Source organism: Oncorhynchus gorbuscha, linkage group LG24 (assembly GCF_021184085.1).
Source record: "Oncorhynchus gorbuscha isolate QuinsamMale2020 ecotype Even-year linkage group LG24, OgorEven_v1.0, whole genome shotgun sequence".
NCBI lineage: Eukaryota > Metazoa > Chordata > Actinopteri > Salmoniformes > Salmonidae > Oncorhynchus > Oncorhynchus gorbuscha.
Window position 1 is genome coordinate 45,296,527 of NC_060196.1, and position 72,089 is coordinate 45,368,615.

Consider the following 72,089-nt stretch of genomic DNA (forward strand, 5'->3'; position numbering starts at 1 on the left):
TCTCTCTCTCCCTCTCCTCTCTCTCTCTGGCCCTCCTCTCTCTCTCTCTCTCCCTCTCTCCGTCCTCTCTCTCTCTCTCTCTCCTCTCCCTCTCTCTCTCTCATCCCTCTCTCCGTCTCCCTCTCTCTCTCTCTCATCCCTCTCTCTCTCTCTCTCTCTCTCCCTCTCTCCCCCCTCTCTCTCATCCCTCCCTCTCCTCTCTCTCTCCCTCCCCCTCTCTCCCTCTCTCCCTCCTCTCTCTCTCCCTCCCTCCTCTCTCTCCCCTCTCTCCGTCTCCTCTCTCTCTCTCTCTCTCTCCGTCTCCCTCTCTCTCTCTCTCTCTCTCTCCCTCCCTCTCTCTCTCATCCCTCTCTCCGTCTCTCTCTCTCTCATCCCTCTCTCCGTCTCCCTCTCTCTCATCCCTCTCTCCGTCTCCCTCTCTCTCTCATCCCTCTCTCTCTCTGGCTCCCATCCCTCTCTGTCTCCCTCTCTCTGGCCCCATCCCTCTCTCTCATCTCTCTCTGGCCCCATCCTCTCTGGCCCCTCTCCCTCTCTCTCTGGCCCCATCCCTCTCTCTCTCTCCCTCTCTCTCTGGCCCCATCCCTCTCTCTCTGGCCCCATCCCTCTCTCTCTGGCCCCATCCCTCTCTCTCTCATCCCTCTCTCCATCTCCCCATCCCTCTCTCTCTGGCCCCATCCCTCTCTCCATCTCCCCATCCCTCTCTCTCTGGCCCCATCCCTCTCTCCATCTCCCCATCCCTCTCTCTCTCATCCCTCTCTCTCTGGCCCCATCCCTCTCTCTCTCATCCCTCTCTCTCTGGCCCCATCCCTCTCTCTGGCCCCCCTCTCTCTCCCATCCCCTCTCTCTGGCCCCATCCCTCTCTCTCTGGCCCCATCCCTCTCTCTCTGGTCATCCCTCTCTCTCTCATCCCTCTCTCCATCTCCCCATCCCTCTCTCTCTGGCCCCATCCCTCTCTCCATCCCTCCCTCTCTCTCTGGCCCCATCCCCTCTCGGCCCCATCCCTCTCTCTCTGGCCCCATCCCTCTCTCTCTGGCCCCATCCCTCTCTCTCTGGCCCCATCCCTCTCTCTCTGGCCCCATCCCTCTCTCTCTGGCCCCATCCCTCTCTCTCTGGCCCCATCCCTCTCTCTCTGGCCCCATCAATCTGTCTCCCTCCCTCTCTCTCTGTCTCCCTCTCTGTCTCCCTCCCTCTCTCTTGCCCCATCCCTCTCTCTCTGGCCCCATCCCTCTCTCTCTGGCCCCATCCCCTCTCTCTGGCCCCATCAATCTGTCTCCCTCCCTCTCTCTCTGTCTCCCTCTCTGTCTCCCTCCCTCTCTCTTGCCCCATCCCTCTCTGGCCCCATCCCTCTCTCTCTGGCCCCATCCCTCTCTCTCTGGCCCCATCCCTCTCTCTCTGGCCCCATCAATCTGTCTCACTCCCTCTCTGGCCCCATCCCTCTCTGTCTCCCTCTCTCTGGCCCCATCCCTCTCTCTCTGGCCCCATCTCTGTCTCTCTGGCCCCATCCCTCTCTCTCTGGCCCCATCCCTCTCTCTCTGGCCCCATCCCTCTCTCTCTGGCCCCATCCCTCTCTCTCTGGCCCCATCCCTCTCTCTCTGGCCCCATCAATCTGTCTCCCTCCCTCTCTGGCCCCATCAATCTCTCTCTGGCCCCATCAATCTCTGTCTCCCTCCCTCTCTCTGACCCCATCCTAACTAAGCATAGCAGCATGTGTACATAGTCAATCATCTTTTATAGCCGAATAGCTCCAGTAAAACCAATATGGATATTGTAGAAAAGGGCAGGTTGATGCTGATACTTAAACATTGCTGGCACACATCCAGGATGTGTAAAATGGGCCATTCTGCTAGAATGCTTTTTCTATGAGGACATAACCACCTGGCCTGCATGACACACATACTGTATATCTCTGCAACAACCGGCTCACTGCCCGCTCTAGACCCAATTAGTGCTTTTTGATATATTTGTTAAAGCTTTGCATGTAAATGTTATTTGGTAGGAAGGGGGTTGCTTTACTGTACAACCTGGTCAGTGCAGTGTATTGGAAAAATATACTTTATCAGTGACCCACCTGAAGGAATATGGTTCTATTAGTTAAAGTATACTTTAACTAATATACCAACGGAATAGTCCCAAAAGTGCAAACTCCAAGCTAATTCAAGTGGGTCTAGAGAATAGGGAGAGATACGTATTGGACCCAGGTCTGTGTGTCGAGGGAAAGTCCGGATGCGTCCTAAACCCGTGCCACTGACTGGTTGAAGCGTGTTGGTGCAGTCTGAATCTGAGGCTGTAGAGGGGTCCACTGCCCGGCAATTAGCGGCAGCTACCAAAGCTCCCAACCAGAGACTCATGTCGTCATAAAGGGATGGATCCCATGACAACCACAGTACATACAGTAATGTATAATAATGTAGGTTACATGGTGATGTCAGGCACCTCCTGGAGGAGGATAATATTTAGTCATGTTGGGATATGGGATTCCATTCCTCTGTAGGGCCGTCTACATCTCACACACAGTCAACTCCACACAGGACTACTCAGACTCACACAGGCCTCTGACATGACACCGCCAAACTCCCATCATTATAGCGATGTGCTACATATATCGTCTTGTATCCTCTGGGTTAGAGAGCTGGGCCAGTAAACGAACGGATGTTGCCCTTGAACAAGGCACTTAACCCTGTTTGCTCCAGGGGTGCTGTACTACAATGACTGGCCCTGTTAAGCAACACAAATGTATTTTATTTATATATATCTTTATATTATCCAGATCACATTACGCTACAGTATGTGTGAGTAACGGAGAGGCTGTGGTGTGAATTACTCCAGTCATGTCTGCAGCTAGCTAGACATATGACCTATGCTGCTCTCTGTCTTTCCAAGACGGGGGGCCATGAGTTCTGTGAACCACTGCCCAGCGAGTGAGTTCTGTGAACCACTGCCCAGCGAGTGAGTTCTGTGAACCACTGCCCAGCGAGTGAGTTCTGTGAACCACTGCCCAGCGAGTGAGTTCTGTGAACCACTGCCCAGAGAGTGAGTTCTGTGAACCACTGCCCAGAGAGTGAGTTCTGTGAACCACTGCCCAGAGAGTGAGTTCTGTGAACCACTGCCCAGAGAGTGAGTTCTGTGAACCACTGCCCAGAGAGTGAGTTCTGTGAACCACTGCCCAGAGAGTGAGTTCTGTGAACCACTGCCCAGAGAGTGAGTTCTGTGAACCACTGCCCAGAGAGTGAGTTCTGTGAACCACTGCCCAGAGAGTGAGCTGCCCAGAGAGTGAGTTCTGTGAACCACTGCTCAGAGAGTGAGCTCTGTGAACCACTGCCCAGAGAGTGAGTTCTGTGAACCACTGCCCAGAGAGTGAGTTCTGTGAACCACTGCCCAGAGAGTGAGTTCTGTGAACCACTGCCCAGGGTGTAATGTGTTGTTTCTATCAGCAGCCTTCACTGTGTCTGAGGCTACAGAGACCTATTAAAACATGCCAGACCCATAAATATGACCATATCCAAGTCCTGCATTCTCATATCACATCTCATATTGACATAGTTATATACCTTAATCCATCCCTGTTGCTCTGCATGCCGGGTCTCAGACAACAACCCTGGTATGATAAATACAGGCAGTCAGAACTAATCAGACAACAATCCTTCTGTTATCCTAATGATATAGCAGGGCTCAAGGGAAGGCATGGAGGCGTTTAGTCTGTTAAACCTATGGATCAGGCTTGTGGTGGCAGACATATTTTACATCTAGCTTAAGATATAGGCTTTAGGGTGTGTGTGTGTGTGTGTGTGTGCACATTCATGTTTGTGTGGCTACAGCTCCTTGTGGTGGTGGTGCTTATCTGGGCTCCTCACGAGCTGAGGGCTCATTTGCTGGTCTCTGAGGAGAGGAGCTGCTGGCTGACTGCATATGTTTAAGGCACTGGAGCAGGAAGACAGACTACAGTAAATAGAGGAGCATCGAGGAGAGGAGGCTGGATTTGGCTTCGGTGTCAGTGAGTGCCACAAGGGAAGGAGAGTGTAGTGTGTTGACTAACTCACAGTATAAGGTGACACAGGGGGGAGGCTGGATTTGGCTTCGGTGTCAGTGAGAGCCACAAGGGAAGGAGAGTGTAGTGTGTTGACTAACTCACAGTATAAGGTGACACAGGGGGAGGCTGTGGTGACATCATCAGATAGTTGTTGTATCAATCTCCATAAGTCCCCATATTCTCATGTTTTCATCATGTAATCTCCATTTGTGTCTTGTCCACAAATATCCACGTTTCAATGTTAGAATTTTCTGCACATTGACATCATTAAAACAGTGTCACTCTCCACAAGCACCCATGTTTGAATGTTGGATGAACGTTACGACCAAACATTTCGCCTGAGACACCGTGTAGGCTACATACAGAGATTTGATTTTACACCACAATGCTATGGCTGTAGCTAAGACAATAGAATAGACAGTGGGAGAGATGCTGTTATTGCAATCCATCAAAGAAATCACTTGCAATATGTGTGTTTAGACTATGTATGTCTTACATTGGATCCTACTGCACCAATGATGTTTAACTTCCATTTTTATTACACTATTGTCCATTGAAGCTAAACATAAATGTAATGTTGATTATCTTCTCTCTCTGGGAGAATCAACACATGCTGACTGTTAACTCTTCACTGACTGACTGTATATACTGCAGTATTTTTACTCGAGCTGTGTGTATAAACTGCCATTGTAATGATTGTGATGGTCCTGACCATGTAGTGGTGCTCGTCCATTCAGCTGTTGTGTCGTCGTTTCCTCGGTGTAAGAACTCTCCAGGGTTGTGTTCATTGGGTACTAAAAGGACAGAGGGACTACATGGGTTTGTTAAATAAGAAATGGTCATTTGTTTTCTGTTGCAAAATGTTTTGAAACACTTTCCGTTGTGTGCCCTAATGAACATGGCCCAGGCTTCTCTGTGTTACTATAAGCTACTGGTGATCGTTCAGTAACTGAAATAAAGATACTTTTTGACAGCTGTTTTACTACCACCTGATGTGCTATTCTTCTATGCGAGTGTGTGTATGAGCTGTAGCCTAATGATATTAAATATCCATAAACACATGCTCTCTCTCTCTCCCATAAAGCACCATTCTAATCCCACCACTTTTTAAAGGTGTTCTCAATAATTGATATGTAACATATTCCCTTTCCCAACCTTGCTGAGGGTTCTGTTCCACACTGCCATCTGGTGGTAATACATGGTATACTGGCAGTACATTAAGGCCCGTCAATTCGAGGGCACATCACTAAAGCGACGAGACCAGGTCGTTTGCTGCCGAATAAAAGTAAATAAACAATGTGCAGATAAAGCATCATCCTCATTTAATTATTAATTTAACATGGCAAGCCAGTTAAGAATTTGTTCTAATTTACAATGACGGCCAATTGTGTGCTGCACTATGTGACTCCCAATCACGGCCGGATATAATGCAGACTGGATTCGAACCAGGGACTGTAGTGACGCCTCTTGCACTGAGATGATGATGCAGGCTCCCGATGCATCACCATTAACCCTCGATGTGAAGCATGGCTGGTTTTTATTGTAGCAGGTCAAAACAAGTGAAGTACACAATCATTCAACTGATGCTCTATAAAACGCCAGGACTAGACCCACATTCATGATCTTAAGCGACCCTCACCCAGTCAGTAATATTGGCCCTGTTCAGGAAAAACACTAAACATAGACGATGCATTATAAATGACTTGCGCATTACCCTTAAAGCTAATATACTAGTGAAAATGTAATAAAAGACATTAAAATGTTTTTGACCCACAACATATGAAAAATAGTGGATATAGTCTTATCACAATTATCATTTAAAAATGACAGTTCAAAATGTTTGAAGGTTGTAGGTGTCTGTCCTGACACAATAACGTGGCAAGGCATTACCCATTCTCTCCCCTCTGACAACTCTTAGCATGACCACGTACACAGTAGGGCCACCAAACACTGTGCTGGCACATTCCACAAACATTTCAAATACCAGTGACCCATCAAGCATCAACCCCCTGGAAAAATAAAGTAACGAAGATTCAGACTTCCAACACCTAAACCATCGCGGGGAGGAATTCCTAAAACTAAGGGTCCTGTTCTGTTATTAATGCCGTCCGAAAGTCAGACCAGACTGGAATGTTATGACAAATCCAATCAACCATTAGACTCAAATTAGGGGCAGACAGCTTTGTTAATGGGAATGTCCCACATTCCTCCAGGCAGCCATTAAAGTTCACCACATAACAAAGTGATGCAGGAGTGCCGAGTATTGACTGAAGTTCCAGAACAGAACTCCCAGTAATCAAGTTGTCTCTAGAAGGTTATAGAATCCCAAGCAGGCTCTGTAAACCCCAGACAAAGAGAGTGAAGCTCCAACATGAAAAACAAAAGCTGCTCCAAAGAATGTCACTATAGAAATGATTAGCGTAACAACAAAAAGCTTCAAGTACTTGACTATATCATCTGTAACCACTGAACTATACCGGCAGGTGACACGCTGCTCTAGACACGTTACTCCTCATTTACAATAAGCAGATTTACATGTCTACATACAAAAAAAGTATATTTCTAAATGTACCAATCTACTATTTATATATCTACGTAGCTATTGGCACACCTGTCCACCTCCTGAAACCTGCCCTGCATAACAGTGACATGACTATTTTTTTTTTTACTTCTGCCTCTTACAGTGTGATACCAGAGTGGATATAAGGAACCCCCATGATGCTTTGGTACAGACAAATGTCATAAATGGATGGAAAATGTATTCTCTTCTCATGCCTCTTAAAATGTTGAAAACATAAAAATACATTTATTTGAAAGGTTGTGAGGAATGCTAAAGGAGACAAGACAGGGCACTGTTCAAGTGCATTCTTGTTAAATAACCCAGTTTGACTGTTTTTTTGTAGAGATACGGCAGCATTCCAATTACAAACCAGACCAGTGCGGCTGTTGAAGGCCTACTCTCTGGCAGTTTACCAGAAGACTTTTGATCACAGAGTTCCTGACAAACTATTTCTGCCCACAATGAAGAGGCAGGAGACCCTCTTTCTGTGAAATAGGTGCTGACTAAACAAAAAAGTCAACAGCCTACTCCTTTAGCAGTCGGGCTAAATAGGGGCAAAGGGTCTACAGTAACTTCTCTCTGGAAGACATTTTATTAGCCATAATGTCTTAATGGTGGAACCAGGACTTTTCTTACAGAACTTTATTTCCACAATGAATCCATTCCATGATATGGCCAGTCGTCTTCCAGTAGGGGAGGACTTGCATTAGGCATTTAAACCAAATATTCACTAGTGTCCTAAAATGTACGTACAGCGCCCATAGAAGGTCCACACTCCCCATGAATTGTTTTTCCTACAGATCTACACAACCTACTCCACATTTTCAACGTGAAAAAGTCATTTGACCAAAAAATATTACAAGTAACAGATATAATAATTGTATAAGTCTCTCTATCCTGAGTTAATACTTGGTGGATGAATCTTTGGCAGCAATTACATCCGTGACTCATTTCCATTAAAGTTCTACCAAGTTTGCACAACTCTTAGGGCAACATTTATCCATCGTTTTCGTCAACATTGCCCAGGCTCAGTCAATTTGGTTGGGGATCACTGGTGGACAGCAATATTTAAACCTTGCCTCTGTTTTTTTTTTAAAGCAGATTTAATTCTGGACAGACTAGACCACTCAGGAACACTTAACCTCTTAGAAAGACTTCTGTTGAAAAACGTTCAAGGATGTGTAGACTTTCTATAGGCACTGTATGTATCATCCTAGTGTGGTCAAGAGTAAACATTTAACAGGATCCCGCATCACACTCTTTTTATACCTCAAGATGTTCAGAAGAGAAAAACATTCCCTCAAAGTCAACTGTAAAACATGGATGACCATCCCACATACACTGTAGAGAAATGAAAATACCAACACGGGAGGACATCTAGTTATTAGTCCAGGTCGAGAACAGTAGATTTACAATTTAAGGAAAATTGCACATCTTTATGAAAAGGTAAACAATGAAAATCACTTTGAAACAAAAACAACTACCATTCATATATCATTCAACAGTAGAGATGTACACAGCATCCAGTGACTATCCTGCTGTGTTTCAGCATACTAACCAGAGAGAAGTACACAGCATCCAGTGACTATCCTGCTGTGTTTCAGCATACCAAGCAGAGATAAGTACACAGCATCCAGTGACTACTGTGTTTCAGCATCCAGAGAGAAGTACACGGCAGCCAGTGACTATCCTGCTGTGTTTCAGCATACCAAGCAGAGAGAAGTACACGGCAGCCAGTGACTATCCTGCTTTGTTTCAGCATACCAAGCAGAGAGAAGTACACGGCATCCAGTGACTATCCTGCTGTGTTTCAGCATACCAAGCAGAGAGAAGTATACGGCATCCAGTGACTATCCTGCTGTGTTTCAGCATACCAAGCAGAGAGAAGTACACAGCATCCAGTGTATCCTGCTGTGTTTCAGCATACCAAGCACGGCATCCAGTGACTATCCTGCTGTGTTTCAGCATACCAAGCAGAGAGAAGTACACGGCATCCAGTGACTATCCTGCTGTGTTTCAGCATACCAAGCAGAGAGAAGTACACGGCATCCAGTGACTATCCTGCTGTGTTTCAGCATACCAAGCAGAGAGAAGTACACGGCATCCAGTGACTATCCTGCTGTGTTTCAGCATACCAAGCAGAGAGAAGTACACGGCATCCAGTGACTATCCTGCTGTGTTTCAGCATACCAAGCAGAGAGAAGTACACGGCATCCAGTGACTATCCTGCTGTGTTTCAGCATACCAAGCAGAGAGAAGTACACGGCATCCAGTGACTATCCTGCTGTGTTTCAGCATACCAAGCAGAGAGAAGTACACGGCATCCAGTGACTATCCTGCTGTGTTTCAGCATACCAAGCAGAGAGAAGTACACGGCATCCAGTGACTATCCTGCTGTGTTTCAGCATACCAAGCAGAGAGAAGTACACGGCATCCAGTGACTATCCTGCTGTGTTTCAGCATACCAAGCAGAGAGAAGTACACAGCATCCAGTGACTATCCTGCTGTGTTTCAGCATACCAAGCAGAGAGAAGTACACAGCATCCAGTGACTATCCTGCTGTGTTTCAGCATACCAAGCAGAGAGAAGTACACAGCATCCAGTGACTATCCTGCTGTGTTTCAGCATACCAAGCAGAGAGAAGTACACAGCATCCAGTGACTATCCTGCTGTGTTTCAGCATACCAAGCAGAGAGAAGTACACAGCATCCAGTGACTATCCTGCTGTGTTTCAGCATACCAAGCAGAGAGAAGTACACAGCATCCAGTGACTATCCTGCTGTGTTTCAGCATGCCAAGCAGAGAGAAGCCAGTGAGACAAGTGCCCTAATACGGACTTTGGCCCACCATGCTGTGAGGCTTTGAGTGATGTAAATTGCACTGACCTGATGGTCAAGGCCAGCTGACACCATTATAACCAATCATGCATCTGCGACTATCATTACACACTGATCTGGATGCATTGGCCCACCTTCTCTGATATCAGAGTTAAGCACTATGAACTGCTCAGAGGTCAGATTTAGACCACCCCCATATGGTTAAGCTATGAGAGGAGTGTGTGAGCTACACAGATCTGGTATTAACTCTACTCAGCTGTGCTCTACACCACATTACTGGTGCTATTGGTGATAGTAATACATGACAGAGAAAGCCTCTGCAGTGTTGGAATAGAAATGACATCCTAGTGATTACAGTGGTTGGAGTACATCAAAAGAAAAGAAAAAGCAAATGCCTGTTAGTACTCAAAGTTATGGAAAGATATGGGCCTGTGTGAACCAATTCGTTTTGCCATCACAACTTCACTTGCTGTGACATACAGTTTCTCATGAAGTGTAATTTATATTCTTCTACTTGTGCAGGTTCCTCAACCATGGACATTAAAATAGAAACATACAGTCCTACAAACCTACAAGTGTTACGGTGTCACAACAATATTTTCATAATTTTTTTTTTTTTCCTGGGGAAACTTATTTGTCTTTTTTGATTGTTGGTTCTGTTGTTTTGTGCTACAGGGTTGTAGAGGGACTGAAGAAGGGAGGAGGTGAGAACAGAAAGAGGGGAGACAGAAGGGGAAAGAGGGTATGCTTCTAGTGAATGTCAGCCTGCCTAGGGGTCAGGGGTGAAAGGTCAGGCTGGTCTCAGTGGGGCTGTTCTTCCTGGGTGGCGATGGGTGTGGCCTCTGGCCGTTTCTCTACGGGAACAGAAGGGTCAGAGGTCGCTGTAGAGGTCAACACATCGCCAAAGTCACCCTGAGATGCCGTTGGGCTCATCTTGACCTGCAGGGTGGAGGAAGGGATAAAGATGTTGAATGAATAAATGAAGACAAATTCATTCATTTTTATCGTCTGTTGTGTTTTGATGAATTTCTCCCCAAATATTCAAAGATAAATATTTTAGGGCTCCTCCAAATGTACTGAGAAGTGATTAAGTTCTTACTCACTCCTCTTCTCATCTTTTACCTTTAAAGTCTCGACTTTCTCCTCAAACGACTTAAAGGTGGTTGTGTTCCTGTGAAGAGGGACACGGGATGTGAGTAGAGCGGGACGAAGAGGAGTGATATTGCAGACTAGTGTGTTCCCTATTTAGTGCACTACTTTTGACCAGGGCCCATAGTTGTACCCTATATAGGGAATAGGGTGCCATTTTGTACACAGCCTAACAGACACCCGACTTCCATATCCAGAGGACTGTGGGAAAGCAGAGGTGGGAGGTCAGGGAAGAAAGCAGAGGTGGGAGGTTGGGATACATAAAAAGGAGACATTTATCGTCATTGTTTTCATAAGGAACGTTAACTGAACCCTGTCTGGATGGGTCGTCAGATAACTATAGATGATCCCAGAGTGGCCACATTACAGTCTCTTCTATTCACAGATCATAGAGACTATTTACTGTCCAGAGGGTAAAACACTAAGAATACAAGAACAGGGATCAGGAAATAATGTTTGTGTCAGAAATGCACCTCAGTCCCTATAAACTAGAGGGGTGTTGGCAGTCGCATCTCATCCAACAGATGTAGGCTCTTCATTTGATCACTCGTTGCTGCAAATTTTCCTGCACAGCGGAGAATGCAAACTTATAGTGTATTTGAGGTTTAAAATAGCTTCTAATGTTTGTGATTTCCATTTTAAAATGTCGGAACTCAAGCCAGTTTTTCCTCAAGTCCACAAAGCTGCGAGACGTTATTGTAGAAGGTGCTACAGAGGAGGGTTCCAGCAAGCCGCGGGTTGGTTGTTAATGTGCGTGTTCCCTTACCTCATCACGGGCATACTAGCAGAATGCTGTAGGGAGCGTATGCTATCCGACAGCATTAAAAAAGAGAGATAGAGGGTTAGCAAAGAAAGAGAGTGCCCCAGTGTGGAGGTAGAGACACATTCCTTCATTCATCCTTTATTTCCTACATTCAATCCATGCATCATTCAATCCAAGTTAAATTGACAAGTGACTAAGACTATGTTGAGGTGAAAACAGGCCTCAGTTACCATAGTCATGTATGGCAATGTAGACCTACTGTACACAGACAGTCATGCAATCACAATAAGCATTGGAATGAATCCTCACAGATCTCACACAGAACCAAATCCCCCTAGCACAGAAGACCCCATGCAGTACAGTGTCAGATATGAACTCTACTAGTAGCCAGGGGTTAACACTCCAAGACGACCTACAGAGTAATGATCTAAGCAGCATCTAAAATGACTTCGTATGGATGAACTAACGGCACCGGCAGGGACAGTCTTACCCAAAGGAATTGGAAATAGATTGCAATCTGTAAAGGCCAAGTATTGTGTTAAAGACATGTACAGACAAACAAAACATTTCCCATGATAAGACGAGCATGTGTATTCTGCCTGCCACGTCAGTCCCCACTCTACTTGATAGAATACACTACAAAACTTCAGGTCTAAGCTTAGGGCCTCTCTGTGGTAAAAAAAAAGAGCCCGTCTTTGTATGCTTCCAAAATGGCGCCCTATTCACTACACGGTGCAGAACTTTTGACCAGAGCTCATTGGGACCTGGTCAAAAGTACTGCACTATATAGGGAATAGGGTGTCATTTCAGACGCAGACTTGTGTGTGCCTCACCTGACGTCCTCAAACTTCCTGCTGATGGCCGAGCCCACGCTGGTGAAGGCTGCCGTGGCCCTCTGACCAGCCACGGACAGGCCCTCTGACGTCTTCTTGTAGCTGTTGAGAGAGAGAGAGGGAGAGCAAGACTGAATAAGAAGAAATATGAGAGAAAATATAGAGACCGAGAATGTACACATTCCCCCTCTGACTAGTCAGCATGTGAGAGCTGACTCTGCAGAATACACACCTGCATGTGTGTGTATGCCTGTGTGTTTATTTGACCTTTATTTAACTAGGCAAGTCGGTTAAGAACAAATTCTTATTTTCAATGACGGCCTAGGAACAGTGGGTTAACTGCCTGTTCAGGGGCAGAACGACAGATTTGTACCTTGTCAGCTCAGAGATTTGAACTTGCAACCTTTCGGGTACTAGTCCAACACTCTAACCACTAGGCTACCCTGCCACCCCAAGTGTATAAGTGTTATGTATGTGTGCATCCATGTGTGTGTACAGCCACGTACGCAGTAGAGGTGGTGACCTCCTGCCAGCTCTTGCTGATGTTCTGTTTGAGCTCGTTGAGAGGAGTGATGCCCAGCTTCCTCTTGATGTCTGCCACCTGCTTCTCCTTAGCTGCCAGCACCTGAGAAAGAGTCATGACCTCATCCTCCACCTGAGAGAGACACACGTTGGAGGATAGAGACGGTGTGAGACGTTGTCTCACACAGGGTGCAGGGGCGAGACACACAGGGTGCAGGGGCGAGACACACAGGGTGCAGGGGCGAGACACACAGGGTGCAGGGGCGAGACACAGGGTGCAGGGGCGAGACACACAGGGTGCAGGGGCGAGACACACAGGGTGCAGGGGCGAGACACACAGGGGGAGAGACACACAGGGTGCAGGGGGCGAGACACACAGGGTGCAGGGGGCGAGACACACAGGGTGCAGGGGGCGAGACACACAGGGTGCAGGGGGCGAGACACACAGGGTGCAGGGGGCGAGACACACAGGGTGCAGGGGGCGAGACACACAGGGTGCAGGGGGCGAGACACACAGGGTGCAGGGGCGAGACAACACAGGGTGCAGGGGCGAGACAACACAGGGTGCAGGGGCGAGACAACACAGGGTGCAGGGGCGAGACACCACAGGGTGCAGGGGCGAGACACACAGGGTGCAGGGGGGCACACAGGGTGCAGGGGCGAGACACACAGGGTGCAGGGGCGAGACACACAGGGTGCAGGGGGCGAGACACACAGGGTGCAGGGGCGAGACACACAGGGTGCAGGGGCGAGACACACAGGGTGCAGGGGCGAGACACACAGGGTGCAGGGGCGAGACACACAGGGTGCAGGGGCGAGACACACAGGGTGCAGGGGCGAGACACACAGGGTGCAGGGGCGAGACACACAGGGTGCAGGGGCGAGACACACAGGGTGCAGGGGCGAGACACACAGGGTGCAGGGGTGAGTAGTATTGACTGAAACAAATGTAATTTAACGTTTTTTTCACCCCCAGAACCAAAATTCTGTAATTCGTACAACAGAGTTTTTGTTATACATTATAACACTGGAAGTATCTACATTCTTATAATACCTAGACCTCTGACTTGAGCCAGGGTTCCTGACTTACCCTGAGCAGTTCATCTCGCAGCTCCTCCTGTTCCTCCTCTGTCAGGGTGGGGACGGAAGGGGACACGGCCACCGACATCACTGCATCCTCCCCTACCTCTGTGATAGAGTCTGGTCTCACAGCACCTGGAGAGATGTAGTGGGAGGATGGAGAGAGACAGGGAGAGTAAAAGAGAGAGAGTTAAGAGAGACATACTCAGAGTCTCTGATCCTCAAAGGCTTGAGGATACAGCAGGTGTTCAATGATAGCTGTCAACTTAGTAGTGTTTCTCCTTCTGGAGTGGAGGAAGAAGACAGTCCAGTGTCCAGGGGCGGTGGAGGGGGGGACCAGCTAGATTAAGAGAGCCTTTGAAGGGCAGGTGTGAAACACACACAATATTGTGGTCTCACTTCTTTGATGTTGGACTCTCAGCCTTGAGCCACAGCTCTACCCTGTAGGAATTGAAGAGCTCATTTCCAAAACACTATATCCACCGATCACAGTTGTGTTTATTGGTAGGATTTCTTGTTTTGTTTAACGCTATATATCCATTGTTAAGCTGGAATGGAAAATATTTGTATCCTGTATATTCGGCTGTCATATGCGGTTGTCTGTGGACAAGAGAATCTGCTAAACATAGATGTTTTACATACAGATCATGTTACTGTATTCAATCAAATAAAAACTAAATAAATAAACATATATATATATATATATATATATACATATATATATATATATATATTGATGTCACAAATGTATAATTTGTACAGTTCTTTATTAAACATTTAGTTATATTTGACTGTAAAACCTAGCAGTACTACTTATTTCTCTGAATGAGAGGCGGATATACAGCATTTTGCAAATACAATGGATTGTCTCTCAGAAATGAAACTAAGTGAGACATTATTTGTGAAAAATCTGTCATTGAACAAACGCCATGATTAGATAGATTGGGGCGGTTTTTCACTCAGAATTGATTTAAAACAATAAAAGCAAACGTACCAATATTTCTGAAAATGTATATATAGTGTTTTGGAATGAAACTCTTCAATTGTAACATGAATAAAAGCTGAACCTTCTGGATGGAGACAGATTTTTCAGCAGGAGAGAAACAGCCATGCAAGAGAAAGTGGGGTAGTTGAGAACAGAGTTGTCAATCAAAAAGACACTGAGGAAAAGGCCGTCAGTGGAATAAAAACTCCAATAACTGATCCCTAGCAGCAACAAAGAACCATGTTATGAAAAATGTGGATATTTTCAAATCTCTTTTTGGGGGGAATGTTCATACCACATCTAGAGTTACTGTCTTTCAATTATACTTCCTACTTTATAACGATTCATCAATCTATTAAAAACAATCAAAACTCACATGGTTCTTGCTCTGTAGGATGCACTATGTAATTACTAGTTAACTAGTATTAGTGCACATATTAGTTAAATCAATTTCCCATGCTGCTGATGCAGCCCTAACTTTCTCTGATTGGTTTTGGCCGGCGCAGCACGAATCATGGGTGTTCCTTGTGATCTGATTTTGACCCTGGGAACGGATGGTCCTGTAATTGATTAGTATTAGAGAGAACTGTTGTGGTAACAGAAGCTCAGACACAGAACGGCAGCTGACATGGATCTATGGATGTTACCTGAATGGATGACAATTGATTGCATCAGTAGCCTGTTTTAGATACCCACTTTTCTTCATGCTTTACATGAATGGCTAAAAAAAAGTGACTTGATACTAAACCAGTAATGTATCGGACTTAAGAGATTGCGTGACTTTCTGGTCCTTAGTGCTTGTTGGCCACATTAAGACTTCGAGACGAGGAAGACCATGATGACTTGAACAATTAGCTCCTGGGTAAGGGACAGTGTGTTGGAAATAAGAAACAACCCGAGTGGGTTTGCTCAGCGAACAGGCATCACACCAAGAGAATACAGAGAAGACTGGCTTGGCCTCATGAGTAATTCTGAACCAGTAGAAGCATCAATGTTGCTCAAATTACCATCAATCTAACAGAAATGTAGCCAACTCTATCAAATAATATTTCTATGAGATAAATTGTGTAGAAATGCTCAACACATTCACTCAACTCTTCTTGACCTTTCCGATTGTTTCCCTCCCTCCCTCCCCTTGACGACGAGGGAGTGCCACTCAGGTGTCTGTGGTCCAGGTAGCCATACTGCTGACAGTGACAGGTCTGTGTAATCTATACCACCATCCCAGACCGCGAGGGCTTCTACCTTATATGGGTTCGAACAGGGGTGTCAAACTACTCCTGCCCACGATGTGGTAGCAACTCTAAAGATGAGCCTATATCACACAAAACGCGGATTGTTTTTGCTCCAATGTAATGTATAGGTACTCTGTATTCACAGCCAAAAAATAAAGGCCACTACTTTAAAATGAGGCACGTCTGTTGAGAACTGAGGTTAATCCCATCAGAATGGCAGCGTATAATTAGCCTGTTAGTATAACAAGCCAAAAGGGTTTTTTTAATTGTTAAATTAAGTCATTGAACCTTTCTATATATTTTTTAGTGGCCTGTGTAAGCTAATTATATTATTCTAGGTTATCTGTAACTAGTAATGATGGGATTCCAGCAGAGTCATGCAACTGTTCTATTTTTTGACCAATATTTGTTTAAAAGGGCTTTGGCACCAGCTTTGTTCGGTCTCATCATAGCTTGACCAAGTTCCTCTTGATGCCAGCCCAACAATCCAAAACCACTCTAGGTTTGATAAACCCACTCTAGGTTTGATAAACCCACTCTAGGTTTGATAAACCCACTCTAGGTTTGATAAACCCACTCTAGGTTTGATAAACCCACTCTAGGTTTGATAAACCCACTCTAGGTTTGATAAACCCACTCTAGGTTTGATAAACCCACTCTAGGTTTGATAAACCCACTCTAGGTTTCTTCCTAGGAGTGTTTTCAGTGTGGTCTCGTCATAGCTTGACCAAGTTCCTTATGATGCCAGCCCATCAATCCACTCTAGGTTTCTTCCTAGGATTGTTTTCAGTGTGGTCAGAGTTCAACCCACAGCAACCACCCATCCGTTTGACATCTGCCCCAGACAGACCCTTTTATTAAGCAGGTCAGAATGTGACAGCAACAGAACGCAGTTAAATGCACACACATCAAGAAACGCAAAGGAGATCTCCTTTTGTTCACATGCACCCCCCCCCCATCTCATTCTCTTTGCAAACACCCTATCCACACCCCAGTACAAATACAAATGTCTTCACTCACTCACACACTGCTCTGGTTACCTCTGGCTGTGACAGTCACGTGCGGTGAGCCTGGTGGTGTTACAATGACGCTGGGGGACAGATAGAGGTAGCTGCTATTCACCCCCTGCTCAAAGTCAAACGGCGACGTGTATTCCTGCTCCAGAGTGTCCATGGCTGTTGCCAGGCTGGGTTATGTGGCTCCAGGCTGGGTTAGGTGGCTCCAGGCTGGGTTAGGTGGCTCCAGGCTGGGTTAGGTGGCTCCAGGCTGGGTTAGGTGGCTCCAGGCTGGGTTAGGTGGCCGGGTCCAACCACAATGACTCAGGTCACTGCAGCAGCTGAGATTGCCTGCATGTGCTCGGACACATGCAGCTGGGGCACAGTTCAGTCAGTGCTCCGATTATCCTCTCCTGGTCTGGTAGATGCACGGTACTCCTGTGTCGTGTGTGTATGTGACAGTGTATTACTTGACAGTGTGTCGTGTATATGACAGTGTGTGTGTGTGTGTGTGTGTGTGTGTGTGTGTGTGTGTGTGTGTGTGTGTGTGTGTGTGTGTGTGTGTGTGTGTGTGTGTGTGTGTGTGTGTGTGTGTGTGTGTGTGTGTGTGTGTGTGTGTGTGTGTATCAGTATGTGACACTGTGTTGCGGTCGGACACACACAGCTCCAGCCGGGCTAGCCTCCTAGCCTGTCTGTCTCGGGGTCTGTCTTTCTGCTGCAGGCTCACATGACATGCAGTCATCCAGGCAGGCAGAGGTGGCGTCACGACAGTTGCTCTGTGGTGTTAATGAGTTACCTTCCCTTTAGCCGTCACCCTCTGCCGACACTGCAATCACCAACCACCACAGTCATTAGTCAGGCACTCCCAGTCCCCTGGTAGCTAGGCTTCTCTGTTGGAAATAATCCCAAAGGTCACTGGTGGATTGCTGCAATCATCCACACATCCAGTTTCTGAATCTGCACACCCAGGAGGTTTTTAAAGGAAAATACCATAAAGATGCTAGGCTATGCTAGCATTTGTGGAATGCAGGAGCTCTTCTGTGACGAGTTTACAGCTCTAGTATACAGCCCTGGTCGCTCTCTCCCTCCCTCTATCACCCCTTCCCCATCCATCTTGTCATCTTGGGAAAAACCGAGGTTCCATTTGTTGGTTGGTCACATGACACGCTCAGGCCCGGGACAGGGCAGGCCCGTGAGATGGAAGCAGCCGTAATCTGCAGTGTCCCAGATTACAGCGAGCCGCTAATCCAGTTCAGACTGTCCAGCTGGGAGCTCCACTTTCCTGTTACTGTACAGAAAGAGACACTATGTATCAGAGAGCAGGTAGCTGCAGCTGTATGTACCAATACAGAGCTGTGCTGTAGCGTGTGGAGAGAGCCTTGCTGTACTGTATTTAGTAGTCTACCAATGCCGAACTGTGCTGTTTAGTGTCTACTGCAGACAGAATAGATTAACTTTTTGTGAGAGTAGGCATTTTAAAATATGGCCATGATAATGGTAGCCTATACGACACCTACCCTGGTGTACAGTTCAGGCCAATGCTCACTAACACAGGTCTGTTTCAGAGCATAGCCTTAGCGTGCGTCCTTTTCCCATGGTGCTCGGCAGTAGTGGGGTCAGTGTTTGTATTGTGTCACAAGAAAGTTCTGTATGTAGCCACTTCTGTAAGTCAGTTAAGAACAAATTCTTATATACAATGACGGCCACCCCGGCCAAACCCTCCCCTATCCCGGAAAACACTGGGCTAATTGTGCGCCACCCTATGGGACTCCCGATCACAGCCGGTTGTGATACAGCCCGGGGTCAAACCAGGGTCTGTAGTGATGACTTAAACCACTGCGCCACTCGGGGGAGTGGTAAGGAAGGAAGGACCTTGGCTTGAACGGAGCAAGGTTCTGCCATTGTTATAGGAATCTTGGATTTGTCCGTTTTTGTCTTTGTAAGAGCCATGTGTTTCCTAGCAACCATCTGTGTAGGATTGTAAACTATAGAAATGATTCTACCAGTGAAATATATGAAGACTATTACAGTATGACAAGGCTGTGATACAAAGATTCAGGTCACAATGAGGCCTTACAGTGAGTACTTCCATTCACCAAGTTCCTTACAAGCAAGCAAGCAGGTGCGCACACACACACACCAACCTCGGCACCAACTCATTCTCTCCAAAGTTGGTGTGAAGTTTGTGAGTTTATAGGTCCCGGATGTTTGCCTTTCTGGCTGGTCCTTATTGGCCGGTTACCAAAGCATGCGTCACAGAGTACACACAAACATACAAATACGAAGTAAAAGGCAGCCATTCATCATCTTAAAGGGAAAGTGTGATATTATTAATGCACATTTCATTCTAACAACAAAATGTGTACCAGTAAGTAATATGCTATTCATATTAAAACAGGAAACACCCGTGCTCAGGTCTGTTCAATGCTGGTCTGACCAATCTGATTCCAAGCATCAAGATGGCTTCGATCACATGGACTGCAATATGTTCTGGATAGCCTCACATCAATTTTGTTGTCTATATGCTGAGTTCGGTGAGCGAGAATATTAGCAAGTGCATCGGTGATGTTGTACCCACGGTGACTATTAAAACCTTCCCCAACCACAAACAGTGGATTGATGGCAGTCAAAACTGAAAGCGCGAACCACTGCTTTTAATCATGGCAAGGCGACCGGAAACATGACCGAATACAAACAGTGTAGCTATTCCCTCCGCAAGGCAATCAAACAAGCTAAGCGTCAGTATAGAGACAAAGTAGAGTTGCAATTCAACGGCTCAGACACAAGAGGTATGTGGCAGGGTCTACAGTCAATCACAGACTACAAAAAGAAAACCAGCCCCGTCGCAGACACTGACATCTTGCAGGCTCTCCTTCACCGCAGCCAACGTGAGTAAAACATTTCAAAGTGTTAACCCTCGCAGGGCTTCTGGCACAGACAGCATCCCTAGCCGTGTCCTCAGAGCAAGCGCAGACCAGCTGGCTGGTGTGTTTACGGACACATTCAATCAATCCTAATCCCAGTCTGCTGTTCCCACAAGCTTCAAGAGGGCCACCATTGTTCCTGTTCCCAAGAAAGCTCAGGTATCTGAGCTAAATGACTACCGCCCCGTAGCACTCACTTTAGTCATCATGAAGTGCTTTGAGAGACTAGTCAAGGATCATGTCACCTCCACCCTACCTCACACCCTAGATCCACTCCAATTTGCTTACCTCCTTAATAGGTCCACAGGGGACACAATCGCAATCACACCGCACACTGCCCTAACCCATCTGGACAAGAGGAATTCCTATGTAATAATGCTGTTCATCGATAACAGCTCAGCATTTAACACCATAGTACAGTCCAAACTCGTCATTAAACTCGAGACCCTGGGTCTCGACCCCACCCTGTGCAACTGGGTCCTGGACTTTGACCGGCCGCCCCCAGGTGGTGAGGGTAGGAAACAGCTCAACCCTGCTGATCGTCAACAATGGGGCCCCACAAGGGGGTGTTCTCAGTCCTCTCCTGTAGTCCCTGTTCACCCATGACTGCGTGGCCAAGCACGCCTACAACTCAATCTTCAAGTTTGCAGACTACACCACAGTGGTAGGCTTGATTACCAACAAGGACGAGACGGCCTACAGAGAGGAGGTGAGGGCCCTCGGAGTGTGGTCAGGAAAATAACCTCACACTCAACAACCAAACAAAAGGAGATAATCATGGACTTCAGGAAACAGCAGAGGGAGCACCCCCTATCCACATTGATGGGACAGTAGTGGAGAAGGTGTAAAGTTTTTAGTTCCTCTGCATACACATCATGGACAAACTGAAATGGTCCACCCACACAGACAGTGTGGTGATGAAGGTGCAGCAGCGCCTCTTCAACCTCAGGAGGCTGAGGAAATTTGGCTTGTCACCAAAAACCCTCAAACTTTTACAGATACACAATCGAGAGCATCCTGTCGACCTGTATCACCACCTGGTACAGCAACTGCTCCACCCACAACCGGAAGGCTCTCCAGAGGGTAGTTAGATCTGCACAACGCATCACCGGAGGCAAACTACCTTCCCTCCAGGACATCTACACCACCCGATGTCACATGAAGGCCAAAAAGATCATCAAGGACAACAACCACCCGAGCCACTGCCTGTTCACCCCACTATCATCCAGAAGGCGAGGTCAGTACAGGTGCATCAAAGCTGGCCGAGATTGAAAAATGGCTTCCATCTCAGGCCATCAGACTGTTAAAACAGCCATCACTAAAATGGAGTGGCTGCTGCCAACATACTGACTCAAATCTCTAGCCACTTGGATGTAATAAATGTATCACTAGGCACTTTAAACAATGCCACTTAATATAATGTTTACATGCCCTACATTACTCATCTCATATGTATATAGTGTACTCTATACCATCTACTGCATCTTGCCTATGCTGCATGGCCATCGCTCATCCATAGATTTATATTAATTCCTTTACACTTGTGTGCATAAGGTAGTTGTTGTGAAATTGTTAGATTACTTGTTAGAGATTACTGCACGGTCAGAACTAGAAGCACAAACATTTTGGTAAACTAGCATTAACATCAGCTAGCCATCTGTATGTGACCAATAAAATTTGATTTGAAGCCAGACTCTCACCCCCCCCCCTTTCTGTCTCCGCTATGTGTAGCCTTATCTGATGCTGTCTGGTCAAAAAGAGTATGATAGTGTTGCCACCTGTAGCATTGAACAGAAAAGGAAGCCAGCGAGCATTTGCCCTCCCTTGATTAAAAAAATGAATATAGCCATTCAGCGTTGAGCTAAACTGAGGGTGTCAAGGGAAGCCAGTTGGATTTTGCTTCACATCAAACATCATTGACAGAAATAAAAAAATGAATTGTTGCATCTCATTGTGTTGTTGTCCTCCGGTGGCTAGCTAGCTAGCTAGCTAAAATTGTCCCTTTCCTAAATTAGCCATGGATAGAGATAGGGATTTGGACTTTTTATTAAATTACCGTACTGGCCAATGATTATTACAGTGATTCTGATCCAACCATAAATTCATACACCGTGTCTCTAGCCTGAGAGGATGGAAGTTCAATATGTAGCTAGATGTAGAAGGTTAATGTTAATTAGCTGGCACATCGTTGCCCATGAAAGGAAGTTAGCCTAGCCTAGCAAGCAAGCAAGCATTTTAGCCAGGTATCCTAGGACAACAAAAACTAAGAGGGTACTGTATGCCATAGACCAGATCGGCAACATGAAACAGAGAATGGCATTGGCGTTTCTCTACAAGTAGGATGAGTCTCACGCACACAAATCAGTACCATGGACAGCCACATATTTAGCTTACGTTGATTGGACTAAATTGTATTTGGAATCTTTTATTTGTCCCTGTATTAGACTGAGCAGAGGTGATTTGAGGATGTTGAAATGGTTCTGGAATAGTGGAACAAGCTCCTATATTCTTTGCGGCAACTCTCTGGTGTTCTAAAATCAATAGTTGTTTAGTAGTCAGAAAAGATCAGAACCATGAACTTGCTTGACCCTGCTGTAGGTCATGTAACCGTTTGTTACATGCAACATGCTTTGTGGACTCCACCGGACAGTTGTTGCTCCCCGGTTCTGTAATGAAAAAAAAGGTGTGGTTGAATTCATTCTGCCAGTCTTCTTATCGTCTCAGCCTAAACCCTATATATCACGGGGTCAAAGCATATGAAGTAACAGGTTATAGAGCAAACACAATTATGAGAACACATTGGCTGTAATATGCACTGCCTCTCCATTTAGGTGTAGGTTTACAAGTTAGGTATTTGTCTTCAGTGGGGATAATGATTCAAAACAGCAGATAGCCATCTCTTTGGCTGAACTGTTCATTTCCAGAAACCCGAGCTGGCAGCTTTAACCTTACCAGTTACACATAGGCTACTGATGAAACAGAGGGTTTAAAAACTGGCAAAGGAAGGAGTGCCACTGTTCTTACTTCCTGCTTCCTGTTTTTCTTATTCCCTCAAAACCGGGACCAGTGTCAGACATCCATTTTACCACTGCCCAGCAGAGTTTGAACACAAACAATGGCCACCGTGGTCAGACAGAAAAAACTCTTAAGTTGTTAATACCCCACAGCGACTTGTCAGTAGATTATTCCCTGCGCACCGTGTCACATGGTGGAGGGTCCCAAACAGGAATCATGAGACACTGGCTGGATGGATGATGACTTTCCAGCCCAGATCCAGCCCAACCGTGGCTTGTCAGTCAGTCAGTTAGGGGCAGGATAGAAGCCAGACAGTGTGGAGATGAAGAGGCCGAGGATTTCTCCACACCTAAAAAGGGGACACTGGGAGATGACTCAAGTCTCCAGTCCAGGCCTGGACACAGCCAGGGGTGCCATGTGAGAGGGGAGGCCTGCGATATCCACAGTGTTATGATAGGAGGCCCGTGACGATCTACTAGAGAGGGAGTTCTACTGAGGCACTTCATGGATATGAGGGGAGCTTTCCTTGGGCGTAAATAATAAAAGAGAGCAAATCTATATTTTGGTGGTGTAATCTGAGCTAGAAGACAGCTTATCTTTCAGGCTCTCACAACAATAATGTCATTCAGAGATGGCAATCATGTCCTTCTCCCGTGGAGATGTTCCTTGCTCTACATTTGTCTCGATTTCCTCAAGATCTTATGAGCAGGAATCCCACATTTTTCTCCACTTGAACGAAAAACCAGCCGGGTTATTCAGTTTGACTTTTACAGCCAGGCTCAGGTTTCTCCCCTCAGTGTAATGTTAGTGCTCCCCCAGGCTCGCCTACAGCCCAGCCAAATCACAGTCGGATGAAAAACTCACATAAAGAAATAGACCCTGTAATGAATTCACATAAAGTAATAGACGTGGTAATTAATTGACATAAAGTAGACATTGTAATTAATTCACAAAGTAATAGACATTGTAATTCACAGAAAGTAATAGACCCCATAAATGTATTCACATAAAGAAATAGAAGCTGTAATGAATTGTGAGTCACACTGCACCCCGAACGTTTCCGATGCCAAGGGTTTATAGCACTGTGCTGTTGCAGGGGTTGCAAAGGGGAGAACATTAGCAGCATAACAAGAATAGCAACAACGTTAACAGCAGCATACGAGCAAAGATGGGAGACTGCAGGGTTTCCTTCTGTGATCCTCCTCATATACAGGCCATTGTCTTGCATCACGGGACTTGGAGGAAGTTGGGTGAAAATAAAGCAACAGACGCAAGCCCTTCTGGGATAGAAGTATGGAGTGGACATCCCATTACAGCTGACATGACATGGAATCATCATTTAGCAGACGCTCTTATCCAGTGCAACTTACAGGAGCAATTAGGGTTAAGAGCTTTGCTCGAGGGCACGTCAGTAGATTTTTCACCTAGGGTCAGGGATTCGAACCAGACCTTTTGGTTACTGGCCCAACTCTCTTAACCGCTAGGCTACCTGCGATCTGGTCAGGTGTATTGCCATCTTCTGCTTGGTAGTAGGGCTGAGCAATATGGCCCAAATACCAGTTCACTGTAATTTTCTGATTTTTGACAGTATGGTGGTATTTTATGTTTTTGAATAATACAAGTAAAACATTGACTTAATGAGTAGTGTGTGACCCTAGGCTGGCAACACATTCATTTTAAGTGATTTCAATGTGTTTTATTCTGTTCAATTAAACGTCAACCCCCAAAAATGTCTGCATTTTTATACATTTCTGCATTTCCTGCACTCATTTGAGATCATTTCCACACGGCCACATTGGGCTGCAGGATATCGGCAAAAAAAAATCTAGGCCTTATTTTTAACCAAACGTTGCAAATTTGACTTGCGATTTTGATCTAAACACTTGGATGAACTGTTGCAATCATGGAAATACAAGATAATAGTGTGGGGCCTCCCAAGAGGCGCAGTGGTCTAAGGCACTGCATCACAATGCAAGTTGTGCCACTAGAGATCCTGTTTCGAGTCCAGGCATTGTCTCAGCATGGATCTGTGACCAGGAGACCCATGGGACGGCACACAATTGGCCCAGCGTCATCCAGGTTAGGGGAGGGTTTGGCCGGGATGTACCTGTACCATCGCGGTCTAGCAACTGCTGCGGCGGGCCGGGCGCAGTGCATGCTGACACCGTCCCCAAGTGTACAGTGTTTCCTCTGACACATTGGTGCGGCTGGCTTCCGGGTTAAGCGGGCATTGTGTCAAGCAGTGCGGCTTGGCTGGGTTGTGTTTCTGAGGACGCACAGCTCTCGACCTTCGCCTCTCACGAGTCTGTACGGGAGTTGCAGGGATGGGACAAGACTAACTACCAATTGGATATCACGAAAAGGGGAAGAAGAATAAAAGTGTGCACTTTGAGAACAGTGTTTTTTGAAATGACAATGAATGAAATGCCAGGGAGGAGTTATTGTGACTGGGTAGTATCCAAAGTGTTGACAAGTGTTTCCTAGGGGACCCTATAGTCTTTGGCTACATTAAAATGTTCTCTCTTAGCTACTTCATGTAGCTAACATATTCATGCTTTGCATATTCCTCTTTGCTTGAGAAGATACTGTTTCAAACTGATTTAAGTCTACACCATCACTGGTTTTATTAGGCTGTATAGGCAATTACTTTGACTCAGTACATTTATTAGCTAGCTAGCCAGACAGCGAACAAGACTTAGGACCAACTTGCTAAGAAAAGACAAACTAGCTGTTTGCAGATTTACGAAACATAACCAAAGTGTAATTATAGAACGCAAGTGGATTTATATTAAAAAGCTAAGTGAAAACAGCATTGTTGCATGAGCTGCATTGACAATGTAGACTCAACGCATCTCGTGGTCGAGGAACAACAAATGTGCTCCTTGAGTGACGGGACGGGGCTTGGTCTTTGTGGAAAGAGAGAGATGATTCAAGTAACGAGGTAAACTATTCAAAAAATGGACATTACATTTAAGAAACTAAAAACATTCAAACAACATTATAGAATGTTAAGTAAAAACCCAAACCTGTCCGTGCATCAATACCGGTATATCGTAAAATAAGGTATCGCTCAGCCCTAATCTACAGGTAGATTAACTGCCTAAATAAAGGAAAAATACTTGAGTAAATGAGTGATACAAAGTAGGTGCTTCCACACAGGTGTCCATCATGCTGCTGCTCCAGTTTCAACTGTTCTGCCTTATTATTATTTGAGAACATTTGAACATCTCTGTTATAATTCTACCCGGCACAGCCAGAAGAGGACTGGCCACCCCACATAGCCCGGTTTTCAGGTTTCTTCCTAGGTTTTGGCCTTTCTAGGGAGGCCACCGTGCTTTTACACCTGCATTGTTTGCTGTTTGGGGTTTTAGGCTGGGTTTCTGTACAGCACTTTGAGATATCAGCTGATGTACGAAGGGCTATATAAATAAATTTAATTTGATTTGTTTTATTATTTAGCAATTACTTTGTACATTTATTATTAGCCAGACAGCGAACAAGACTTGACCAACTTGCTAAGAAAAGACAAACTAGCGTTTGCAGATGGAAACATAACCAAAGTGTATAGGCAATGAGCGTCATGTATAAAAATGCCCAGTTGCCCATTATTTTGGCTTCCATGGCTAGAAGAAATCTCAGGGACTTTGAAAGAGGGGTCTCAAAGGAGCGTAGGGGGTTTAAGGAGTCTGTGCGTGTCTCATATACCCACCCAATTGAACACTTATGGGAAATTCTGGAGCGGCGCCTGAGAAAGAGTTTTTCCCACCACCATCAACAAAACATCAAATGATGGAATTTCTCATGGAAGAATGGAGTCACATCCCTCCAATAGAGTTACAGATACTTGCAGATTCTATGCCAAGGAGCATTGAAGCTGTTCTGGCGGACTAACGCCCTATTAAGACACTCTTTTGGAGTTTCCTTTATTTTGGCAGTTACCTTTATATGACAACTGTCTGCTCCTTGATGTTTTAACCAGGTCTTACAGGAAGAGATGTCAGTGTCAGTCAGTGGCGTCTCAGTCTTGGCTGGTGGGGGTGGATGTTGCTGCCTCAGATTCTGAAAGGCGTCCTACAATAGCCAGACCTCTGAATGGAGCCAGTTGTGTCTTATTGAAATCTAATTAGAGTAACTTCGCCATGACCTTGGTCTTACAGTAATTACTATCATTAGGTTAGGCCGCATGTCAGAGAAAAACATGTTTTGATGCATACAGGAAGGAGAAAAGTTTAGTTTTTCCTCAGTTCACAGCATTCCAATATAGAGCTAGCTTGTGGTTAATGCAACATTATGAAAGGAGATCAATAGGAAATATTTTGTTTGCCAACAAAAGTTTAGAAAAAGTTTGGATTGAAATATCTGGGATGCGTTACCAAAGGCAAGCAACACCGAAGCATGCATGAGAGCATCAGCTGTTCCGGACGACTGTGTGATCACGCTCTCCGTAGCCGACGTGAGTAAGACCTTTAAACAGGTCAACATACACAAGGCTGCGGGGCCAGACGGAGTACCAGGACGTGTGTTCCGGGCATGTGCTGACCAACTGGCAGGTGTCTTCACTGACATTTTCAACACCTGATTGATTCTGTAATAACAACATGCTTCAAGCAGACCACCATAGTCCCTGTGCCCATGAACATAAATGCAACCTGCCTAAATGACTACAGACCCGTAGCACTCACGTCCGTAACCATGAAGTGCTTTTAAAGGCTGGTAATGGCTCACATCAACACCATTATCCCAGAAACCCTAGACCCACTCCAATTTGCATACCGCCCAAACAGATCCACAGATGATGCAATCTCTGTTTCACTCCACACTGCCCTTTCCCAACTGGACAAAAGGAACACCTATGTAAGAATGCTGTTCATTGACTACAGCTCAGCGTTCAACACCATAGTACCCTCAAAGCTCATCACCAAGCTAAGGATCCTGGGACTAAACACCTCCCTCTGCAACTGGATCCTGGACTTCCTGACAGGCCGCCCCCAGGTGTTCAGGGTAGGTAGCAACACATCTGCCAAGCTGATCCTCACAACTGGAGCTCCCCAGGGGCGCGTGCTCATTCCCCTCCTGTCCTCCCTGTTCACCCACGACTGCATGGCCAGGCATGACTCCAACACCATCATTAAGTTTGCTGACGACACAACAGTGGTAGGCCTGATGACCGACAACGACGAGACAGCCTATAGGACGGTGGTCCCAATAACAACCTATCCCTCAAACGTAACCAAGACTAAGGAGATTATTGTGGACTACAGGAAAAGGAGCACCGAGCATGTCCCCATTCTCATCGACGGGGCTGTAGTGGAACAGGTTGAGAGCTTCAAATTCCTTGGTGTCCACATCAACAACAAACTAGAATGGTCCAAACACACCAAGACAGTATTGAAGAGGGCATGACAAAGCATGTTCCCCCTCAGGAAACTAAAAAAGTTTGGCATGGGTCCTGAGATCCTCAAAAGGTTCTACAGCTGCAACATCGAGAGCATCCTGACCGGTTGCATCACTGCCTGATACGGAAATTGCTCGGCCTCCAACCGCAAGGCACTTCAGAAGGTAGTGCGTATGGCCCAGTACATCACTGGGGCAAAGCTGCCTGCCATCCAGGACCTCTACACCAGACAGTGTCAGAGGAAGGCCCGAAAAATTGTCAAAGATCCCAGCCACTCCAGTCATTGACTGTTCTCTCTACTACCGAATGGCAAGTCTAGGACAAAAAGGCTTCTCAACAGTTTTTACCTCCAAGCCATAAGACTCCTGAACAGGTAACCAAATGGTTACCCGGACTATTTGCATTGTGTGTCCCCCAACCCCTCTTTTACGCTGCTGCTACTCTCTGTCTATCATATATGCATAGTCACTTTAACTATACATTCATGTACATACTACCTCAATTGGGACGACCAACTAGTGCTCCCGCACATTGGCTAACCGGGCTATCTGCATTGTGTCCCACCACCCGCCAACCACTCTTTTTACACTTCTGCTACTCTCTGTTCATCATATATGCAGTCACTTTAACAATACCTACATGTACATACTACCTCAATAAGCCTGACTAATCAGTGTCTGTATATAGCCTTACTACTCCTTTTTCAAATGTCTTTTCACTGTTTTATTTCTTTACTTACACACACACACACACACACCTTTTTTCCCCGCACTATTGGTTTGAGCCTGTACGTAAGCACTTCATTGTAAGGTCTGTTGTGTCTACCTATTATGCCACATTGTTGCAAGGTGAACCTGCAAGCATTTCATGGTAATGTGTACTAGAGGTCTGCGCGGGACTGATTTCTTCATCCCCCTCTGCTGCTGCAGCTTTTGATTCCGTACCCGCCCGCTCCTGCTGGCTTTCTGTCCGACTCCTACCCAGCAAGAACTGGTCCCGAACCCAACAGTCCCACAATGTCATATAGGCGTAACCCATGTGACCCAGCTCACTTGCTAGTCATGGTCCCAGCAATGTTGCGACATACATGCAATATCAAAAGCACTAAAATAACAGAAGAAATAGATGAAATTACCAGAGAGTACTCTACACCATTGAGACCACACATACTCTTGCATGCTTAAATAGGAGAGGTAGGCTACTGAATTTAAAGCAGCGAATTCTGGAGTGTGTATAAAGTGACAGAGGTGCTTTTAATACAATAGGTAAACCTAGGCTAACACATACAAAGCAGAAATATGACCATTTCCAGAGTTGTCTGTATGAACGAACGCACCGCAATTATTGTGTACCCTTTGCACATGACAAATAGAGACTTGACATAGGCCCAAGCTTCTGCTCCACACTATCAGTCAGAGTGAAAAATAAACATCTCATTGGTCCTTTCACATCCCACTAGCGAGGTGGTAGCCTACTCGAGGTAAACTGCAGCTCACACATGTACAATGTCTCCACAAATACGTTACATCACAGCATAAGGCTCGCTAAAGTAAAGACATATATATCTGGGCCTTATTTTGTGCAGAAAGACATTCCCCGGCACTGTACCAACGAATGGACCCCTGAGAGCAAAAACGGCCCCCTGAGCAAATACAGTAGGTGAGTAACCAATGGCAACTATGAAACAGAAAACAGGAAGAAAGGAGTGTTTGTATCAACTCAGCTCAATTAAACAAAGAGGCAGAGAAGTACATTAAAAACATTAGAACACCTACTCATTGAAGGGTTATCTTTAGACTATTTTCTACATTGTAGAATAATCAAAACTATGAAATAACACACATGGAATCATGTAGGAACCAACAACAACAAAAAAAGTGTTAAACAAATCAGAACATATTTTATAATTTGAGATTCTTCAAATAGCCACCCTTTGCACACTCTTGGCATTCTCTCAATCAGATTCACCTGGAATGCTTTTCCAACAGTCTTGAAGGAGTTCCCACATATGCTAAGCACATGTTGGCTTCATTTCCTTCACTCTGCGGTTCGACTCATCCCAGACTTCTCAATTTGGTTGAGATTGGGGGGTTGTGGAGGCCAGGTCATCTGATGCAGCACTCCATCACTCTCCTTCTTGGTAAAATAGCCCTTACACAGCTTAGAGGTGTGTTGGATCATTGTCCTGTTGAAAAACAAATTATAGTCCCACTAAGCCCAAACCAGATGGGATGGCGCATTGTTGCAGAATGCTGTGGTAGCCATGCTGGTGTGCCTTCAATTCTAAATAAACCACAGACGGTGTGGGGGTGCTTTGCTGGTGACACTATAACACCTCCTCCTCCATGCTTTACGGTGGGAAATACACATGCGGAGATCATCCGTTCACCCACACAAAGATACGGCGGTTGGAACCAAAAATCTCCAATTTGGACAAATTTACTCCGGTCTCATGTCCGATGCTCAAGTTTCTTGGTACCAAGCAAGTCTCTTCTTATTGGTGTCCTTTAGTTGTGGTTTCTTTGCAGCAACCATGAAGGTCTGATTCACACAGTCTCCTCTGAACAGTTGATGTTGAGATGTGGCTGTTACTTGAACTCTGTGAAGCACTTATTTAGGCTATAATTTCTGAGGCTGGTAATTCTAATGAACTTATCCTCTGACGCAGAGGTAATTCTGGGTCTTCCTTTCCTGTGGCGGTCCTCATGAGAACCAGTTTCATCATAGCGCTTGATGGTTTTTGCGACTGCACTTGAAGGAACTTCCAAAGTTCTTGACATTTTCAGTATTGACTGACCTTCATGTCTTAAAGTAATGATGGACTGTCATTTCTCTTTGTTTATTTGAGCTGTTCTTGCCATAATATGGACTTGGTCTTTTACCAAATAGGGCTAGCTTCTGTATACCCCCCCCCCCCCACAACAGATTGACTCAAACACATTAAGAAGAAAAGGAATTCCACAAATTAACAAGGCACAACTGTTAATTGAAATGCATTCCAGGTGACTACCTCATGAAGCTGGTTGAGAGAATGCCAAGAGTGTGCAAAGCGGTCATCAAGGCAAAGGGAGGCTATTTGAAGAATCTCAAATATATTTGGGTTTGGTTAACTACACGATTCCATAGTTTTGAAGTGTTCACTATTATTCTACAATGTAGAAAATAGTAAAAATAATGAAAAACCCTCAAATGAGTAGGTGTTCTAAAACTTTTCACCTGTAGTGTATATGTTTACTGAACTGGAGCCATTCCCTAAGTAACACCAGTAAACCCTACAATAAAAGGCATTTCCCCCCTGGTAAAACAGTTCCTTTTCAGGCCTTTGTCATTAAGGTTACCTTAAATTCTGATGAAAGATAGACCTGCAAAAGACACTATATTTTTTTTAAAAGGGCTCTTTCATCCGTTTAGGCACAATGTTTGGCTGATATTGGTCAATTAGGCTCCAGATGTAGGTGCAGTCAGACACGGGCTCTCCTACTGCTTTTACCTGAAGCACTAAAAACAAACTGTACATCTCACTGTTGCCATGACAGCTGCCTGACAAGAAGAAAACCGTTGACTGGTTGTCCCATCATGAGTCACCCTGATGAAAATCTTGGCAACAGAGCTGTTTCATATCCAGTGTACACTGGGACTAACTATTTTCAATTAAAAGGTCATAAAAAAAGGGGGTAATATTTGCTGTGTATTTGCTGGCATGTGAACAACGCTGCCTTTTGTATTGAATGCCAGGTCTGCTTTTGATGAGCACCAACATACAAAAGGTAATTTTGTGTGTGTGTGTGTGTGTGTGTGTGTGTGTGTGTGTGTGTGTGTGTGTGTGTGTGTGTGTGTGTGTGTGTGTGTGTGTGTGTGTGTGTGTGTGTGTGTGTGTGTGTGTGTGTGTGTGTACAAGCAGATGGACCTCAGGAAACAGCATCACCTCTATGTGCCGAAGGATGCTGATCCTGCTCATGACAGGTGACTAAAATGTAATCGATATAGAAGAAAAAGACAAGCAGGTCAGAGGCCTTCCTACCTGGAAACCCCTCCTGCAAAGTACACAAACAAGACACCGTGTGTCTCTGGCATCATCCTGCAATCTGTTGTTTAAACAACACGCTGCTCCCTGGCCTGCCTGGCCTGAATACCAGCTGCAGTGAGACGTGAGAAGTGGGCAAGCAGACATGAACGGAGAGGAGGGAGGAGAGGGAGGCTCAAGGCAGATGGCTGCCCAGCAGGAGAGGAGAGGAAAGGGAGTAATCAAAGCCAGGAAAGATGCATTCAGCTGCTACCTGTCTGGCCCTGCATCGAATCACCTCCCAAGAGGAATGTTGGGCAGAATGGGAAACTGAGGGGGGGAGGGAAGAGAACAGGGAAGTGGTCAGAGGGGTCATAGGGGACTGGCGTGCAGACGTAGACAGTGGGAGAATCTCATTCCATACTCCTCGCCTCCTCAAAAACCATTGAATGAGAAAGCCAGAGGTCCCTCCCCTCTGACCTTTTCCTCCAATGGGTTTTGAGAAGGTGGAGGGAGTTAGGAAGCGAGGAGTATGCAATTCAGATTCTCCCAGTGATGCTCCTCCTCAAAATGACACTCAAGTGGCATAGGTTACTACCTGGATTGTTAATGTGAAAGGTGTATATCAATCTGGGAGTAAAACCATAGGCTAGACCTGTAGAGACATGAAGTGTTTACCCATTTCTGAGATGGCAGGAAAACTGAAAAAGTGCTGATAGACTACTAGACAACATTCTGTCAACAGCACAAGGGTAGCCTAGTGGTTAGAGCTTTGGACTAGTAACCGGAAGGTTGCAAGTTAAAACCCCTGAGCTGACAAGGTACAAATCTGTCGTTCTGCCCCTGAACAGGCAGTTAACCCACTGTTCCTAGGCCGTCATTGAAAATAAGAATTTGTTCTTAACTGACTTGCCTAGTTAAATCAAAAATAAAAATAACCACAAGAACAGTGCAAATCTAAGGCTGTTCATAACCTAGTACACTTTAGTGATGAGTCCTATCAAATAAACGTAACAGGACAACATTAATATATCACTAGCCACTTTAAACAATGCTACCTTATGCTAAATGACTTAAATGTAAATGTAATGTAATAATGTTACTTACCCTACATTATTCATCTCATATGCATATGTATATACTGTACTCTACATCATCGACTGCATCCTTATGTTACACATGTATCACTAGCCACTTTAACTATGCCACTTTGTTTACTTTGTCTACACACTCATCTCATATGTATATACTGTACTCGATACCATCTACTGTATGCTGCTCTGTACCATCACTCATTCATATATCCTTATGTACATGTTCCTTATCCCCTTACACTGTGTATAAGACAGTAGTTTTGGAATTGTTAGTTAGATTACTTGTTGGTTATCACTGCATTGTCGGAACTAGAAGCACAAGCATTTCGCTACACTCGCATTAACATCTGCTAACCATGTGTATGTGACAAATAAAATTGGATTTGATTTGATTCATACACATAGTACATTCAAAGTGTGAAAATGTAATTGTGACAACTGTGCCATCAGAGACATTGTCTACAACAGAGATAAAGAAGTTGTTCACAAACCTTTAAAACCACGAAAGACATACAGTGAACTTATCAATGGGTAAAAAAGGCATACATGTGAATGATCAAGAACAATCTGTACACAGTAAGGAATGTATGACACATCTAGAGCAAGGTGTGGTGTGTGGGCGTTCAAGGAGCAAACATATGGTAAACTGTATTTTCAACCCATTTCAGTGAAAAGAACACCAAAACAACGCATAAATGTAATGCTTGAACCAATATCATGACTCTTTCAACGTTCTTTCATACGCGTGCAACAAAGTAACGTTAACAATTGAGGCTGGGTTTTAAATTCGAGGACTAGACAAACTTCCTTGTCTTATCTGTATTGTTTTTCCTCCCACGTTCAAAGAACAGGAACAATGTACAATGTTTGACTATTGTTTAACTTGTCTGGTTTGAGATTAATGGCTTGCATATTATTGTCTCTGGGTTATATCAAAGACTAGAACATTCTTTGTTTTGGATTTGTTTTATTTTAAAGCTTCTGCAGAAGGCTGAACTTGAGTTAGTTAGCATATGCTCTGATTAGCCTACAGCTAGCTGGCTAACTTTGGTTAGAAACAAACTAAACAGAGTTTTAAAATGGTTGTCAGTAATAGTACTATCATTTTGCATGCTGTAACAAATATCTTACCTTGATCTGCTTGCTCCATCCTCACGCTATTTGTTGTTTCTGCTATTCTTATTTGATCCAAAAGCTTGCAGGTTCCCCACTTCGCTCCTGCAATCTTGTGCACTCACATGCGGTAGGTGGGGTCCTCTGTGACGTCAAGCCGTAGAAAGAGCACGTAGAGGTGTAAACAGAGGGTGCGTTCGTAAATTGGCTCTGGCTATCTACTTCGTCTTCAGAGAGCTCTCGTCTGAGTGTGCCATAGCGCAGAATAACTAATAAATTTACAAATGCTCAACACCCGTTGAATATGGCCGTTTTCAGTAAACGTCGACAAAAACTAAACAAGGCAGTTCCTAGACCGTCATTTGTAAATAAGAATGTGTTATTAACTGACTAGCCTATGTGACCGATGTGAAATGGCTAGTTAGTTAGCGTTGGTGCGCGCTAATAGCGTTTCAATCGGTAACGTCACTCGCTCTGAGACCTGAAGTAGTTTTTCCCCTTGCCCTGCAAGGGCCTGGCTTTTGTGGCGCGATAGGTAACGATGCTTATAGGTAACGATGCTTTGTGGGTGTCGGTTGTTGATATGTGTAGAGGGTCCCTGGTTTGAGCCTGGGGCGAGGGGACGGATGGAAGCTATACTGTTACACCTAGTTAAATAAAGGTAATGAAAACAGCCTCAACCAGCTCTTCTAGGGTGAGTAAAACGTTCAGAGTGAGGTGTTCTCTCATATGTGTCTGGAAGTAGCTAGTAAGCTAGCCAACGTTAGCTTGGTGCTTGACTGCCGTTGTGATGTCAGAATGCTTGGATCAACCCTACACCGTGTCCAGTGTGGGCTCCCAGAGCTAAACTCTCTGAATTGACAAACACAACCAGAGCCAGGCACGTGTTTCAATGTGTAACATGTAATCAAGCTGTCTATTTCAGCGCGCCAAGGCTGACAAACTAATATTTCACATTTCGTTATAGTAATAATGTTTCTATATTTCATTGTAGGACAGCCATATTGATGTCTTTCTGAATATACACACGTGGATTTAATGTGGCCCCAGAGTGACCTTCCAGACTGGGTTTCAATCTGACCTGTAACCTAATTGATATACACCCAATATGAGTTTTGACTCAGACTATAACCAGACTGTCTATAGACTGTCTGTTGACACACCAGCCCCCCTTACGGGCCTGCTGCTGCTCAGTCAGACTGCTTTATTAATTTGCATTCAAATAAATACTTAACTAAAAATAAAAAGTATAACAAATACGTTTAAGCCATTTAATGGAGAGACTGGTTGTATGGGTATACATATTGTATTACCCTCCCTTTCACTCTGGATTTAGACCTGACAAGGCTTTATATACACCTGCCATTACCAGAAACAGAGTGGGTCACGCTCCCCATCATGTTCACACACTGTGTCCTAGTTTAGTCCTTTACTGGTTTCGAAACTGGACGCTAGGCCTAACAACGCATTACTGGAACAGTGCTGTCAGTCAGAAAACTCAGCGAATCATGAAAGACTACTGCCACCTGCAGGAGCAAATGGTCAGGAGCAGGCTTCCATGGGATTATTCTAGGTTTTAGATCAATATATATTCACATATTGATTGTGGCAGTGTAACTTCAATAATCTGTGGGAGAAAAACGAAAAAATGTCAGTTTTACCTAAACAAATGTTTTATGTTTTTGGTGTTATCTAAACATAAACGTATTACTTACGTATTACGTATTACTTACTGTATCATCACACACTACTAATTTTGGTTTATTCATATATAAAACCTAATGAAAATATATATATTCCACTCGGCCGCGTTGGACTGTATACATTTCCAATCAATTATTAGTTACGTATTTGGATTGTTATTGATTATTACAGTTTCTGATATTGCTGTGGTTTTTCACATAATTAATTTCAACAAAATATACACTTATTTGGACAACATTTGTTTGACTTTATTTTATTTAATGCCTATAAAAAACTGGGTGATGTTGGATTGCATAAAAAATATTGGAAATAACGAAATAGTAATGGAGAAAAATGTGGAACGCAAAGAACCATGAAAGTGTTAATCATTCACCTGGTAGCTGTGTCACCACCTAGGAGAGTATCTAGTATCTGTATGTTCCTAAGTCACCACCACACCTTGTGCGTTTGGTTGGATCATTGAAATGAATGTAATACAAATACCATAGGTGCGCACTAGATCTGTTTGATTCAGTTAAATATAAGGGGACCGTCCCCCCGCTTGGCAGGAGGTCTGAAAGGAGGACAAGGATTTGTTGGTTGGAGACAAGCAAAACCAAAGATGAAAAGCACGCGGAAAATGGGTGCAGCCACTCACACAAAAGACCCCTTGCTGTAAACAGCGTTGAGCTACAAAAGAACAGCACCCCCATCTTCCTTTAAATGACCCCCCACGACCCCCCTTTCTCTGGTCGAAGTGCATTGTGGGGAAAGTCGTTGCCATTCGACCTCTGTAGGGCCTGCGCGGACGCAGCTAGAACCCTGAAATTCATTATGCGTTTTAAAGCTTTATTTATTTCCGCATAACCTACATACTCTCACCAGGAGGCCAAAGTAGGAAAAAACGATAAACAGACATTTAATTCGGATCCGCAACGTATAATACTTTAATATATCGACATTAGTCGATAGGGATATTGTTAAGAAAGTGGTATATTTTAATATATTAAGAAAATGTCTGGGGAGAGAAACCGCAGGTCGCTGGCGTTCAGAGGAGGTGGATTAGCCGTAACCGGTTCCAGTGGTGTCGGGGGGGAGCAACAGTAACAGCTGGGAGGCCCAGGCCTGTCAAGACCGAAATTTGAACGGGAACAGACCAGATCAGGAAGAGGATAGGGATCTGGGGGCAAAAGGACCATCGCAAGAGAGAGTGGAGGGTGGGGGATCTGTCAGCGATAGCACAGAACCAGAGGCGGAGGAGGAAGAGGACCCGGAAGGGGGCAACTGGGCAGACGGGAACGGAGATGATCGTGTCGGTTGGGTGGCAGTAACTGTCAGAAAAGACGAGTCCAGGAAAGGGAGTAACTGGACAGCGGGTAACGGCCTGAACAGCGAGGACAGAGGCGAAGCGGGGAGCGGGGGAGACGGGGAGCAGGAAACGGGTGGTGCCAGGAAGTCTTGGGTAGAAATGAGACCGCAGACGTTACTCCAGAAACATTCGCCATTCCAAGCATCATGGCGACAGGAGTTCCCATGGCTCAAATTTTGCCAGGAGACGGGACTTATGTCTTGCTCCTGGTGTCACAACATTGCCACTAAAAACAACGACGAGCTGGTGAAAGGCAGTCGAAATTACAAGCGGGCCTTGCTTTTGAGACATCACCTGTCTTCTGAGCACGGAAGGAATGATCCGACCAAGCAGGTAAAGTGTCTACATCGTCATTTATGGTTATCATTTTGAGTTGTCTAACTTAGCTAATATTTACGCACAGCTGAGTTTCAGTTCCCTGGCAGTTCCATTTCCCCGCGAGAGGCTATCCAGCTGGCTTCCTAGTTCGCTAACGTTAGCTACTTTTTAGCTAGCTTCTTGATAGTTCTAATCAGACGTGTTTGGTAGTTAATGGTAGCTAGCCTACCCAATGCTCCCATGTTAATCGAAATACCTAGCTACAGCTCACGTTTATTAAAATGTGCTTAATGGTGACATTTATACAGAAACCAATTACTAGCGAAACAAATCTGTCTAGCCTGTAGCCCAGTGACAGTGTGACTCCCATTAACTTGCTATTCCACGTACAAGTAATGGGAGTCACATTGGTGGCTAGCTACCTTAGGGTGTTATTATATATATATTTCCATAGCTTCAGGGACAGTACACATACTAGCTAGCTATCTACTGTTAACATTTGCCTGGAGTTGTATGTTTTCTTCTGTGCCAGAGTATAATGCACTTGCAACCATTCAACAAACGCTTTTGTTGCCCCAGCAACTACCTTGGTTGATTGCTAGCTTGCTTTGCTATCTGGTGAACCGCACCCCTGCCCCCCTCCCTTCTCTGTTCTGCTTTGCACAGTGGAGAGCAGAATGCAGAATGACCTCTGGCGCATTTCTCCCCTCCCGTTGGAGCAGCTAAATTAGAGGCATTGTGCTAGATGACTCCCCAGAATCCATAGATGGTGTGTCACGGGCTAGGTTGGACAGGAGGAGAGGTAAATCATGTCCAAGCAGCTTGACAGCTAGCTACCCATTCATACCCTCCCTTCCTGACCCACATGCAATTCTCTCTGTGAAAAGGTTACAATAGGTTCATACACTATATATACAAAAGTATATGGACACCCATTCAAATTAGTGGATTCGGCTATTTCAGCCACACCGTTGCTGACAGGTGTATAAAATTGAGCACACAGCCATGCAGTCGCCATAGGTAAACATTGGCAATATAATGGACTCAGTGACTTTCATCATGGCACTGTCATAGGATGCCACCTTTCCAACAAGTCAGTTTGTCAAATTTCTGTCCTGCTGCCCCGGTCAACTGTGTGTGCTGTTATTGTGAAGTGGAAACGTCTAGGAGCAACAATGGATAAGCTGCGAAGTGGTAGGCCACACAAGCTCACAGAACGGGACTGCAGAGTGCTGAAGCGAGTAAAAATAATCTGTCTTCAGTTGCAACACTCACTACAGAGTTACAAACTGCCTCTGGAAGAAAAGTCAGCACAATAACTGTTTGTCGGGAGCTTCATGAAATGGGTATCCATGGCCGAGCAGCCACACACAAACCTAAGATCACCATGCGGAATGCCAAGCATTGGCTTTAGTGGTGGAAACCTCGACTATTGGATGTTCTTATAGGCACTATAGTATTGCCAGTGTAACAGTATAGCTTCCGTCCCCCTCCTCGCCCCTACCTGGGCTCGAACCAGGAACACATCAACAACAGCCACACTCGAAGCATCGTGACCCATCACTCCACAAAAGCCGCGGCCCTTGCAGCGCAAGGGGAATAACTACTCCAAATCTAAAAGCGAGTGACGTTTGAAACAGTATTAGCGCACACCCAGCTAACTAGCTAGCCATTTCACATTGGTTACACCAGCCATTAGGCTGATGGGCTTGAAGTCATAAACAGCGCTGTGCTTGCGAAGAGCTGCTGGCAAAACGCACGAAAGTGCTGTTTGAATGAATGATTACGGGCCTGCTGCTGCTCAGTCAGACTGCTCTATCAAATCAGACTTAATTATAACATAATAACACACAGAAATACGAGCCTTTGGTCATTAATATGATTGAATCCGGAAACTATAATTTCGAAAACAAAACGTTTATTATTTCAGTGAAATACGGAACCGTTTGGTATTTTATCTAACGGGTGGCATCCCTAAGTCTAAATATTATTGTTACATTGCACAAACTTCAATGTATGTCATAATTACGTAAAATTCTGGAAAATTAGTTCGCAATGAGCCAGGCGGCCCAAACTCGACTTTTGTTCATGTAGTGTATGTATGCTGGCAGCAGCATGGGTTGTCATGGCACCATCTGGACCTTGTCAACCCATACAATTTATGGGTTAATAGTTTTTTTTATGGTATGTTTTTATTATTATATAATTACCAAGCTATACATTGTCAGGTTGTATGTACAGAAGGACAGAAACCATGACAGACCATCACCAAGGGTTCTTTCCCTTAGGCTTGATATCAACGATTGATTACTTGATGATGTTCCCAATACCAAAATGATGAATGTGTATATTGCTGCAAATAAATCACTTTTGGAATATTCATCGTAGGACTATGAAACACCCTCTGGGTGAGATGGAACATTCCACTTGTGTAATTACAAAATCTGCCAACACCATTGCTACCCAAATACAAAGCAATTATTAAAATCCTATCTAACAATGTTGTTAGCTACTGTAGTAATTACAGGGTTTTTACACAGGGTTAAAGATTAATCACAGCAGTATATAAAAAAAACTACAGAGCCCAGTTTCCTATGTGACATCTACGCCCTATCACCTCTTATACTGACTCTGATTCAAGCTGTCAGGGGAATTAAGAGCATGCAGCCACAATTTGACTCTAATTTGTCAGTGAAATGCAAGAGGATTGGATCACACTGCCAGACCACCAGGGTTAGTTCAGTCCGATATACGGACTATACAATAACTAATCAGAATGACTTAAAGTGAAGGGATCCACTAACTTGTACACATCACTAATTAGGAAGGAAAGCAGTGGGAGGAGGGATTAGTGAAGAAGTAGTCCCTCCCTGAAAACAAGACTACCCTGTCCGCTTGGTTAGGGATAGCGAGGGATAACGCAGTAGCTGCCTTATCCACCATATAATCAAACACTTTCCTACAGCCTCATTTAATTTCGTAGCTTTGGAAGAGAAAAAAAAATTGGATGCCTTTAAAATGTATTGAATTTCTGTGCAGTTGTTAATGTCAAAGTTTAAATATGCAAAGATGTTTTTCCCTGTGGTGTTTTCCCCCATATATAGTAGCCTAATGCTGTTTTGAATATAATTCCTGTGTGAAATACATTGTGGCAGCACATGAAATGGCATAATTTTCTTCACCCAATTCCGGACCAAAGTCTGAGGGGAGGGGGGGGACAATTCATCCCTGGAATCCGTCAACCCAACGAGGAGCTATTTGCATTGTTGGGAGGCCTGGAGGCCTGCTCCCAACCCACACCTTAGGGCCAGACACACTGCTGCATTGTTCTAGCATCTGGGAGACGGTCGGGTTAGGGGAGAGTATGGAGCCAGCTGGCCTCAGGGTAGGGATGGGATGGTAGATGGATGGTAGTGTGTAGTCACATTAGCCCAGGGCCCTTGGTAAGTTTTTATTTTCTGGGATATTGTTCCACAAATTCTACTCTCTGTTTTAAGAGGAAGTGTTTTATATTTGTAGTCCTGGATGGTGAGAGATTAGTCAACAGTAGCCTACATCACACAGTTAAGGACTGGTAGGTAGATCTACTGTAAAAGTCCTTTCAATCTGTTTGTATTGGCCTAGGCTGCATTTGCAGTCCATTTTAGTAATCCGTCTATAGTAATAGCCTAAACACAGAATTTCACCTACAGAGCATTCGGAAAGTATTCAGACCTTTTCTACATTTTTGTTACATTACAGCCTTATTCTAAAATGGATTCAATAGTTTTCCCCCTAAATCTCCACACAATAACCCATAATGACAAAGAAAAAACTGTTTTCTAGAAATCTTTAGAACATGTTATACAGCTGATTATTACATTTACATAAGTATTCAGAACCTTTACTCAGTACTTTGTTGAAGCACCCTATGCCAGCAGCATACCACTGTGCATACCACTGCTGGCTTGCTTCTGAAGCTAAGCAGGGTTGGTCCTGGTCAGTTCCATCCTGGATGGGGGACCAGATGCTGCTGGAAGTGGTGTTGGAGGGCCAGTAGGAGGCACTCTTTCCTCTGTTCTAAAAAAATCAATAATATCCCAATACCCCAGGGCAGTGATTGGGGACACTGCCCTGTGTAGGGTGCCGTCTTTAGGATGGGACGTTAAATGGGTGTCCTGACTCTCTGAGGTCATTAAAGATCCCATGGCACTTATCGTAAGAGTAGGGGTGTTAATCCCGGTGTCCCTGATAAATTCCCAATCTGGCCCTCAAACCATCATGGTCACCTAATAATCCCCAGTTTACAGTTGGCTCATTCATCCCTCCTCTCCCCTGTAACTATTCCCCAGGTCTTTGCTGCAAATGAGAATGTGTTCTCAGTCAATTTACCAGGTAAAATAACGGATAAATAAATAAAATAAATAAAACCCTTGGCAGCGATTACAACCTCAAGTCTTCTTGGGTATGATGCTACATGCTTGTAAAACCTGTATTTGGGTAGTTTCTCCCATCCTTCTCTGCAGGTCCTCTCCAGAGATGTTTGATTGGGTTCAAGTCCGTGCTCTGGCTGGGCCCACTCAAGGACATTCAGAGACTTGTCCCTAATCACTCCTATGTTGTCTTGGCTGTGTGCTTAGGGTCGTTGTCCTGTTAGAAAGTGAACCTTGGCCCCAGTCTCAGGTCCTGAGGTCTCTGGAGCAGGTTTTCATCAACGATATCTGTACTTTACTCCGTTCATATTTCCCTCGATCCTGACTAGTCTCCCAGTCCCTTTAGTTGAAAAACTACCCACAGCATGATGCTGCACTGCCATGCTTCACTGTAGGAATGGGGCCAGGTTTCCTCCAGACGTGAAGCTTGGCATTCAGGCCAAAGATTTCCATCTTGGTTTCATCAGACTAGAGAATATTGTTTCTTATGGTCTGAGAGTCATTTTAAGTGCCCTTTGGCAAACTTCAAGCGGGCTGTCATATTCCTTTTACTGAGGAGTAGCTTCCGTCGTGTTCTTGGTCACCTCCCTGACCAAGGCCCTTCTCCCCCGATTGCTCAGTTTGTCCAGGCGGCCAGCTCTAGGAGTCGTCTTGGTGGTTACAAACTTCTTCCATTTAAGAATAAAGTAGGCCACTGTGTTCTTGGGAAACATCAATGCTGCAGACATTTTTTTGGTACCCTTCCCCAGATCTGTGCCCCGACACAATCCTGTCTCGGAAAACCTGTTTTCACTTTGCCATTATTGGGTATTGTGTGTAGATTGATGAGATTATACTTTTTTTCGAATCCACTTTAGAATAAGACTGTTGTGTAATGACATGTGGAGAAAGGGAAGGGTCTGAATACTTCCATTTAGATGATGAACGTCAACGAGCCTCGAGCCTACCAGTACTCTAACCTCATGTTTCCACCATCACTGGGCCTGGCTCACAATAAATGGCCACGTCAGAGGTTCGTCTTCTCACCATGGTATTCTCATTTGGACTCCGCCAGAGCAGTGTGAGAGACCTGCCGATCCAGCAGCACTAACACAGTCCGTAACACGTGGCACATCTGGATGAAGGATGAGCCGAGTATGGAGCCAGAGAGAGTAGTGTCCTAGCCTGGCTCGAGTACCGCCATACTGCAGCCCAGCTCACACAGCCTAGGCCTACATGCAGCAGTGTAGCAGGCCTGTACCCCAACCATTGTGACCAGTCTCAGTTACTGTGGCAGTTATTATGGTTAAAACTGCCTGAATACCAGGACGTATCCCCACCATTGTGACCTGTCAGTTGTTGCATCTTGTTAATCCAGTGAATGTGTAATAACAATTGTCACTTTTACCCCCACCTGTACATATTATCTCTACTACCTCGTACCCCTGCACATTGACTTGGTACCGGTACTCCTTGTATAAAGCCTCGTTATTGTTATTCGTGTTCCTATTTTCTATTTAATTTGCTAATTGTCTTACTTTATAACTGTGTTGTTGGGAAAGGCTCGTGAGTAAGCATTTCACGGTAAAGTCCACACCTGTTGTATTCGGTGAATGTGACAAATAAAATTTGGTTTAAAGATCGTAAATATGCCTCTTTATGCAACCAGGAAGCAGGCGATTTCACCAGAGATGGTTAATCTGCCTGCTCACCCTCCTTCCGTATACACACGCCTTTCAAAGTGTCAATGCCACACCTCTCCAAATACTACCCATCCTGTTAGGGCAGAAAATAAGGTGACCGACTCTGGCATTGAGCCCATTGTATGGTTGTGTGGATGATTGAATCATTCTGCGTCTTCCTTCCTGTTATCCTATTCAGGGCTTAGCCCCTCTTAGAGAGCCACATGCAGCCCGTCTCCCTCACACACACACACACACACACACACACACACACACACACACACACACACACACACACACACACACACACACACACACACACACACACAAGTGTCAAGTCAGGGCCTTTCTGGTTAAGTGGGAGCAAAGAGCAGAGCAGGCACAGAGGAGCCAGGGTTTAGCTGCTGTATCTAATAAGTGTGTGAGTGCAGGGCCATACAAAGAAACCCTAGTGAGGCACAAAGCAGCACTGAACAATGAGCCTGCAAGAGAGGAGAGAGCCTGGTATTGTGAGGGTAAATGGGGTGACCTGGCTCTATCTCTTCTTCTCTCTGCTAGCTCTCTCTCGCCCTCTCTCTCCTTTCCTCTAGACCTGGTAACGCCAGGCAGGAACAGAGTGTCTTGCTGCTCCTGATAATAACCCCGATCATGCCTGTGCAGACAAGGGCTTCCAGTCACTCAGAGTAGGGAGGGGGGTGGGGACCTCGAAGAGCAGAGAAATGGATTTCATATAAATTACTTGAGCTGAAAACCCAGCTGTGTAAGGAGAGTGGGGTGGGGGGGGTGGGGGGAGAATGCAGGGCTCGAGCAATGTAAATTACTCAGGATTAGGACATCTGCTATGCAATTCCAAACTAAGCAGAAATGTATGCAGGCAGTGTGTTAGTATAGTAACAGTTATGTCAGTCAGTGCAGTGCGGTGTACTCCCTCCTCTCTGGCTCTCCTCCGTACCAGCTTGGCCTGCTGCCCTGGATGGGAAACTCCCATGTTGGGATAGGGAAGATAGAGGGAGGAATGGAGGTAGAAGAAGAATGAGTTTCTCTCCCATCAGCCATCATGTTGACAGATAGCGGGTGGGGTTTTGGGACAATTAAATCTGTTTTGATTGGTTATAACACCATTAGCTGCTGTCACAGACCCAGATTAGGCCCTATTCCTGGACACACAAATCGGTGTGATCTGGGAACGTGCGCCATAATTTTCTGCAAAAGTGGGAGTAACAGTAAACTAAGCAGCTCTCTGACTGTATTTCAGTCTACTTTGGAAGTAGTTACCACATTTCCAGTTCCAGGTGAAGCAACACCTCCCCCATTATGGAGCCAGTCAGACCAGTTTCACCCCTGCCAGGTGCATCTCTGTCATTGTCCCTTTCCTTTGTGTGTCCCTAGCCATTAATCCTGCTCATCTATTTGTTTCTCTCTCTCTCGTTCTCTGTGTGTGTGTGTTGTCTACCAGGAGCTGGAGCGGCCTGGCTGTGAGGACCCCCCCCAGGGGACAGACATGGAGACAGAAGACTACTACAGGAACAACAAACCTAACCAGGACTCCTACTGCTACCAGCTGCTGCAGGAGCTAAACAAACAACGCAAGGGAGGAATCCTCTGTGACGTCAACATCGTGGTGAGTGGAGAGGTGTTCCGGGCGCACAAGAACATCCTCGTGGCCGGGAGCCGCTACTTTAAGACCCTCTACTGCCTGACCAAGAGCGAGAACACTTCCTCGTCATGTGACCAGACGACCACAGTCACCGACACCCACCTCGACGTGGCGGCAGTGGCAGGTTTCTCGGTCATCCTGGACTTCCTGTATAGTGGTAACCTCCTGCTGACCAGTCAGAACGCCATCGAGGTAATGTCCGTGGCCTCCTACCTCCAGATGACAGAGGTGGTGGGATCGTGTCGGGGGTTCATCAAGGAAGCCCTCAACATCAGCATCAAGCAGGAGGCCCCCGACTCAGTGGTGGTGGATTACAACAAGAGGAGAACGGTGGCCAAAGACGGAGCTGGACAGGTGGGCTCAGACGGCAGCACCAACAAGAAGCCTGGGAGTAACTTCTGGGCCACCAGCATCCTGTCCAAGCTGTCAATAAAAGCCAGTGGTCATGTCCAGGATGGGGAGCAAGCAGGGGGAGGCAGCGTAAAGGAGGAGCCCAGTGACGTGGAGCTGTCTGCAGGGGAGGGCTGCGCCCTGGGAAGCTCCAGCTGGGGCTGTGAGAACTCATCCGAGTCTGCTGAGAACGAGCCTCCGAGCGTTCCGGGACCGGGGCCGGTGTTCGTCTGGAACGAGCCGGCTCCTGGGGCTGCGGCGGGCAGGGTGGTGGCGGTGAAGAGGGAAGGTCAGAGGGTGCAGCCGGGGAGCGGACGGAGGAAGAAACAGATCACACGGCGGTTCGTCTACAACATCCCACCAGAGCCAGAGGAAGGGTTTGATGAGGGGATGTTCATCCAGCCCTCAGCCTCCTATCCCAGGGAGGACTTCTCCTTCCTCTCTGAGAACGCCGGTACGTCACCTTCTCACACCAGTTCTTTAGGTAGCCAGTTCTTTAGGTAGTCAGACCAAGCACTCAGTCCCCCAACTGACTACACATAAACACATGCACATTCTTTAGGTAGGTCGTACCAACAGTTGTTTAGATGACCAAACAGCAGCCCTGTTTTAGAGAACATGTTAGCCTAGCATTTTCTGTTTAGTTCCTAGACTGACATGGTATGACGACCATACCTCTAGTCATGGTATTTAGTTGGTGGAGGTCTGAGTTAGTCCAGAGGTCAGTCCTGTTCCACTGGACATGGCAGCCTGCTAGTGCTAGTCAGAGACTAGAAAGAGTCACAGTACCCTGAGCAGACCTGGTTTCAAATCATTTCAAATACTTTATCTGTGCTTGATTTGAGCTTGCCTGGCATAATGGAACAATAGAATAGTCCCCAAACTGGGGACTGAGGCCTCCCGGGTGGCGCAGTGGTTAAGGGCACTGTACTGCAGCGCCAGCTGTGCCACCAGAGACTCTGGGTTCGCGCCCAGGCTCTGTCGTAACCGGCCGCGACCGGGAGGTCTGTGGGGCGACGCACAATTGGCCTAGCGTTGTCCGGGTTAGGGAGGGTTCGGCCGGTAGGGAAATCCTTCTCTCATCGCGCACCAGCGACTCCTGTGGCGGGCCGGACGCAGTGCAAGCTAACCAAGGTTGCCAGGTGCACAGTGTTTCCTCCGACACATTGGTGCGGCTGGCTTCCGGGTTGGCGGCTGGCTTCCTTCTCTCATCGCGCACTGTGTTAAGAAGCAGTGAGGCTTGGTTGGGTTGTGTATAGGAGGATGCATGACTTTCAACCTTCGTCTCTCCTGAGCCCGTACGGGAGTTGTAGCGATGAGACAAGATAGTAGCTACTAATACCACGAAATTGGGGAGAAAAATGGGTAAAATTCAACAACAACAAAACAACAAAAAAAGAATAGTCCCCAAACTGCAAAATCCACCCATCTGGCAGGCTTGAGCAAACGCTGGTGGTGTTTGAAAGATTTCAAATAGTATTTGAACCCAGGTCTGATCCAGACTAGAGGTCGACCGATTATGATTTTTCAACGCCGATACGATTATTGGAGGACCAAAAAAATGCCGATCCAAATTAATCGGCCAATTAATCGGACAATTACAACAATACTGAATGAACACTTATTTTAACTTAATATAATACATCAATAAAATCTATTTAGCCTCAAATAAATAATGAGACATGTTCAATTTGGTTTAAATAATGCAAAAACAAAGTGTTTAAGAAGAAAGTAAAAGTGCAATATGTGCCATGTAAGAAAGCTAAGTTCCTTGCTCAAACCATGAGAACATATGAAAGCTGGTGGTTCCTTTTAACATGAGTCTTCAATATTCCCAGGTAAGAAGTTTTAGGTTGTAGTTATTATTGAAATTATGAGACAATTTCTCTATATACGATTTGTATTTCATATACAGTGGTGAGAACAAGTATTTGATACACTGCCGATTTTGCAGGTTTTCCTACTTACAAAGCATGTAGAGGTCTGTAATTTTTATCATCGGTACACTTCAACTGTGAGAGACGGAATCTAAAACAAAAATTCAGAAAATCACATTGTATGATTTTTAAGTAATTAATTAACATTTTATTGCATGACAGAAGTATTTGATCACCTACCAACCAGTAAGAATTCCGGCTCTCACAGACCTGTTAGTTTTTCTTTAAGAAGCCCCCCTGTTCTCCACTCATTACCTGTATTAACTGCACCTGTTTGAACTCGTTACCTGTATAAAAGACGCCTGTCCACACACTCAACCAAACGGACTCCAACCTCTCCACAATGGCCAAGACCAGAGAGCTGTGTAAGGACATCATGGATAAAATTGTAGACCTGCACAAGGCTGGGATGGGCTACAGGACAATAGGCAAACAGCTTGGTGAGAAGGCAACAACTGTTGGTGCAATTATTAGAAAATGGAAGAAGTTCAAGATGACGGTCAATCACCCTCGGTCTGGGGCTCCGTGCAAGATCTCACCTCGTGGGGCATCAATCATCATGAGGAAGGTGAGGGATCAACCCAGAACTACACGGCAGGACCTGGTCAATGACCTGAAGAGAGCTGGGACCACAGTCTAAAAAAAAAACAACATTAACACACTACGCCGTCATGGATTAAAATCCTGCAGCGCACGCAAGATCCCCCTGCTCAAGCCAGCGCATGTCCAGGCCCGTCTGAAGTTTGCCAATGACCATCTGGATGATCCAGAGGAGGAATGGGAGAAGGTCATGTGGTCTGATGAGACAAAAATAGAGCTTTTTGGTCTAAACTCCACTCGCCGTGTTTGGAGGAAGAAGAAGGATGAGTACAACCCCAAGAACACCATCCCAACCATGAAGCATGGAGGTGGAAACATTCTTTGGTGATGCTTTTCTGCAAAGGAGACAGGACGACTGCACCGTATTGAGGGGAGAATGGATGGGGCCAGGTATCGCAAGATCTTGGCCACCAAATACTTATGTCATGCAATAAAATGTGAATTAAATTAATTACTTAATAATCATAAAATGTGAGTTTCTGGATTTTTGTTTTAGATTCCGTCTCTCACAGTTGAAGTGTACCTATGATTAAAAATGACAGATCTCTACATGCTTTGTAAGTAGGAAAACCTGCAAAATCGTCAGTGTATCAAATACTTGTTCTCCCCACTGTACTTTTGACTATTGGATGTTCTTATAGGCACTTTAGTATTGCCAGTGTAACAGTACAGCTTCTGTCCCTCTCCTCGCTCCTACCTGGGCTCGAACCAGGAACACATCGACAGCAGCGTTACCCATGCAGAGCAAGGGAAACAACTGCTCCAAGTCTCAGAGCGAGTGACGTTTGAAACGCTATTAGCGTGCACCCCGCTAACTAGCTAGCCATTTCACATCGGTTACACCAGCCTCATCTCGGGAGTTGATAGGCTTGAGGTCATAAACAGCGCAATGCTTGAAGCATTGCGAAGAGTTGCTGGCATAAGGCACGAGAGTGAATGAATACTTACGAACCTGCTGCTGCTACCATCGCTCAGTCAGACTGCTCTATCAAATCATAGACTTAATTATAACATAATAACACACAGAAATACGAGCCTTAGGTCATTAATATGGTCGAATCCGGAATCCGACAGTCCTTTTTCACGATTGTGCACAGCATCGATTATATGCAACGCAGGACACGCTAGATAAACTAGTAATATCATCAACCATGTGTAGTTAACTAGTGATTGTGATTGATTGTTTTTTATAAGATAAGTTTCATGCTAGCTAGCAACTTACCTTGGCTTCTTACTGCATTCGTAACAGGCAGGCTCCTCGTGGAGTGCAATGAGAGGCAGGTGGTTAGAGCGTTGGACTAGTTAACCATAAGGTTGCAAGATTGAGTCCCTGAGCTGACAAGGTAAACAAACATCTGTTGTTCTGCCCCTGAACAAGGAAGTTAACCCACTGTTCCTAGGCCGTCATTGAAAATAAGAATGTGTTCTTAACTGACTTGCCTAGTTAAATAAATAAAATAAAATAAAAATAATAATAATAATAATAATTAAAAAACGGTGTCCAGAAATACAGATTTCCGATTGTAATGAAAACTTGAAATCGGCCCTAATTAATCTGCCATTCTGATTAATTGGTCGACCTCTAATCCAGACTGAAGGCCCCACGACCTCCACTATCCGTATATCTTTTTAATTAGCAGCCAGCCTAGTATGAGTATGGCCAGCCTGTCCTTTTTAAGTCGGCCCCACTCCTGTCCTCATCCTGCCGCACCATACCTCAGAAATTCTGGGTTATCTCTGACTCTATGAGCCTGTCACGGCCACACACACACACGCACACACAGGGCCAGCTCTGCCCCCATTAAGCAGTGTGCTGTATGGAATGATATCATGCATTGAAGGGGGATTTCACTCCTGTTGCAGGATAAGGAAGTAAAGCAGGGGACACATTCTTACTCCAGGTTCCTTTAAACGCAACACAAATCTTCTTCTCACATGTTTTATTGTGGCGAGGGGTGTTGCAACTCGGTGTGTCATCATTAATGAAGCAACACAATTCCCAAATTTGGCACTCTGACCTCCATTTCTGTCTCTCTTCAGCCTAGATCTATGTATTAGAGATGCTCCAGTTCCCCTGTAACTGTAGTAGTATGGGTTACTATGAGGAGAATCTGCGGTTTAGCATTAGTGCACAATATATTTATTTACCTTTATTTTAACTGGGTCACCGTTGAGACCAAGATCTCTTTTGCAAGGGAGCCAAGCATATACACTATTTACAAAGTAGAATACAATATAATACAAATATTCCAGAATAACAATCACATTCCTCAGCAAGGAGGTCCCCACTCCCCAATCTGGCCGTTTTAAAATGTTGAGAGGCACCAGAACATCCAGTTATAGGGAACTCTGTAGATTGTTCCATACATGGGGTACAAATAAATTGAAAGCAGATTTACCCAACTTTGAGGAGACCAAAATTATTGTTATTTTTTAACATTTTGCAATGGATAAATGAGCATTTCTTATTGGATAAGTCTCCCCGTTTCAATCTGTTTTCTTCTGTTTGGTGCCTAATGAACACTACCTAAGCTTCAGGTGACCAGAGGTCCATTCCTCTGCTTTACCATAGCAGAGTTTCTGGATTTATGACTTTAAATTCTAGGTTCCTCTCTAAACAAGGCCGTTGGATTGTTATAAAGTGCGGGCTGCCTGGTTGCTGCCTCTTTACACACACACTAAATAACCTCCCAATCCATAGGAGGTGCAAAGCTGTCAGGGTCTGCCCCTCCCTCCCTAATCCCCCCTAATGCACTGGGGCTGTCCTTACCATTCCAAATATTGACCCAGGCAGGCAGAATAGAGAATGGGACCAGTGGTCAGGTACTTAACAATGGGCTCTGAGGGCCAGGCCCAGAGCTATGGCTAATTAAGCCTGTTCAGTGTAACATGATCCTCAGTGAAGGGCTGAGAGCTTCATCCTGGCTTAATCCACAGCCCAGTGGGAGAGGCTGGGAGAGGCTGCTGAATACAGTGGCCTGGCTAGAGGAAGTGTTCTACAGACAGACAGGCAGGCAGAACACTGGCAGCTCCAGGGTCGTATTCATCAGGGATTAGGCACCAAACAGAAAACACAAAAGCAGAATGAAACAGGGAGGGTCTACCTCCACGACTTGTCCAATAAGTCATTTTTTAAATGTATTTTTAAAACATTTTTCCTACAGTGTGCCCTGCTGAACACGACCCTGGGGATAGGTCTGTAAACTGGGGTGGGGGGGATTGTGGGGCCTGGTCTTTTGTGTACGTAAGGTAGTGAGTGTCCTTCTGATCATCTCTTTGTTTTTCCTCTCACAGAACTGGCCAACCAGATTCAGTACAGCCTCCTACAAGACTCCTCCCAGCAAGGAGAGTCCTGGGAGAATGGTAAGATCTCTTCTTGTATAAGCTGCATGTACCTACTATTATACACTCTAGTAGTTGGCTTAGTATCTGTTCAGAAATATGTTCAGACTTTGGTACTTACAGATTAGAGATTACTATACTTCTGATCGATTTTGTTCTCAAACCTTATGTCATGAACCTAACTTGGTGGTTAATATGATTGTGATCAGTGATCGGAAAAGTTATTTTAAGTGGCTCTGGATCGGAGTGAAACGACTAAAATGTAAATATCCCACAAGGTGGTGGAACACACTGTATCCTGTTGAACACAAACAGCACAGGTGACCTGCTTTTCCTCAGCCCCCTGGCAACCTGGCCTGCTTGACAACGCTTTGTGTCTCGGCACAAACAAAGACAAAGGCAGAACCCTATCGTTCAGGTGGCTGTGCTGTGGCACCGAATAGCACAGAGCCTTGCCAAATCAATCAGTTAACTAGTCACTATCTATAGCTATTCCTGGGGTTGTTTAGTAGTTCGTGTGGTGTTATGATTCCACTTTTTCACATCATAGATTCCTCAAATATATTTCTTCACAATTGTGTAGTTGCTTATCGAGGCTGTAATTTTTGCCCACTTGAATTTGAATCCTGTTGATATCTTGTGAAATGTGTTCATAGCAGCCGAGGCACTGCATTTCCAAACATTTTCTTCAAGATTCTTTCCTTCCTACACGAATCTGAAATGTTTTATGTCAGTGGGTTAATGGTAAAACAATGACATGTTTTCAGTAGGGAAATCACATTACACTTATTTTGTTATGTCCCCTAGGCAGTAGTTGCCATGGCAACTGACCCAGTTTCTAGTATTTTATGGGGGTAACTCTGAGTGACTGTTTTCCCTTTCCATAAACACCATGGTAACATGATATCCCCTCACTAGGGACCCCGCTCACCCCACCACCACACCCAACAGCTCCTCTCTTCTACTGAGAAGTGAAAAGCAAAGGGGTTGTACCACCAGAGACCTGGGTGGCTCGTTAACTAACTGCTCCAAATTCCTCCCTTCATTGTCTGTCAAATGTGGCTTTGAGCAGCTGAGTAGAAAGCAGCCTCCTGACTCATAACCTGTTTGTGTTTTTCTTCTCAGGCGAGTCGTCCGACACGGCCCTGAATAAGCTCAAGTGTCCCCATTGTAGCTACATCGCCAAGCACCGGAGAACACTAAAGAGGCACCTCATCATTCACTCCGGCGTCCGCTCCTTCAGCTGTGATATCTGTGGCAAGCTGTTCACCCGCAGAGAGCACGTCAAGAGACATTCCCTGGTAAGACCCTACACACACATTACCGTGTCATAGCCTCCCTCTACACTGTCACCTTCCCATCAAGAGACATTCCCTGGTAAGACCCTACACACACATCACCGTGTCATAGCCTCCCTCTACACTGTCACCTTCCCATCAAGAGACATTCCCTGGTAAGACCCTACACACACATCACCGTGTCATAGCCTCCCTCTACACTGTCACCTTCCCATCAAGAGACATTCCCTGGTAAGACCCTACACACACATCACCGTGTCATAGCCTCCCTCTACACTGTCACCTTCCCATCAAGAGACATTCCCTGGTAAGACCCTACACACACATCACCGTGTCATAGCCTCCCTCTACACTGTCACCTTCCCATCAAGAGACATTCCCTGGTAAGACCCTACACACACATCACCGTGTCATAGCCTCCCTCTACACTGTCACCTTCCCATCAAGAGACATTCCCTGGTAAGACCCTACACACACATCACCGTGTCATAGCCTCCCTCTACACTGTCACCTTCCCATCAAGAGACATTCCCTGGTAAGACCCTACACACACATCACCGTGTCATAGCCTCCCTCTACACTGTCACCTTCCCATCAAGAGACATTCCCTGGTAAGACCCTACACACACATCACCGTGTCATAGACTCCCTCTACACTGTCACCTTCCCATCAAGAGACATTCCCTGGTAAGACCCTACACACACATCACCGTGTCATAGCCTCCCTCTACACTGTCACCTTCCCATCAAGAGACATTCCCTGGTAAGACCCTACACACACATCACCGTGTCATAGCCTCCCTCTACACTGTCACCTTCCCATCAAGAGACATTCCCTGGTAAGACCCTACACACACATCACCGTGTCATAGCCTCCCTCTACACTGTCACCTTCCCATCAAGAGACATTCCCTGGTAAGACCCTACACACACATCACCGTGTCATTAGCCTCCCTCTACACTGTCACCTTCCCATCAAGAGACATACCCTGGTAAGACCCTACACACATATCACCGTGTCATAGCCTCCCTCTACACTGTCACCTTCCCATCAAGAGACATTCCCTGGTAAGACCCTACCCTACACACACATCACCGTGTCATAGCCTCCCTCTACACTGTCACCTTCCCATCAAGAGACATTCCCTGATTAGAGGGCCTGAAAGGGAACATCACCTCCCCCCAAACATAGCTGTCCTCTTCCACATTCTCACCTTCCCCCAGACACCTGAGTAGGGTTGCAAAATGACAGTTACTTTCTCAGAGTCAAGATTAATTTCTGGTTTTCCAGAAATCCTAGTTGGAAGATTATTGTATTCAGGATGTAATTATCAGGAAATCCTGAATCTTCCAACCAGAATTTCTGGAAAACCAGGGTATTTTGGGAAAGTTACCACACCCCCCCAGTCCCTAAAACACCCTGCACCTGAGTCTACTTCCACACCCCCCCAGTCCCTAAAACACCCTGCACCTGAGTCTACTTCCACACCCCCCCAGTCCCTAAAACACCCTGCACCTGAGTCTACCTCCACACCGCCTCAGTCCCTAAAACACCCTGCACATGAGTCTACCTCCACACCCCCCAGTCCCTAAAACACCCTGCACTTGAGTCTACCTCCACACCCCCTCAGTCCCTAAAACACCCTGCACCTGAGTCTACCTCCACACCCCCAGTCCCTAAAACACCCTGCACATGAGTCTACCTCCACACCCCTCAGTCCCTAAAACACCCTGCACATGAGTCTACCTCCACACCCCCTCAGTCCCTAAAACACCCTGCACCTGAGTCTACCTCCACACCCCTCAGTCCCTAAAACACCCTGCACCTGAGTCTACCTCCACACCCCCTCAGTCCCTAAAACACCCTGCACCTGAGTCTACCTCCACACCCCCAGTCCCTAAAACACCCTGCACCTGAGTCTACCTCCACACCCCCTCAGTCCCTAAAACACCCTGCACCTGAGTCTACCTCCACACCCCCTCAGTCCCTAAAACACCCTGCACCCTGAGTCCTTCAGACACCCTCGCTTGCCTCTAAACACCATGTCCTTGTAACCATGTCATCTTTGATTTCCTTAATTACTTGTTTCTAAATCACACCACCTCCCTCTTCAAAACATTATCACACACACCCATCCATACTCGGTCTCCTGTCTCCACGAACCCGCTCTCCCCCTCCATCACTCTGTCCTCCACCCTCCCCTTCTCTCTCCCCCTCATCACCGTCCTCCACCTTCTCTCCTTCCTCCACCTTCCCTCTCTCTCCCTCATCACTGTCCTCCACCTTCTCTCCTTCCTCCACCTTCTCTCTCTCTCCCCCATCACTGTCCTCCACCTTCTCTCTCTCCCCCATCACTCTGTCTTCCACCTTCTCTCCTTCCTCCACCTTCTCTCTCTCTCCCCCATCACTGTCCTCCACCTTCTCTCCTTCCTCCACCTTCTCTCTCCCCCATCACTGTCCTCCACCTTCTCTCCTTCCTCCACCTTCTCTCTCTCTCCCCCATCACTGTCCTCCACCTTCTCTCCTTCCTCCACCTTCTCTCTCTCTCTCCCCATCACTGTCCTCCACCTTCTCTCCTTCCTCCACCTTCTCTCTCCCCCATCACTGTCCTCCACCTTCTCTCCTTCCTCCACCTTCTCTCTCCCCCATCACTGTCCTCCACCTTCTCTCCTTCCTCCACCTTCTCTCTCCCCCATCACTGTCCTCCACCTTCTCTCCTTCCTCCACCTTCTCTCTCCCCCATCACTGTCCTCCACCTTCTCTCCTTCCTCCACCTTCTCTCTCTCCCCCATCACTGTCCTCCACCTTCTCTCCTTCCTCCACCTTCTCTCTCCCCCATCACTGTCCTCCACCTTCTCTCCTTCCTCCACCTTCTCTCTCCCCCATCACTGTCCTCCACCTTCTCTCCTTCCTCCACCTTCTCTCTCTCCCCCATCACTGTCCTCCACCTTCTCTCCTTCCTCCACCTTCTCTCTCTCCCCATCACTGTCCTCCACCTTCTCTCCTTCCTCCACCTTCTCTCTCCCCCCATCACTGTCCTCCACCTTCTCTCCTTCCTCCACCTTCTCTCTCCCCCATCACTGTCCTCCACCTTCTCTCCTTCCTCCACCTTCTCTCTCTCCCCCATCACTGTCCTCCACCTTCTCTCCTTCCTCCACCTTCTCTCTCCCCCATCACTGTCCTCCACCTTCTCTCCTTCCTCCACCTTCTCTCTCCCCCATCACTGTCCTCCACCTTCTCTCCTTCCTCCACCTTCTCTCTCTCCCCATCACTGTCCTCCACCTTCTCTCCTTCCTCCACCTTCTCTCTCCCCCCATCACTGTCCTCCACCTTCTCTCCTTCCTCCACCTTCTCTCTCCCCCATCACTGTCCTCCACCTTCTCTCCTTCCTCCACCTTCTCTCTCTCCCCCATCACTGTCCTCCACCTTCTCTCCTTCCTCCACCTTCTCTCTCCCCCATCACTGTCCTCCACCTTCTCTCCTTCCTCCACCTTCTCTCTCTCCCCCATCACTGTCCTCCACCTTCTCTCCTTCCTCCACCTTCTCTCTCTCCCCCATCACTGTCCTCCACCTTCTCTCTCCCCCATCACTGTCCTCCACCTTCTCTCCTTCCTCCACCTTCTCTCTCTCCCCCTCCACGACCCTGTCCTCCACCTTCTCTCCTTCCTCCACCTTCTCTCTCCCCCATCACTGTCCTCCACCTTCTCTCCTTCCTCCACCTTCTCTCTCTCTCCCCCATCACTGTCCTCCACCTTCTCTCCTTCCTCCACCTTCTCTCTCTCCCCCATCACTGTCCTCCACCTTCTCTCCTTCCTCCACCTTCTCTCTCTCCCCCATCACTGTCCTCCACCTTCTCTCCTTCCTCCACCTTCTCTCTCTCCCCCATCACTGTCCTCCACCTTCTCTCCTTCCTCCACCTTCTCTCTCTCCCCCTCCATGACTCTGTCCTCCATCTTCTCTCCTTCCTCCACCTTCTCTCTCTCCCCCTCCATGACTCTGTCCTCCACCTTCTCTACTTCCTCCACCTTCCCTCTCTCCCCCTCCATGACTCTGTCCTCCACCTTCTCTCCTTCCTCCACCTTCCCTCTCTCTTCCCCCATCACTGTCCTCCACCTTCTCTCCTTCCTCCACCTTCCCTCTCTCTTCCCCCATCACTGTCCTCCACCTTCTCTCCTTCCTCCACCTTCCCTCTCTCTTCTCCATCACTCTGTCCTCCACCTTCTCTCGTTCCTCCACCTTTCCTCTCCCCCCCATCACTCTGTCCTCCACCTTCTCTCGTTCCTCCACCTTTCCTCTCCCCCCCATCACTCTGTCCTCTATTCCGACAGAACTTGAACAGAGCATTAACCTTTATCTCGCTCTCTCCCCCCTCCCCATCCCTACAGGTGCACAAAAAGGACAAGAAGTACAAGTGCATGGTATGTAAAAAGATCTTCATGCTGGCGGCCAGCGTGGGGATCCGGCATGGCTCGCGGCGCTACGGCGTTTGTGCGGAATGTGCGGAATGTGCAGATTCCCACCAGGCCACACAGGAGGGCCTGGAGTCCCTGGAGGGGTTCGTCCGTGAAGACGATGACTTCGAGGAGGGTGGAGAGGGGGAGGAGCCTGACGAGGACATGGCTGAGGATGGGGAGGAGCCTAACGACAACGACCAATCCAACTGGGAGGAGGGTGACACTGGTGTTGCCCTTGAGAACGAGTAGTGACTTGCTCAGATAGAAACAAAATAGTTGACGAATTATACATTTTAAAAAGCTGGTAAACAATCAAAGTGCTATCAAACCTTGAGGTTATTTACACGGTTCAGTGTATGAGACAAAGAGAAGCTTTGGTAGCGAGGGACTCCAAGATGTACAGATATTCTATGTGTCAGACTCTGAGCTTAGTGCTCACTAGAGAAAGAGATAAAAATGAAATATTGAAATCAGGTTTATGGTGCTGTATTTTATTTGGGGGGGGAAGGGGTTGGTTGTGTACAGCGGTTTAAGTTACGATAGGCCAATCATCTTTAAAATAAATGTTAATTATTTAATTTATGAAAGAGAAGTTATTATGGTCTTATTAAATATACTTTGTTTTCTGTTTTGTTGTAAACTGCTATCAGAGAAGTTCCCTTTCAGATTTGGACTTTCTGTCAAGTCTGAAAGTATATTGTTAGCTGCGTGTTTTAGAATCAAATACGTCAAGGAGAGAGAGAGCATTATTTGCCGACAGGAAGATTTTATGTTTAGATGCTCTGAACATTATAATTTTATCTTTTATCTTTTCCATGCACAAATCTTGGAACCAAAAAATCTGTTTGTGACTAATTTATCACAGCCATATTTATGAGTTTAATTTAAGTGGGCTGTGCTATGTGCCAAGCAGAACGCACACCAAGATTTAGCAGGAAATAAGAAAACTACTGAAAAATGCTGAGAAAAAATATGAAAGGGATACCTGGGTATTTTGGCAATGAGGACCTTTATCTACTTCCCCAGAGTCAGATGAAGTCGTGGATACCATGTCTATGTCTCTGTGTCCATTATGAAGGAAGTTAGAGGTCGTTCCACAAGTCAATACTAACTAACTTTAGCACAATGACTGGAAGTCTATGGGTATCTACTCACCTGCTAGCAGATACCCATACACTTTCTGTCATTGCGCTAACGCTGGTTAGCATTGGCTCTCGACATTAACTTCCTTCATAATGAACACAGAGACAAAAAATAGTAATCACGATTTCATCGGACTCTGGGAAAGTAGATGAGGCCTCATTACCAAAATCTTTTTGTATCGCTTATAAAGCAGAGAAAATAGAAAGTGATTCATAAAGAAGCAGTGAAAGGATATGGGGAAATGTTATTTGCTAGCTTTGTATGAATCACAGCACCACACAGTAACACTTTATAAAGCATTTTGACATGAATTTAAAGCTTGAATTTTGCCAAATGATTGGTGCTGTAATGCTTATGTCGCAAAATACTGGACCTATGGCTGTATATGATGTTTCTAATCATGAAGCTTGAAATGACTCAGTTATATGTATTAATCAGCTCTCTATAGAACACTGTTGAGCTATTGTCTTTTTTTATTTAATGCTCACACACTCACATACCATTTTGGAGAACTACCGACAGTACTGGACCTAAGTTAAGAAGATAACTTTATATATATATATATATATATATATATATATATATATATATACATGGTTTATATTAGGTACTGAGTATATATATATATATATGCTATTATTAACTTGAACGTTGGGTGTAAGGTGGTATTTGAAGAGTGCCGATAGATCATTATATGTGATTTATGAAGTCTGAAAGAGAAACTCCATTTTCAAAAGTGATGATATTTTTACAATCAGTTTTTATTGAATTTGTTAAGTCCTTTTATTTTGTCTGCCAGGTAGGAAAACACTTTGTTAGATATAAAGTGAAGCTCTATGGCCATCATAGACATGCACTTACTTATTTTTTTGGCGTTCATGAAAATCATTTAGTCTTTGTTTGCTTCCCCAAAGAAGGTCAGAATGGAACAATATTAAGACAGTCTTTTTCTCTTCCATGCGGAACATTTTTTAAGACATTTTGTTATTTAATATTATATTAACTCCAAAATGCAATCAAGACTGTTAATTTCTATCTGTTTGTCCAAACAAAATAGTTTATTATTGTTGAGATGATGTATTAAAAAAAGCCAGGTAAATTCTATAGTGTGTAGATCCTTGCTTGTGTATGTAATCTTCAGATTTAAATGTTTTTATAAAAAAATAATCATTCACTTTACCCTAGATACATATATAGTTTTATTTGTCCTTTACAAAGATGTATTTACTTTTCCTTTTTATTTCATTAAGAACATATTTTATAAGAAATATGGATTGTTTGAAATGTAGGAACAGCAGTTTCTGTCCATATGCAGTGGATATATATTGAAGTGCTAAAATTATACAGAAATGTTTGATCTCCCTTTTCTCAAAGTGGAAATGTATTTAAAGGAAACCTATAATAAGTTTCTCATCCCTGTTTGTAAAATATGATTTACCTTCAAATCACTGTGGGAAAAAAAATGTAAGTAGTTGATTTTACTTAATGGAACACACAGTCTGCTGCAGTCAGCTTGTTTAAAACCTTGGCCTGGCTTTGTGTCGTGTCTTGGTTGCATTCAGAAGGTACACAACGGAAAACAAGTGAAACGGGGAGTTGCTATGCTATCTGTACTTGTCCAATAAGAAACACTGGTTTTTGTTTTCCGTTGCAAAATGCGTTGCAACGTTGTGCCCTAATGAACACAACCCTAGCCTTCCTTTCCTCTCTGGGTCTGTGTGTGTGTGTTCACACCTGTGCTTATCCATTTAACCACCCTGTTTCTTGTTTTTATACTCTCCTTTGACTCCCTTACTGTACAACCGATGATCTCAAGATGATGTATTGTTTTAGATTTTATTATGCTGTACTATAATGGACGAAACAAACAAAACACTAATACAGAAACAAGCTTTTTTTTAAAGGTGTATTTTTCAACTCTCTTTTCAAACTACAGTGATGCAAAACCAATGGGCCTTTCTTGGGCTCAACCCCAAACACAAAACAAGTCAGGTTACTCTTTATATGTTTTTTCAAGGTTTTCAAAATTAAATTCTCCTTTTTCTGTTTCAATTGTACTACTGTTCCTCTATAATACATTTAAAAAAATAAAACTTTGATAATGCTTAAACTTAATCTCTGTTTAATTTGTAAAGGTTTTTTAATCACATGACTTTATAGTCGGAGATAAGGAGGAGCAGGCTATCGTTTGACCTGAGGGTGCGGGTGGGTTATTGAGGGAGAGGGGTTCTTGGAGATAAGGAGGAGCAGGATATCGTTTGACCTGAGGGTGCGGGTGGGGTTATTGAGGGAGAGGGGTTCTTGGAGATAAGGAGGAGCAGGCTATCGTTTGACCTGAGGGTGCGGGTGGGGTTATTGAGGGAGAGGGGTTCTTGGAGATAAGGAGGAGCAGGATATCGTTTGACCTGAGGGTGCGGGTGGGGTTATTGAGGGAGAGGGGTTCTTGGAGATAAGGAGGGGCATTTCCATTAATACACTGGAAAGTCAGCAGGAGGGTTTTGAGTTAAATCCTGAATGAGGCAGGAACCAGTGATGGAGGGTGGACGGTGTTTGATGGAGGGTGTTTAATGGAGAGTATTTGATGGAGGGTGGAGGGTGTTTGATGGAGGGTGTTTAATGGAGAGTATTTGATGGAGGGTGGAGGGTGTTTGATGGAGGGTGGAGGGTGTTTGATGGAGGGTGAAGGGTGTTTGATGGAGGGTGGATGGTGTTTGATGGAGGGTGGAGGTTGTTTGATGGAGGGTGGAGGGTGTTTGATGGAGGGTGGAGGGTGTTTGATGGAGGGTGAAGGGTGTTTGATGGAGGGTGGATGGTGTTTGATGGAGGGTGGAGGTTGTTTGATGGAGGGTGTTTGATGGAGGGTGGAGGGTGTTTGATGGAGGGTGGAGGGTGTTTGATGGAGGGTGTTTGATGGAGGGTGTTTGATGGAGGCTGGATGGTGTTTGATGGAGGGTGGAGGGTGTTTGATGGAGGGTGGAGGGTGTTTGATGGAGGGTGGAGAGTGTTTGATGGAGGGTGGAGGGTGTTTGATGGAGGAGGAGGGTGTTTGATGGAGGGTGGAAGGTGTTTGATGGAGGATGGAGGGTGTTTGATGGAGGATGGAGGGTGTTTGATGGAGGGTGGAAGGTGTTTGATGGAGGGTGTTTGATGGAGGGTGAAGGGTGTTTGATGGAGGGTGGAGGGTGTTTGGTGGAGGGTGGTGGTGTTTGATGGAGGGTGAAGGGTGTTTGATGGAGGGTGTTTGGTGGAGGGTGGGGGTGTTTGATGGAGGATGGAGGGTGTTTGATGGAGGTTGGAGGGTGTTTGATGGAGGGTGGAAGGTGTTTGATGGAGGATGGAGGGCGTTTGATGGAGGGTGGAGGGTGTTTGGTGGAGGGTGGTGGTGTTTGATGGAGGGTGAAGGGTGTTTGATGGAGGGTGTTTGGTGGAGGGTGGGGGTGTTTGATGGAGGATGGAGGGTGTTTGATGGAGGTTGGAGGGTGTTTGATGGAGGGTGGAGGGTGTTTGATGGAGGGTGAAGGGTGTTTGATGGAGGGTGTTTGATGGAGGATGGAGGGTGTTTGATGGAGGGTGGATGGTGTTTGATGGAGGGTGGAGGGTGTTTGATGGAGGGTGTTTGATGGAGGGTGTTTGATGGAGGGTGGATGGTGTTTGATGGAGGGTGGAGGGTGTTTGATGGAGGGTGGAGGGTGTTTGATGGAGGGTGGAAGGTGTTTGATGGAGGATGGAGGGTGTTTGATGCAAAACCAATGGGCCTTTCTTGGGCTCAACCCCAAACACAAAACAAGTCAGGTTACTCTTTATATGTTTATTCAAGGTTTTCAAAATTAAATTCTCCTTTTTCTGTTTCAATTGTACTACTGTTCCTCTATAATACATTTAAAAAAATAAAACTTTGATAATGCTTAAACTTAATCTCTGTTTAATTTGTAAAGGTTTTTTAATCACATGACTTTATAGTCGGAGATAAGGAGGAGCAGGCTATCGTTTGACCTGAGGGTGCGGGTGGGTTATTGAGGGAGAGGGGTTCTTGGAGATAAGGAGGAGCAGGATATCGTTTGACCTGAGGGTGCGGGTGGGGTTATTGAGGGAGAGGGGTTCTTTGAGATAAGGAGGAGCAGGCTATCGTTTGACCTGAGGGTGCGGGTGGGGTTATTGAGGGAGAGGGGTTCTTGGAGATAAGGAGGAGCAGGATATCGTTTGACCTGAGGGTGCGGGTGGGGTTATTGAGGGAGAGGGGTTCTTGGAGATAAGGAGGGGCATTTCCATTAATACACTGGAAAGTCAGCAGGAGGGTTTTGAGTTAAATCCTGAATGAGGCAGGAACCAGTGATGGTGGGTGGAGGTTGTTTGATGGAGGGTGGAGGGTGTTTGATGGAGGGTGGAGGGTGTTTGATGGAGGGTGAAGGGTGTTTGATGGAGGGTGGATGGTGTTTGATGGAGGGTGGAGGTTGTTTGATGGAGGGTGTTTGATGGAGGGTGGAGGGTGTTTGATGGAGGGTGGAGGGTGTTTGATGGAGGGTGTTTGATGGAGGCTGGATGGTGTTTGATGGAGGGTGGAGGGTGTTTGATGGAGGGTGGAGGGTGTTTGATGGAGGGTGGAGAGTGTTTGATGGAGGGTGGAGGGTGTTTGATGGAGGGAGGAGGGTGTTTGATGGAGGGTGGAAGGTGTTTGATGGAGGATGGAGGGTGTTTGATGGAGGATGGAGGGTGTTTGATGGAGGGTGGAAGGTGTTTGATGGAGGATGGAGGGTGTTTGATGGAGGGTGAAGGGTGTTTGATGGAGGGTGTTTGGTGGAGGGTGGGGGTGTTTGATGGAGGGTGTTTGATGGAGGGTGGAAGGTGTTTGATGGAGGATGGAGGGCGTTTGATGGAGGGTGGAGGGTGTTTGGTGGAGGGTGGTGGTGTTTGATGGAGGGTGAAGGGTGTTTGATGGAGGGTGTTTGGTGGAGGGTGGGGGTGTTTGATGGAGGATGGAGGGTGTTTGATGGAGGTTGGAGGGTGTTTGATGGAGGGTGGAGGGTGTTTGATGGAGGGTGAAGGGTGTTTGATGGAGGGTGTTTGATGGAGGATGGAGGGTGTTTGATGGAGGGTGGATGGTGTTTGATGGAGGGTGGAGGGTGTTTGATGGAGGGTGTTTGATGGAGGGTGTTTGATGGAGGGTGGATGGTGTTTGATGGAGGGTGGAGGGTGTTTGATGGAGGGTGGAGGGTGTTTGATGGAGGGTGGAAGGTGTTTGATGGAGGATGGAGGGTGTTTGATGCAAAACCAATGGGCCTTTCTTGGGCTCAACCCCAAACACAAAACAAGTCAGGTTACTCTTTATATGTTTATTCAAGGTTTTCAAAATTAAATTCTCCTTTTTCTGTTTCAATTGTACTACTGTTCCTCTATAATACATTTAAAAAAATAAAACTTTGATAATGCTTAAACTTAATCTCTGTTTAATTTGTAAAGGTTTTTTAATCACATGACTTTATAGTCGGAGATAAGGAGGAGCAGGCTATCGTTTGACCTGAGGGTGCGGGTGGGTTATTGAGGGAGAGGGGTTCTTGGAGATAAGGAGGAGCAGGATATCGTTTGACCTGAGGGTGCGGGTGGGGTTATTGAGGGAGAGGGGTTCTTGGAGATAAGGAGGAGCAGGCTATCGTTTGACCTGAGGGTGCGGGTGGGGTTATTGAGGGAGAGGGGTTCTTGGAGATAAGGAGGAGCAGGATATCGTTTGACCTGAGGGTGCGGGTGGGGTTATTGAGGGAGAGGGGTTCTTGGAGATAAGGAGGGGCATTTCCATTAATACACTGGAAAGTCAGCAGGAGGGTTTTGAGTTAAATCCTGAATGAGGCAGGAACCAGTGATGGAGGGTGGACGGTGTTTGATGGAGGGTGTTTAATGGAGAGTATTTGATGGAGGGTGGAGGGTGTTTGATGGAGGGTGTTTAATGGAGAGTATTTGATGGAGGGTGGAGGGTGTTTGATGGAGGGTGGAGGGTGTTTGATGGAGGGTGAAGGGTGTTTGATGGAGGGTGGATGGTGTTTGATGGAGGGTGGAGGTTGTTTGATGGAGGGTGGAGGGTGTTTGATGGAGGGTGGAGGGTGTTTGATGGAGGGTGAAGGGTGTTTGATGGAGGGTGGATGGTGTTTGATGGAGGGTGGAGGTTGTTTGATGGAGGGTGGAGGGTGTTTGATGGAGGGTGGAGGGTGTTTGATGGAGGGTGTTTGATGGAGGGTGGAGGGTGTTTGATGGAGGGTGTTTGATGGAGGGTGTTTGATGGAGGCTGGATGGTGTTTGATGGAGGGTGGAGGGTGTTTGATGGAGGGTGGAGGGTGTTTGATGGAGGGTGGAGAGTGTTTGATGGAGGGTGGAGGGTGTTTGATGGAGGGAGGAGGGTGTTTGATGGAGGGTGGAAGGTGTTTGATGGAGGATGGAGGGTGTTTGATGGAGGATGGAGGGTGTTTGATGGAGGGTGGAAGGTGTTTGATGGAGGATGGAGGGTGTTTGATGGAGGGTGAAGGGTGTTTGATGGAGGGTGTTTGATGGAGGGTGTTTGGTGGAGGGTGGGGGTGTTTGATGGAGGGTGTTTGATGGAGGGTGGAAGGTGTTTGATGGAGGATGGAGGGCGTTTGATGGAGGGTGGAGGGTGTTTGATGGAGGGAGGAGGGTGTTTGATGGAGGGTGGAAGGTGTTTGATGGAGGATGGAGGGTGTTTGATGGAGGATGGAGGGTGTTTGATGGAGGGTGGAAGGTGTTTGATGGAGGATGGAGGGTGTTTGATGGAGGGTGAAGGGTGTTTGATGGAGGGTGTTTGATGGAGGGTGTTTGGTGGAGGGTGGGGGTGTTTGATGGAGGGTGTTTGATGGAGGGTGGAAGGTGTTTGATGGAGGATGGAGGGCGTTTGATGGAGGGTGGAGGGTGTTTGGTGGAGGGTGGTGGTGTTTGATGGAGGGTGAAGGGTGTTTGATGGAGGGTGTTTGGTGGAGGGTGGGGGTGTTTGATGGAGGATGGAGGGTGTTTGATGGAGGTTGGAGGGTGTTTGATGGAGGGTGGAGGGTGTTTGATGGAGGGTGAAGGGTGTTTGATGGAGGGTGTTTGATGGAGGATGGAGGGTGTTTGATGGAGGGTGGATGGTGTTTGATGGAGGGTGGAGGGTGTTTGATGGAGGGTGTTTGATGGAGGGTGTTTGATGGAGGGTGGATGGTGTTTGATGGAGGGTGGAGGGTGTTTGATGGAGGGTGGAGGGTGTTTGATGGAGGGTGGAAGGTGTTTGATGGAGGATGGAGGGTGTTTGATGAAGGGTGGAGGGTGTTTGGTGGAGGGTGGGGGTGTTTGATGGAGGGTGAAGGGTGTTTGATGGAGGGTGTTTGATGGAGGGTGTTTGGTGGAGGGTGGGGGTGTTTGATGGAGGGTGAAGGGTGTTTGATGGAGGGTGTTTGATGGAGGATGGAGGGTGTTTGATGGAGGTTGGAGGGTGTTTGATGGAGGGTGGAGGGTGTTTGATGGAGGGTGAAGGGTGTTTGATGGAGGGTGTTTGATGGAGGGTGTTTGATGGAGGGTGGATGGTGTTTGATGGAGGGTGGAGGGTGTTTGATGGAGGGTGGAGGGTGTTTGATGGATGGTGATTGATGGAGGGTGGATGGTGTTTGATGGAGGGTGGATGGTGTTTGATGGAGGGTGGAGGGTGTTTGATGGAGGGTGGAGGGTGTTTGATGGAGGGTGGAAGGTGTTTGATGGAGGATGGAGGGTGTTTGATGGAGGGTGTTTGGTGGAGGGTGGGGGTGTTTGATGGAGGGTGAAGGGTGTTTGATGGAGGGTGTTTGATGGAGGATGGAGGGTGTTTGATGGAGGTTGGAGGGTGTTTGGTGGAGGGTGTTTGGTGGAGGGTGGGGGTGTTTGATGGAGGGTGAAGGGTGTTTGATGGAGGGTGGAGGGTGTTTTATGGAGGGTGGAGGGTGTTCAGGATGTATTGCAGCTTCTAGAGAATCCTGCCAGGGATCCTGATGAAGGGTGTGTTGCAGTCGTCCGGCCTTGAGGAGATAAAGGCATGGACCAGCTTCCCTGCATCAGACTGAGTGAGGGTGGGACAGAGTTTGGCATTGTTCTTGAGGTGATAGGAAGACGCTTTACAATGTTGGCTGTCAAAGGTGAGGGAGGAATCAAGATTTACACCCAAATTGAAAAGTTGCATAAGACTCAATGCTGCAATCTAGTGGTTAGGTTGGGAAATAATCATTCAGTGATGAATGTTTTATCCTCGCCACAAGGTGGCAGCACTTCGCCTCTTTCTCCTCTGTGTTACAACCATAGACATTCAGCAAGGACATAGAGCTAGCTACAGCTCCTTGGTTACAGTAAGTCAACACATCTCTGGTTTGGTCATCTCAGCACTGCCAACACTCACAGACACAGAAATAGTTCAGCATTATGTGAAGAGGAGTTTCTGTAATTTATCCTTAGATAAATGTTTGTGTTACACAACATTCAAAGTCAGTTTAGTGGTCCTATATTATTGTGAACTCCTGCAATGATCTCAGCAATAACCTGTTGCTGGGTTTGACAATTAGGACTACTGTACATTTCTTTACATGAGGAAATGTTTATGTTGCTTTTGTAAGTATGGGTGTTTGTTTCTGTGTTCAGTGTGTGTGTGTGTATGTGTATGTGTGTTTTGCGTGCGTGCATGCGTGTGTCCATCCGCGTCCATCTTGTGTGTTTGTGTGTGTGTATGTACACACAAACACACACTCATCAAACAGCCCTGGGCAGCCCGCCACCACAGCCACACACTGACCCATTCTTTGGTGTGTGTGAGAATGGCGGGGGAGTCCTTTCAGGCTCCTTTGTGTGGGTGTCTGTCAGCGGTGTGGTCTGAGGCAGGCCCTATTGTGGCCCACCACTGTTCCTTATTGACACAGGACCCTCTCTCTGCATGTTCCCAGGCTCCAACCCACCGCCGTGGCTGTGTGTTTGTGTGTGTGTGTTCGTGTGTTTCTGCACTGAATGGCTGAAACTTAAACCAGATCCTCGGAGCATGGTGGAAGTTTGTTTTCTCTCCCTGCTCCCTTCCTCAACACATTGTCTAGTGGCGTTCAGCTTGGCACTCATATTTCAATCTAAACTGTGGCGTTTACATTGAAGGGACTCAGGTAATCATGTGGTCACAGCTGCAGCTGCTGACAGGTCCTCCACCACCCATTGAGAACATCCTGAATAGAGACACACGTACGTTTACACATGAGCACACACACACAGCCTGGAAATGACACCTACGCACACGCACGCACACACACCAACACACACACACAGCCTGGAAATGGCACCTACGCACACGCACGCACACACACCAACACACACACACAGCCTGGAAATGACACCTACACATACGCACAAGCACACACCAACACACACAGCCTGGAAATGACACCTACACACACGCACAAGCACACACCAACACACACACACAGCCTGGAAATGACACCTACGCACACGCACAAGCACACACCAACACACACACACAGCCTGGAAAAGACACCTATGCACACGCACAAGCACACACCAACACACACAGCCTGGAAATGACACCTACGCACACGCACAAGCACACACCAACACACACACACAGCCTGGAAATGACACCTACGCACACGCACAAGCACACACCAACACACACACACACAGCCTGAAAATGACACACGCACACACACGCACGCACGCACGCACGCACGCACGCACACACACACACACACACACACACACACACACACACACAGTGTACTGGGCTTGGCCTGATCACGCATCCACGAAAGTTGCTGAAACAAAAAGTTGACACAATTTTGCCAAAAAGCATCTGGATGATCATCAATACTTTTGTAAGAATGTTCTATGGACAGATGATTCAAAACTTTAACATTTTGGACGACATGGGTCCCATTATGCCTGGCGAAAACCAAACACTGCATTCCACAGTAAGAACCTCATACCAATGGTCAAGCATGGTGGTGGTAGTCGGATGGTTTGGGGATGCTTTGCTGCCTCAGGACCTGGAGAGGGTAGTAAGTTTTAAGTTCCTCGTCATACACATCACAGACAAACTGAATTTGGCCACTTACACTGACAGCGTTGTGAAGAAGGCGCAGCAGCGCCTCTTCAACCTCAGGAGGCTGAAGAAATTCGGCTTGTCACCAAAAGCACTCACAAACTTCTACAGATGCACAATCGAGAGCATCCTGGCGGGCTGTATCACCGCCTGGTACGGCAACTGCTCCGCCCTCAACCGTAAGGCTCTCCAGAGGGTAGTGAGGACTGCACAACGCATCACAGAGGGCAAACTACCTGCCCTCCAGGACACCTACACCACCCGATGTTACAGGAAGGCCATAAAGATCATCAAGGACATCAACCACCCGAGCCACTGCCTGTTCACCCCGCTATCATCCAGAAGGCGAGGTCAGTACAGGTGCATCAAAGCTGGGACCGAGAGACTGAAAAACAGCTTCTATCTCAAGGCCATCAGACTGTTAAACAGCCACCACTAACATTGAGTGGCCGCTGCCAACACACTGACACTGACCCAACTCCAGCCACTTTAATAATGGGAATTGATGGGAAATGATGTAAATATATCACTAGCCACTTTAAACAATGCTACCTTATATAATGTTACTTACCCTACATTATTCATCTCATATGCATACGTATATACTGTACTCTACATCATCGACTGCATCCTTATGTAATACATGTATCACTAGCCACTTTAACTATGCCACTTTGTTTACTTTGTCTACATACTCATCTCATATGTATATACTGTACTCGATACCATCTACTGTATGCTGCTCTGTACCATCACTCATTCATATATCCTTATGTACATGTTCCTTATCCCCTTACACTGTGTATAAGACAGTAGTTTTGGAATTGTTAGTTAGATTACTTGTTGGTTATCACTGCATTGTCGGAACTAGAAGCACAAGCATTTCGCTACACTCACATTAACATCTGCTAACCATGTGTATGTGACAAATAAAATTTGATTTGATTTGATTTGGAACTTGTTTTAATAGAAGGAACCATGAATTCTGCTCTGTATCAGAGAATTCTACAGGAGAATGTCAGGTCCTCCGTCTGAGCTGAAGCTGGGGTGCAGCTGGGTCATGCAGCAAGATACACAATCAAGTCTACATGAAAATGGCTAAAAAGCAACAAATCTGAAGTTTTGGAATAGCTTTGTCAAAGTCCAGACCTAATCCCAATTAAGATGTTGTGGCAGGACTTGAAACGAGCAATTAATGCTTGAAAACCCACAAATGTCTCTGAGTTACAGTTCTGCATGGAAGAGTGGGCCAAAATCCCTCCACAAAGACATGAGAGACTGACCAACAACTACAGGAAGCTTTTGGTTGCAGTCATCCAGTTAAAAGGTGGCACAACCAGTTATTGAGTTACTTTTTCACACAGGAGCATCGGGTGTTGCATAGCTTTGTTTATGAAATAAATAAGTAATTGTTGTGTTATTTGTTCACTCAGGTTCCCTTTATCTAATATTAGGTTTTGGTTGAAGATCTGATAATATTCAGTATCAACAATATGCAAAAGTATAGAAAATTAGAAAGGGGGCAAATACTTTCGCATTGCTCTGTATATGAATATATGAAGTACTATGATGCTCTTTGAATATATGAAGTACTATGAATCTCTATGAATATATGAAGTACTATGAATCTCTATGAATATATGAAGTACTATGAATCTATATGAATATATGAAGTACTATGATTCTCTATGAATATATGAAGTACTATGAATCTATATGAATATATGAAGTACTATGAATCTCTATTAATATATGAAGTACTATGAATCTATATGAATATATGAAGTACTATGATTATCTTTGAATATATGAAGTACTATGAATCTCTATGAATATATGAAGTACTATGAATCTCTATGAATATATGAAGTACTATGAATCTATATGAATATATGAAGTACTATGATTCTCTATGAATATATGAAGTACTATGAATCTATATGAATATATGAAGTACTATGAATCTATATGAATATATGAAGTACTATGAATCTATATGAAGTACTATGAATCTATATGAATATATGAAGTACTATGAATCTCTATGAATATATGAAGTACTATGATTCTCTATGAATATATGAAGTACTATGAATCTATATGAATATATGAAGTACTATGAATCTATATGAATATATGAAGGACTATGAATCTATATGAATATATGAAGTACTATGAATCTATATGAATATATGAAGGACTATGAATCTATATGAATATATGAAGTACTATGAATCTCTATTAATATATGAAGTACTATGAATCTCTATGAATATCTGAAGTACTATGAATCTCTATGAATATATGAAGTACTATGAATCTATATGAATATATGAAGTACTATGATTCTCTATGAATATATGAAGTACTATGAATCTCTATGAATATATGAAGTACTATGATGCTCTTTGAATATATGAAGTACTATGAATCTCTATGAATATATGAAGTACTATGAATCTCTATGAATATATGAAGTACTATGAATTTATATGAATATATGAAGTACTATGATTCTCTATGAATATATGAAGTACTATGAATCTATATGAATATATGAAGTACTATGAATCTCTATTAATATATGAAGTACTATGAATCTATATGAATATATGAAGTACTATGATTCTCTTTGAATATATGAAGTACTATGAATCTCTATGAATATATGAAGTACTATGAATCTCTATGAATATATGAAGTACTATGAATCTATATGAATATATGAAGTACTATGATTCTCTATGAATATATGAAGTACTATGAATCTATATGAATATATGGAGTACTATGAATCTATATGAATATATGAAGTACTATGAATCTATATGAATATATGAAGTACTATGAATCTCTATGAATATATGAAGTACTATGATTCTCTATGAATATATGAAGTACTATGAATCTCTATGAATATATGAAGTACTATGAATCTCTATGAATATATGAAGTACTATGAATCTATATGAATATATGAAGTACTATGATTCTCTTTGAATATATGAAGTACTATGAATCTCTATGAATATATGAAGTACTATGAATCTCTATGAATATATGAAGTACTATGAATCTATATGAATATATGAAGTACTATGATTCTCTATGAATATATGAAGTACTATGAATCTATATGAATATATGAAGTACTATGAATCTCTATTAATATATGAAGTACTATGAATCTATATGAATATATGA

General features: G+C 45.4%; 2 protein-coding genes across 7 annotated transcripts; one reads left to right on the forward strand and one right to left on the reverse strand.

Annotated features, from left to right (window-relative positions):
- Window positions 1-8,519: 8,519 nt before the first annotated feature.
- tpd52 (tumor protein D52) lies at window positions 8,520-34,698 on the reverse strand. 6 transcript variants are annotated; one of them, XM_046325529.1, is made up of 8 exons: window positions 34,549-34,698; window positions 13,782-13,906; window positions 12,676-12,824; window positions 12,170-12,271; window positions 11,827-11,853; window positions 11,340-11,381; window positions 10,547-10,595; window positions 8,520-10,363 (listed from the first exon to the last, which is right to left on the reverse strand). In XM_046325529.1, exons 1-8 carry the CDS (start codon window positions 34,565-34,567, stop codon window positions 10,226-10,228), a joined length of 651 nt encoding a protein of 216 aa, XP_046181485.1. In that variant the 5' UTR covers window positions 34,568-34,698; the 3' UTR covers window positions 8,520-10,225. The 6 variants fall into 6 exon arrangements, with proteins under 6 accessions (XP_046181485.1, XP_046181484.1, XP_046181481.1 ...); XM_046325528.1 differs by lacking the exon at window positions 34,549-34,698 and adding an exon at window positions 17,032-18,045 and having other exon boundaries at window positions 10,528-10,595; XM_046325525.1 differs by lacking the exon at window positions 34,549-34,698 and adding an exon at window positions 17,032-18,041.
- Window positions 34,699-36,853: 2,155 nt separating this feature from the next.
- LOC124012253 (zinc finger and BTB domain-containing protein 10-like) lies at window positions 36,854-59,252 on the forward strand. Its single transcript, XM_046325726.1, has 6 exons — window positions 36,854-36,857; window positions 37,296-37,915; window positions 45,430-46,474; window positions 51,852-51,920; window positions 53,025-53,200; window positions 57,584-59,252. The coding sequence occupies exons 1-6, from the start codon at window positions 36,854-36,856 to the stop codon at window positions 57,899-57,901; spliced, it is 2,232 nt and encodes a 743-aa protein (XP_046181682.1). The 3' UTR covers window positions 57,902-59,252.
- Window positions 59,253-72,089: the final 12,837 nt, after the last annotated feature.

Coding starts and splice junctions, on each gene's coding strand:
- tpd52 (XM_046325525.1), bottom strand. CDS start 17,164: ATGGACACTCTGGAGCAGGAATACACGTCGCCGTTTGACTTTGAGCAG. Junction 12,825..13,781: donor TGCGAGATGAACTGCTCAGG/GTAAGTCAGGAA, acceptor TGTCTCTCTCAG/GTGGAGGATGAGGTCATGAC. Junction 10,364..10,546: donor AGAAAGTCGAGACTTTAAAG/GTAAAAGATGAG, acceptor TCCACCCTGCAG/GTCAAGATGAGCCCAACGGC.
- LOC124012253 (XM_046325726.1), top strand. Junction 37,916..45,429: donor GGAATGATCCGACCAAGCAG/GTAAAGTGTCTA, acceptor GTTGTCTACCAG/GAGCTGGAGCGGCCTGGCTG. Junction 51,921..53,024: donor AGGAGAGTCCTGGGAGAATG/GTAAGATCTCTT, acceptor TTTTCTTCTCAG/GCGAGTCGTCCGACACGGCC.